At 42.7% G+C, this 72,089-nt stretch overlaps 3 protein-coding genes and 1 long non-coding RNA gene across 7 annotated transcripts in view; 1 reads left to right on the top strand and 3 right to left on the bottom strand.

Annotated features, from left to right (window-relative positions):
• Positions 1-2,972, bottom strand: part of ZNF543 (zinc finger protein 543) — a 10,701-nt gene extending 7,729 nt beyond the window's left edge. The window contains exon 1 of the mRNA XM_005590507.5: positions 2,593-2,972. Coding sequence (XP_005590564.2) covers positions 2,593-2,610 — 18 coding nt within the window. The 5' untranslated portion in view covers positions 2,611-2,972. The remainder of the gene's footprint in view (positions 1-2,592) is intronic.
• A 25,547-nt stretch (positions 2,973-28,519) lies between these two features.
• On the bottom strand, positions 28,520-43,611 carry ZNF460 (zinc finger protein 460). 3 transcript variants are annotated; one of them, XM_005590502.5, is made up of 3 exons: positions 43,468-43,611; positions 38,897-39,023; positions 28,520-31,886 (listed from the first exon to the last, which is right to left on the bottom strand). In XM_005590502.5, the coding sequence occupies exons 2-3, from the start codon at positions 38,928-38,930 to the stop codon at positions 30,355-30,357; spliced, it is 1,566 nt and encodes a 521-aa protein (XP_005590559.2). In that variant the 5' UTR covers positions 38,931-39,023; positions 43,468-43,611; the 3' UTR covers positions 28,520-30,354. The 3 variants fall into 3 exon arrangements, with proteins under 3 accessions (XP_005590559.2, XP_005590558.2, XP_073881014.1); XM_005590501.5 differs by lacking the exon at positions 43,468-43,611 and adding an exon at positions 42,756-43,107; XM_074024913.1 differs by lacking the exons at positions 38,897-39,023; positions 43,468-43,611 and adding an exon at positions 42,756-43,107.
• LOC101866342 (uncharacterized) lies at positions 43,159-54,901 on the top strand. The gene is made up of 4 exons (XR_006694176.3): positions 43,159-43,313; positions 46,238-46,314; positions 50,558-50,680; positions 53,659-54,901. It is a non-coding gene; the product is annotated as an uncharacterized lncRNA (long non-coding RNA).
• A 16,100-nt stretch (positions 54,902-71,001) lies between these two features.
• Positions 71,002-72,089, bottom strand: part of ZNF805 (zinc finger protein 805) — a 14,552-nt gene continuing 13,464 nt past the window's right edge. For both annotated transcript variants that reach the window (XM_005590500.5, XM_015441803.4), the window contains one exon: positions 71,002-72,089. This exon is cut by the window's right edge and continues 1,481 nt beyond it. In XM_005590500.5, the coding sequence (XP_005590557.3) occupies positions 71,940-72,089 (150 nt within the window). In that variant the 3' untranslated portion in view covers positions 71,002-71,939.

Below are 72,089 nucleotides of genomic sequence, written 5' to 3'. Positions count from 1 at the left end.
TGACACAGAAATAAGGTTGGGACAATCCTAAGTGGAGTGAGAGGCACAGACAGTCAGTGTGCTGGGATATCAGAGGAATGGGAAAGAATAATAACAAACAATAACACCAGTAGCAGTAACAACAACAGCACCTGAGTCTTACTGATCCTGCCTGTGAGCCTGCCTCACGCTAATGGCTTTACATGCCATGGTCAAGTGACTAAAAGTCCCCAGCTCAGGAGCCAGACTCCTGAGGTTTAAAACCAAATTCCTGAAATCAACACAAGCCTGCTAAGTGACCTTGGAAATCTCATTTCATTTATCTGAGCTTTGATGTCCAGGTCAATACAGCAGGGTTTTCCACTTCACCAAGAATAGTCAAAAGAGCTGAAGAAAAGTTGTAAAGGAAACATTGAGGCAAAGGGCCACAGCCCCTGAGTTCACCATCATCATCTCCACGTCACACTCAAGAGACTTGAGGTCCAGGACCTCTACTAGTCTACCCAAAGTCACATGTCTTATCAGAAGAGACAGAATTTGAACCCAGGGCCCTATGGTCTATATTCTCATCATGCAACCTGACATTCCTTCATTAGCAAAGTTAATGCACAGTTAATGAGGATGGGAAACACTGAAATACATCCATTTGAGCCACCCGGAAAATATTTTCAGGGTTTTTTTTTTTTTTTTTTTTTTTTTTTTGAGACAGGGTCTATTTTGCCCAGGCTGGGTTTGAACTCATGATCCTCCTGCCTTAGCCTCCCAAGCTGGAACTACAGACACATGCCACTGTGCTGGCGTTAGCCACTTGAAAATATTTTCATGGACATGGGCAGAGCAGCATAGTCATAATCACCTACCTCACAGAAGAGTCACCTGAGGTGGTGGCACCTGCCTCAAAGGTGGCAGGGCCTGGACCTGCATCTGCTTCCTTGGAGACTACTTCTGGGCCTCACAGATGCCCATTCTCATAGGAAGAATCCACAACAAGCTATCACTACCTTTTCCTGTTTGAGTCCTACCAGCAAGTATCCCTGAGGTCAGGTTACTTCAGGAGCAAGGAACAAGAGTCAGGTTGTAGCCATGAGAACATGGGCCCCTGACTGGCTATGATGTCTGTCCTGGCTAAGGAGGAAGGCACATCTAGCAAAAGACCACAAAATCTTGTGTCCCAAGAGTATAGGAGAAAACCACTCAGGAAACCACTGCGGAAGCCACACGGGTCCCCTGTGGACTCCTTAAACCACCAATATACCATTTTTTTTTCTTTTTTAGTCCACACAGTTCCACCAGTATGAAATGCCATGACTCCCATTACCCAAGACCACCTGCTAGAAGGAGGCCTGCTCACCTTGCAGAGTTTACTTTAGGTATCATCCCAGGCCTCCCTAACCATTGCGGGCAAAGAAGAGGGTAAAAACACAGGCTGTGACGGTAGACATACCAGTTGTTAGTTTCTGATACTTAAGAGCTACAGTGATGTAAGGCAGGTAATTGAACCTATGTGAGCCTCAAGCTGCTCTTGTGTGAAACAGTGATGACAAGAGAACCTAAATCTTTTTTTTTTTTTTTTTTTTTTTTTTTTGAGACGGAGTCTCGCTCTGCCGCCCAGGCTGGAGTGCAGTGGCCGGATCTCAGCTCACTGCAAGCTCCGTCTCCCGGGTTCACGCCATTCTCCTGCCTCAGCCTCCTGAGTAGCTGGGACTACAGGCGCCCGCCACCGCGCCCGGCTAGTTTTTTGTATTTTTTAGTAGAGACGGGGTTTCACCGTGTTAGCCAGGATGGTCTCGATCTCCTGACCTCGTGATCCGCCCGTCTCGGCCTCCCAAAGTGCTGGGATTACAGGCTTGAGCCACCGCGCCCGGCCAAGAGAACCTAATTCTAAGGAGTTCAGGATTAAATGAGCTGAGGGTTAAATAATGCCTGCCAATTAGCCTTGATGATTGGACTCTTGATGATCAGCTGTCACTTTTTGCAATTATTTCTTTTCTCTTTGTTCACATAATATCCTAGACAAACTCAAACAGCAAGCTTTTTAAATATCGTCAGATTCCCTATACAAAAATGCCAGACTCTGGGCAAGTGTGTAACGCGCCACTTCAACCGGAATTGCCAAAAAAGGCACCTCCAAATAGGTGACATTTGGACAGAGGCCAGAAGGATGTGAGAGGGAGGCCCTGCGAAGTTATAGGGGCAGTGTTCGAGGTAAAGGGAAGTGCAAAGAGAAAGGCTGGAAAATGGAAGACGACTGCACGGTCAGGTTGGTGACTCTGAACAGCAAAGGACCAGGGAAAAATGGAGAGACAAGGTCAGGGGTGGTTGGCCAGGTGGATGAGGTAGGGGCTGGCAGGCAGCAGAGGAGGCTGGATTTAGGGGAAGTGTGATTAGAGCCTTGGAAGGAAGCATCATTCATCCTTCTACCAAGGACTGAGCACCTGTCGGAGGCCAACACTGTTGCAGGACTGCGGATAAAAGAAGTGACAAGCTACGACCACTTCTCTTAAATAAACGACGGCGACAAAGAAAAATCCTGTGGCTGTCTTGGCTTCCGCCTGCCCAGGAGGCCTCCAGAAGGAGCAGAGCAGCAGCAAGGCCGAAACCTCGTCCACTCACCTGCGCCGAGGCTGCCATCCTGGGACCCTGCAGCCCTAGCGGGGCCCAGGAATGCCGCGGCTCAGTCGACCCCAGCCCTTCTCTGTCCTGGGTGGGGCGACCTCGGCTGACTTTCGCACTCAGAGCCTCAGTTTCCCCAGAGAAAAATGCGCACAAAGCGGGCGCAGCGTCGGGGCTGAGGAGACGGAGGGCGGCTGTGGAGGTCTAGGCCCCGGCGGGAGCCGGCGGAACACCCCGTTAGGGAACAAGTAGGGGGTCAGGCTCCCGCCAAGACGCGGAGAAGGGGCGTAACAGCCTCATTACCCTTCCCTGCTCAGGCCTCTGGACGCGCCCACCCAGCGGTCCAAGCCCCACACTGTTTCAGCGCCAACCCGGCTCACGGAGATGACGTCACGCCAAGAAGCGGAAGTCCCGCCTCCGCCGCCCAGGCCCGCAGAAAATGTCCCTGTCCTGGGCCCAGAGTCTGCGGCGGACGCAAGGGACGACGCCTTCTGAGTAAGGCAGTTTTTTCCTCACATCTACCGGGTGTGGGAACTCACCAAGCACAGCCGACTCCATGTAAGTGTGCACAAAGACCCCTGCGGCATCTTAGGGCCGCCGCTTTACTACGAACACAAGTCGGAGGGTCGAAAGGTCCTTTCTAGCTTAGGAAAATTGAGGTCAGGAGGCGGGGATATTCGCCCCGATTCAGATCGTGGGCTGGGCCCAGAACTTCTGGCTCACTTCCCCTCTTTTAGGGAGGTAGCTCATGTAATCTCAGTGCTTTGGGATGCCAACACAAAATAATTGCTTGACGTCAGGAGTTTGAGACCAGCCCGGGCAATATAGTAAGATCTTACTTATATCTATTTAAAAAAAGAAAAAAAAAAAGAGCAAGGCATGATGGCATACACGTGTAGTCCTAGACAGTGGTCAATGGGAGGCTGAAACAAGAGGATTGCTTGAGCTCAGGAGTTTGAGGTTATGGAGAGAGATGATGAGAGAAAACACACCACATAAACACACTGAGATGCCATCTTATACTGATCAGAATGGCTATTATTAAAAAGTAAAAAACCAACAGATGGTGTGGATGCAGGGAAAAGGGAATGCTTATACACTATTGGTGGGAATGTAAATTAGTACAGCTTCTATGGAAAACAGTGTGGAGACTTATCAAATAAAAATAGAACTGTAATTTGATTTGGCAATTCCACTATTGGGTATCTACTTAAAGGAAAATAAACCATTATATCAAAAAGATGCCTGTACTTACATGCTTAGTGTAGCACTATTCACAGCAGCAAAGTCATCGAATCAACTTAAGTGTCCATTGACAGATGATTGGATAAAGAAAATGTGATAAATATATATATACACACATACACACCATGGAATAATACTCAGTCATTTAAAAAAAATCATGGCTTTTGCAGCAACATGGCTGGAACTGGGGGCCATTCTCTTAAGTGAAATAACTCAGAAACAGAAAGTCAAATACTGCGTGTTATCACTTATAAGTGGTAGCTAAATGATGTATACATATGGAAATAGTGGAATAATAGACGCAATTAAAAAAGATGGGAGGCATTGCCGGGACCCCTCACACCATGGTGCTGCACTCACCCACACCACGGCCATGCCACCCCATTGGCACACACTTGCAGGTAGCCCCCCTGCACTGCCCAAGTGTGCACACTTGCTTGTGGCCTCCCCATCCCCCAGCCACAGTGCACTCTCTGCAGTCCCCACAGTGTTCTGCTGGAACACTTTTGCCAGCAGACAGAGAACACCTCAGCCCCTCCAGCACAGCAGGTGCTTCACCCCAAGCAGCCAGAGAACAAAGCCAAGGGCTTAGTCCCCACTCCCCAGGTTTACAGCATGCAGCTCAGGAGTGCTCAGCTGAGCCTTGGCCTGTGAAAGCACCCATAATTGAAACCATTCAACTAAACCCAACTTATACCACAGTAAAACCCCCAAGGGCATCAAATAACATAAAAGCAGAAAGCCCCATCCAAAGGACAGCAACTTCAAAGAGTCAAGGAACATCAGCCCACACAGATGGGAAAGAACCAGTGCAAGATTTCTGGCAACTCTAAAAGTCTCCAAACGACTGCATTAGCTCTCCAGCGATGGTTTGTAACCATGCTTAAATGGCTGAAATGACAGAATTCAGAGTCTGGATGGCAAGGAAGGAAAAATCCAAGGAAACCAATAAAGCAATCCAAGCATTTAAATATAACATTACCATATTAAGAAAGAATCAAACTGGGCCGGGCACGGTGGCTCACGCCTGTAATCCCAGCACTTTGGGAGGCAGAGGTAGGTGGATCACTTGAGGTCAGGAATTCAAAACTAGCCTGACCAACATGGTGAAACCCTATCTCTACTATAAATACAGAAATTAACTGGGTGTGGTGGCAGGCACCTGTAATCCCAGCTACTCGGGAGGCTGAGGCACAAGTCCCTTGGACCCAGGAGACAGGAGATGGAGGTTGCAGTGAGCCAAGGTCATGCCCCTGCACTCCAGCCTGTGCAACAGAGCAAAACCTTGTCTCAAAAAAAAAAAAAAAAAAGAAAGAAAGAAAAAAGAAAAAGAAAGAGTCAGACTGAACTTCTGGAAATAAGAAATTAACTACAGCAATTGCAATTTCACAATGTAATCAGAAGCACTAATAACAGACTAGACTAAGCTTGGAAAATAATCTCAGAGCTCAAACACTACTCCTTCGAACCAATGCAGCAGAAAAAAAATAAAGAAAAAAGAATTTTAAAAAGTGAATAAAACCTACAAGAAATATGGGATATATAAAAAGACCAAACCTATAACACATTGGCATTCCAGAAAGAGATGGAGAGACAACAAGGAACCTGGAAAACATATTTGATGATACTGTCTATGAACATTTCCCCAACCACACTAGAGAGGTTGACATGCAAATTCAGGACATTCAGAGAACCCCTGTGAGGTGAGATGATTTTATACAAGATGACCATCCCCAAGACACATAGTCATCAGATTCTCCAAGGTCAATACAAAAGAAAAATATTAAAGGCAGCTAGAGAGAAGTGACAGGTTACCTACAAAGGGAGCCCCATCAGGCTAACAGTGGACCTTTCAGAAACTTTACAAGCTGGAAGAGACTGGGGGCCTATACTCAGCATTTTTAAAAGAAAGAAAGTTGAACCAAGAATTTAATGCCCAGGCAAACTAAACTTCATAAGTGAAGGATAAATAAAATATTTTTCAGACAAACAAATGTTAAGGGAATTTGATACTACCAGACTTCCCTTACAAGAAGTCCTTAAAACAGTGCCAAACCTGGGAGCAAAAGATGAATATCTGCCACCACAGAAACAACTTAAGCACATATCCTGCCGATACTACAAACCAACCATACAATAAAGTCCACATAACAACTAGCTAACAACATAATGACAGGATCAAATCCTCACTTACCACTATTGACCTTGAATGTAAATAGGCTAAATACGCCGCTTAGAAGGCACAAAGTGGCAAGTTGGAAAAAGAAATGAGACCCAACTCTATACTCTCTTTACATTAGACACACCTCACATGCAATGAAACCCATAGGCACAAAGTAAAAGGATAGAGAAAGATCAAGCAAATGGGGGAAAAAAAAGAACAGGGATTGCTATTTCACACAAAACAGACTTTAAACCAACAATGATCAAAAAAGGCAAAGAAGGGCATCACATAGTGATAAATGATTCAATTCAACAAGACTTAACTATCCCAAATACATATACGCCAAACACTGGAGCACCCATATTCATAAAACAAGTTCTTAGAGACCTACAACAAGACTTAGACAACCAGACAATAATAGCAGGCGACTTCAACACCCCACTGACAGTGTTAGATTCTTCATCAAGGCAGAAAGCTAACAAAGATATTTGGAAGCTAAACTGGACATTTGACCAAATAGACCTTACAGAAATCTACAGAATACCCAACAACCGCAGAATATACATTCTTCTCATCTGCACATGTCACATATTCTAAGATCAATCACATACTTGGCCATAAAGCAATACTCAACAATTAAAAAAAAAAAAAGTCACTGGGCGCGGTGGCTCATGCCTGTAATCCCAGCACTTTGGGAGGCCGAGGCGGGTAGATCACGAGGTCAGGAGATCGAGACCATCCTGGCTAACATGGTGAAACCCCGTCTCTACTAAAAAATACAAAAAATTAGCCGGCGTGGTGGCGGGCACCTGTAGTCCCAGCTACTCAGGAGGCTGAGGCAGGAGAATAGCATGAACCTGGGAGGTGGAGCTTGCAGTGAGTGGAGATCTTGCCACTGCACTCCAGCCTGGGCAACAGAGCAAGACTCTTTCTCAACAATGAAAAAAAGTCACACCAACCACACTCTCAGACCATAGCACAGTAAAAATAGAAATCAATACCTAGAGGAGCTCTCAAAACCATACGATTACATGGAAATTAAACATCTTCTCCTGAATATGTTTTGGGTAAAGAATGAAATCAAGACAAATAAAAAAATTCCTTAAAACGAATGAAAACAGAGATACAACGTACCAGAATCTTTGGGACACAGCTAAAGCAGTATTGAAAGTTTATAGTGCAAAATGGCTACATCGAGAAGTTAGATAAATCTCAAGTTAACAAAATAACATCACACCTAGAGGAACTAAAAGAAAAAAAAAAAAAAAAAAACCAACCCCAAAAGAAAGGAAAGCAGCAGGAAAAAAAAAAAAAAACAACCCAATATCAGAGTTGAACTGAATAAAATAGATGTGAAAATCTATACAAAGATCAAAAACCGTAAGTTGGTTTTTCAGAAGAATAAACAACACTGGTAGCCCACTAGCTAGAATAATAAAGAAAAAAAGAAGATGCAAGTAAACACAATCAGAAATGTTAAAGATGACATTACCACCTACCCCACAGAAATACAAAATTCTCTCAGAGACTATTAAGAATACCTCTATGCATACACTAAAAAACCTAGAAGAAATGGATACATTCCTTGAAACTACAACCTCCTAAGATTGAACCAGGAAGAAATTGAAATCCTGAACAGACCAATAATGAGTTCTGAAATTGAATCAGTAATTAAAAAGCTACCAACCAGAAAAAGCCCTGTACCAGATGGATTCACAGCCATATTCTACCAGATGTAAAAAGACCTGGTACTAATCCTACTGAAATTATTCCAAAAAATCGAGGAGGGACTACTGCCTAACTTATTCTGTGAGGCCAGCATCATCCTGATAATAAAACCTGGCAGAGGCAAAATGATAAAAGAAAATGTTAGGCCAGTATCCCTGGTAAACATAAATGCAAAATTCTCAAGAAAATACTAGTTAACTGAATCCAACAGCACATCAGAAAGCTAATCCACTACGATCACCACACTCAAGCAGGCTTTATATCTGGCATGCAAAGTTGGCTCAACATAGGCAAATCAAGAAATGTGATTCATCACATAAACAGGACAAACAAACAAAAACCATATGGTTATCTCAATAGATGCACAGAAGGCTTTCAATAAAATTTAACAACACTTCCAACCCTCAACAAACTAGGCACTGAAGAAACGGACCTCAAAATAATAAGAGCCATCTACGGGCCAGGTGCAGTGTCTCACACCTATAATGCCAGCACTTTGGGAGGCGGAGACAAGCCTGGGCAACATAGCAAAACCCTGTTCCTACAAAATGCACAAAAACTAGCCAGATGTGATGGCATACACCTGTAGTCTCAGCTGCTCGAGAGGCTGAGGTGGGAGGCACTTGAGCTGAGGAGGGCAGAGGTTGCAATGAGCTGTGATTGCATCACTGCATTCCAGCCTGGGCGACAGAGCAAGACCCTGTCTCAAAACAACAACAAAAGCCATTTATAATAAACTCACAGCTAAATTCATACCAGACAGGCAAAAGCTGGAAGCATTTTCCTTGGGAACCAGAACAAGACAACGATACTCACTCTTACCACTCCTATTCAACATAGTACTGGAAGTCCCAGCCAGAGTAATCAGGCAAGAGAATGAAATAAAAGGCATCCAAATAGGAAGAGAGGAAGTCAAACTATCTCTCTTTGCAGAGGATATGATTCTATACTTAGAAAACCCCATAGTCTCTGCATAAAAGCTCCTAGAACTGATAACTTCAGTAAAGCTTTAGTATATAAAATCAATGTACAAAAATCAGCATTTCTATGCACCAATAATGTACAGCGAATGTCCAGTCTGAGAGCCAAATCAAGTATGCAATCCCATACACAATAATCCAGAAAAAGAATAAAATACCTAGTAATAAAGCTAACCAGAGAGTGGAAAGATCTCTACAACAAGAATTACAAAACACCGCTGAAAGAAATCAGAGATGACCCAAACAAATGGAAAAACATTTCATGCTCATGGATAAAAAGAAACAATATTGTTAAAATAGCCATACTGCCCAAAGCAATGTACAGGTTCAGTGCTATTTCATCACTTTACCAATGTCATTTTTTACAGAATCAGAAAAAAAAATATTGTAAAAATCACATGGAACCAAAAAACAGTCCAAATAGCCAAGACAATCCTAAGCAAAAAGAACAAAACTGGAGGCACCACAGTACCCAACTTCAAACTATACTTAAAGGCTACAGTCACCAAAACAGCATGATACCGACACAAAAACAGACACATACACGACTAGAACAGAATAAAGAACCCAGAAATAAAGCCACACATCTCCAAACATCTGATCTTTGACAAAGTAAGCAATAACAAGTAATGGGGAAAGGACTGTTATTCAATAAATGATCCTGGGATAACTGGTTGGCCATATGCAGAAGACTGAAACTGGACCCCTTCCTTTCATCATACACAAAAATCAGCTCAAAATGGATTAAAGACTTAAATGTATGACCTAAATCTATAAAAAACCTTTGAAGAAACCTACAAAATATCATTCTGGACACAGGCTTTGGCAAAGATTTCATGACAAAGTCTCTAAAAGCAATTGAAACAAAGGAAAAACAGACAGATGGGACCTAATTAAACTGAAGTGTACAGAGAAGTAAACCATCAACAGAGTAAACAGCATACAGAATAGGAGAAAATATTCACAGCCTGTACATCTGACAAGGTCTAATATCCAGAATCTATAAGGAACTTAAGCAAAGTAACAAACAGAACAACAACCAATCTTATTTTAAAAATTGAGCCAAGGACATAAACAGACATTTCTCAAAAGAAGACATACATGTGGCCAACAGGCATATGAAAAAAAGTTTCAGCATCACTAATGATTAGAGAAATGTAAATCAAACCACAATGAGATGCCATCTTACATCAGTCAGAATGGTTGTTTTAAAGTGAAAAAGTAACAGATACTGGCAAGGTTGTGGAGAGAAGGGAATGCTTATACACTGCTGCTGGGAAAGTAAATTAGTGCAGCTATTGTGGAAGGCAGTTTGGAGGTTTTTCAAAGAACTTAAAAAAGACCTTCCATTTGACCCAGCAATCCCATTATTGGGTAGGTACCCAAAGGAATATAAATCATTCCACCAAAAAGACACATGCACCTGTATGTTCATTGCAGCACTATTCACAATAGCAAAGACGTGAATCAACCTAGATGCCCATCAACAGTGAAATGAATAAAGAAAATGGTACGTATGCAACCATAAAAAAAATCATGTCCTTTGCAGCAACAGGGATGGAGCTGGAGGCTATTATTAGAAATGAATTAATGCAGGAACAGAAAACCAAATACTGCGTCTTCTCACTTATAAGTGGGAGGTAGACAATGGGAACACATAAACACAAAGATGGGAAAAATAGCCACCGGGGCCTACTTGCAGGGTGAGTGTGGGAGATAGGTAAGGGAAAAACAAAAAACATAAACACTTCCTATTGGGTACTATGCTCACTACCTGGGTGACAAAATCATTTGTACATCAAACCCCAGTGACATGCAATTTACCCATGTAACAAGCCTGCACATGGACCTCCTGAGCTTAAAATAAAAGTTGAAAATAAACCCACAAAACAAGGGGAAAAAAGGTGAAAAATGAGAAATTGTCTATTGGGTGCAGTGTACACTATTTGGGTGACAGTCACACTAAAAGCCCAGACTTCACCAGTACATAATATATCCCTATAACAAAACTGCACTTGTGCCCCCTAAATCTAAAAAGAAACAGTTTACTGAAAGACAAAAAATAAACACATACCATATGATTACATTTATATAAAATTTTAGAGAATGCCAACTAATGTATAGTGTCATTAAATCAATGGTCACATGGGGATAAAGGATTGGAGAATAAGAGATTAGTAAGGGGCATGAGGAAACTTTTGATGTGTGTATACATGTCAAAATTTATCAAATTATACAATTTCAATATGTGTAGTTTATTGTATGCCAATTATATATCATTAATGTGTTAAGAAATAAAGTTTCCACATAAAAATCTGAATCAATCAGTCCTGTATTTATTCAACTCTCTCCCTCTTCCTGTATCTTGAGTCAGCCCTCCTTCAGTGGCAGTAAAAACTAGAAAGCAATGAAGGCCATCACTTCCCACATGCTGGCTGGGTCACAAAAGATGCATCATGGACTACAAGCTCTCTTTTGTCAGTCCTGGGGTTCCTGCCTGTTCAGTGATGACTAAAATATCAACAGCCCAAGGAAGTACAGGAATTCACAAACTTTCAGATTGTTTGCTCTCACACTGGTCTCTGCCATAGGAGAAAATGAGCCCAGCAGGTCCTGATAATTTCTGTATGCCCTCATCACAGGGTCATAGTTACATTAAATTTGTGTATCCCCCTTTAGAGTACACACATACCTTCTAGTTTCCCAGTCTCCACTACTCCCTACTATCCAGTGTTTCTGTATGTAGTGTTTCTGTATCTGTTTCCTACTTAGCCCCTGTAGGTCTTACATGCCTACCAGATTTTAGACTTCAGGGGAAATGTCCTCTGCATAGAGGTCCTAGGAAACAGCCACCCCTCAACAGAATTGATGGAATATGACACATCTTCTGGGAAAAAAGGGCTCAACTCATGCTGTTGAGTTGATATCAGAGATCCTGATATCGAGGTCACAAGCTCAGTCTCACAATGTCCTACAGTTTTCCCTAAGAGACGTTGGGCAGCATTGCAAAACAGGCCAAACTAGACTTAGAGCTACTCTCTACCATCCTGCTGTCCACTCTGAGGCACATAAAGTTGGCGGTCCCTGCTAGCAAAGCCCTTCTTTTCTCAGTCACACACAATGAACAGAACAGATTGAAGGGTTAAACACTATGGCACTTATCTCTGCACAAATGAGAACATCATGAGGTGGGCATATCTAAGGTTGGTGGATTGGGAAGCTGGTTGGAGAAATCCATCTCAGCTACCATGTGGGGTCAACACTATTTATTAAGGATGGGGACCTCTGGAAATCCACAACAGGACCCAGCTCTGATCTTTTAGGCAGCAGCTGGATCATACCCACACTGAAACTGAAGAAAGAGATGAGGACCCCATTTGTTTCTGATCACTCATGCAGTTGTAAGTAATCTCTACAGTGTGAATGCACATATGTCTGAGGTTCAAATCCTGGCTTAGAGCTCCCTCTCAAAGGTTACTCTGAGATTTTCTCTTAGGATCATGCCATGTTAAACAATGAGCACATTCCATCAACTCTTAAGGCCTCTCTCCAGTGTAAATTTTCTGATGCCTAATGAGGTTAGGCCTTCACTGTATGCTTTCTTTTATCTGCTACAAAAGGCCTTATTCTGGTTGACTTTCATTTGGCCAAGCAAGGTAGGAGCTTCTGCTTTCCCACATTTCCTGAACACATAAGATCTTGTTCCACCGTGAATTCTCTGATATAAGATAGTCCATTACTGCATTCTCACACTGCTATAAAGACATACCTGAGTCTGGGTAATTTATAAAGGAAAGAGGTTTAATTGACTTACAGTTCTGCATAGCTGGGGAGGCCTCAGGAAACTTAAAATCATGGCAGAAGGCAAGAGAGAAGCAAAGACACATCTTACATGGAGGCAGGTGAAAGAGCGAACAAGCGAATAGGAAAGAGCCCCTTATAAAACCATCAGATTGAGGGTTGGGTGTGGTGGCTCATGCCTGTAATGCTAGCACTTTGGGAGGCTGAGATGGGCGGATCACCTGAGGTCAGGAGTTTGAGACCAGCCTGGTCAACATGGCAAAACCCCGTCTCTACTAAAAATACAAAAATTAGCTGAGCGTGGTGGTGCACACCTGTAGTCCCAGCTACTCAGGAGGCTGAGGCAGGAAAATCACTTGAACCCAGGAGGCGGAGGTTGCAGTGAGCCAAGATTGTGCCACTACACTCCAGCCTGGCCAACAGAGCAAGACTCCGTCTCAAAACAAACAACAACAACAAAAAACTCCATCAGATCTTGTGAGAACTCACTATACGATGGCATAGGGGAAACTGCCCCCATGATCTAATCACCACCCACCAGGTCCCACCCTGGTCACTGGGGATTATGGAGATTACAATTCAAGATGAGATTTGGGTGGGGACACAAAGCCTAACCATGGTAGGAATTGTGGCTTTAGAATTCCTCACATTTACCACACTGAGAAGACATTTTTCCAGTGTGGACTTCCTGGTACTCAACAAATGTGTCTTTATAAAGAACTTGCCACATGATCTGTACTCATAAGGTCTTCTCCACTATGAATTCTCTGGTGCTAAACGAGATGAGGTCTAATGATAGAGGCTTTCTCACATTCAGCACTTTTTTTTTTTTTTTTTGAGATGGAGTCTCGTTCTGTTGCCCAGGCTGGGGAGCAGTGGCATGATCTTGGCTCACTGCAAACTCTGCCTCCTGGGTTCAAGCGATTCTCCTGCCTCGGCCTCCTGAGTAGCTGGGACTACAGGTGTGTGCCCCCATGCCCAGCTAATTTTTGTATTTTTTTTAGTAGAGACGGGGTTTCACTATGTTGGCCAGGCTGTTCTCAAACTCCTGACCGTGTGATCCACCTGCCTCAGCCTCCCAAAGTGCTGGGATTACAGATGTGAGCCACCATGCCTGGCCAACACACTCTTAAAGCCTTGATCCTGTGTGAACTGTTTGGTGTATATGGACGTTAGAGCTGGAGCCAAATAATTTCCCATAATCACTGCACTCATAAGGCACAGCTTTGCTGTGAATTCTCTTGTGTAACTATACAACGTTAGCTGTTATTAAAGGTATCCCAGCACTGACTGCACTCATAAGGGTTTACTCCAGCATGGGTTTCCTGATGCTGAAAAAGTATGTATTTGTGGCAAAAGGCTTTCCCATAATTGCTGTACTTGGAATCCTTTTGTCCAGTGTGAAAAGCCTTCCCACTCTCATTGCTCCTGTGTGGCTCTTCCCCACTGAAAGGGGCCTGATGCTGCACAAGTTGAGAGTTGACCAAGAAGTATTTCCCACCCTCCTTGCAAGTGAAAACCTTCTGTGACATGCGGGTAAGCATCTAACCAGTTCAAGGCACAATTCATCCATTTGTTCACCAGATACATAATTTATTATGTTGCTTATGCATTGTACACTGTAACTCCATTATTCCAGCAACTCAAAACCTCATCCAATCACTGGGTTCATCTCACTGTTACAATCTCTAGGGTGTGTTGTCCTTTGCATCAGATTCAAATACTGTTCCTATAGCACAGGGAAACTATAAACACAATATAAATTGTCTCCATTCACATCCAATATACAGGAGGCCAGGGACACAGTGGAATGACATGGTCAACCCAGATTTCTATCCACAACAACAGTATTTTTCAGGAAAAGCACAAAATAAGATTATATCTGGTCAAAAATTGGAAATTTAGTAGAAAAGTAACTCTAAAAGTTATCCTTAAGGCCAAAGGAAAGTGATTACAGGTGAAAGGTCTGCAGTGGTAGAAGGAATAAGAATCCAAGAGATGGATGCATCTGCAGATCAATACAATTACTTATTATCTCTATACAACATGAACAGTATCTCCTAATTTAGCAGAATAATAGAAATGCTATACTCTAATATCAACACGCAATGACATCCTTTGATGTGTTCAAGAGAAGGGTAAAGGTATTAACAATTCTATAATAGGTTAGAGAAGTGTTACAATTCTTATCTTAGACTAATGAATAAAATGAGTATATACATTTCAAACTAAAAGAAAATTAAGAGTGTTAATAATCTATACATTTTTAAAAGCACAAAAAACAGCCCAGAAGAAAACCACAAAATAAGATGCATTTAAAACCAAATATATTAGTTATCACATGAATTGAATACAGAATGTGAATAGTAATTTTAATGGATTAAAATAATCCAGTAATAGTTCATAAATTACACATCTAAGATATAATGTCATAGAAATATATGAAATAGAATGAAAAATGTATACTTATAATTACTAAACACAAACACACAAAAATGTATATTTGCATCTGACAAGTAGGAATAAGGAAGAAAACACCAGTAAAATATACTTTACAGTTTATACACTTTTAAAAATTTTAGTATTACTTTTTATAAAGATGAAGAGTTTCACTATGTTGCCCAGGCTGGTCTCAAATTCCTGACCTCCGGCAATCCTCCTGCATAAGACTTCCAAAATGCTGGGATTATAGGTGTGAGCCACTGCGCCTGGCCTGTATACAATTTTTAACATCAATTCAAATTACATTAAAAAAAATTTAGTATAATGAGAATAAAGAAATATACAGACAAACCAGGATATTTTAATATTAGCTATCTCAGTAACGATTTCAAAAAGGCAGGTATAACATTGATGAGGTTCTGTTAGATTCATACAACATAATGGTCAAATCTGGACTGATAGATACATACAGAACAGCAGACATCAGTTGCCGAATGTTTTCTTTTAAAACACAAACTGAGTATTAAAAAAACTGACAATATATAGTATCAGAAAAAAATCTTTAACTTTCATAGAATAAAAGAGAGAATACAATCAGTGTAGAGATCAACAAAAGATACCTTGAACTCCTGGCCTCAAGTGATCCTCTTGCCTCAGACTCCCAAAATGTTGAGATTACAGGCTTGAGCCACCATGCCCAGCCTAGATACCTGTTTTTTTAATATGCTTGAAATTCAAAGTATAAAATACTAAGTAACCCATGCATAGCAGAAACAAAAATTGAAGAATATTTTATTTGTAAAATAATGACAATACCAATTTCATAGGACTTTTTATAAGCAGTATAATAGGAAGTCTTCTGACAAATTAGGAAGATAGGGTCTGCCCTTAGAGTAGGGGCTTGGGCTAATTACCTGACTTCTCTGCACCTCGGCATTGTCATCATTACATTGAAGGGGTCCCTATGGTGCCTTAAAGTGCTCAAGCTCTATTATTCACCACACAGTTTTGTTGTTTTTAAATTATCATGGGATATTCAACCTGAAGTTTTACTTGACGTGCCCACAATGTCATCTCTACATATTCTCATGAGATGCAGTTCATGAATTCTAAAGCAGTATCATTTAATGTATTATTTTAAAAAGATAATTAGAAAGGTATATTCAGACATCTGTAAGAATAACAGTGTATCCAATTAATACAAAAAAGCATCTCTACAGCATTATTTCATTTATATCAATTTTTAAATCAGCCAAAAATGTAAAGCTACTATTAGTAATACACATTTAAGGTGAAAGCAAAATGAGTAAGGCAAAATTCTGGATGGTGGCATCCTCTGAAGCGGAGGATGGAATTGGCAATCTGGCAGTCTCATGCCGGGCATGCTGATTTTGTTCTATTATATAATCAAGGGGCAGGGCTGAGTGTATTACTTTATTACATCTATCATGTTTTCCCATTTTTCATCCATGTATAAGATTAAGTGGACAAATCTTAATAGCCGGAAGACTGTCTACATGCGTTTCCCATGTAATTCCTAGTAATGCAAAGAGAGAGAACATTCTCAATAGCTTCTCAGGCACAAATCTGCCCTCTCTCAATTAATACTGCATAAATGTGACCATTATTTTGTCTTTTATCGTCATGTATGATGTTTGGTTATGAACAACATAATTCTACAGTATTTCCTACTGTGTATCTGGTATATCACTACCACTCAAGGTTTATTTGAGAGGGAGACTATATATTTGTTATTATTAACGAATCTATTTCCATGACCGCTGTGAAACCCAGGCGGAGTTGACAGTGATGAGCTCTGGCCAGGCACAGTGGCTCATGCCTGTAATCCAACACTTTGGAAGGCTGAGGCAGGAGGATCACTTGAGCCCAGTAATTCAAGATCAGGCTGGGGAACATAAGTCTCTTTTGTAGAGACCTTGTCTCTACAAAAAATTTTAAAATTAGCCAACCATGGTGGCATGCGCCTGTGGTCTCAGCTACTAGGGGAGGTTGAGGCAGGAGGATTGCTTAGGCTGGGAGGCCAAGGCTACAGTGAGCTATGATTGCACCACTGCACTCTAGCCTGGGGGACAGAGCAAGACCCCATCTCAAAAAAAAAAAAAAAAAAAAGAAAAGCCTCAAGCGTGTCAGTTCAAAAAAAATTTTTTTTTTTTTTTTTTTTTTTTAAAGTGATGAGTTCTGGAGGTAACTACACCCACTCTGGATTTTCTGGTTACAATCACTACCTTTTCTCTCAGCCTCAGCTAGAAATCCAGACTCCTGAGGCCTCAATCCCTGACCTTTCATTCCTTGCAAATGCCAAAGCCAACTATGTAGGAAACTTTTTCAGAGAAGAAAACTTTGTCTTCCCAGAAGATAAACTCTCCACTTTGCTCTATGAGGCAGAGAGCAACCTCAAACCACAAACAGGTTGGGACTTGAACAGGCCTGAACTCAAGCATTCTTTCCTGGGAAATTCATCCATCTTGTTGGATAAAAGCAGCAGTTTTAATCAGTTTGTTTTCCTCCATTTACTTACTGTTTCACAATTTACTTAAACATCTTACAAATGACTGTCAATTGAACTATTTACAGTTGTTATTATAAAAGTGGTTTTTTGCCTTTTTTTTTTTTTTTCTAGAGACGGAGTCTTTGCTCTGTCACCCAAGCCAGAGTGCAGTGGCGCGATCTCGGCTCACTGCAAGCTCTGCCTCCTGGGTTCACGCCATTCTCCTGCCTCAGCCTCCCGAATAGCTGGGACTACAGGCGCCTGCCACTACGCCCGGCTAATTTTTTGTATTTTTTAGTAGCGACGGGGTTTCACCGTGTTAGCCAGGGTGGTCTTGATCTCCTGACCTCATGATCCACCCACCTCAGCCTCCCAAAGTGCTGGAATTACAGGCGTGAGCCACCATGCTCGGCCAATTTTAAATCTTTGTATACATGTATTTTGGTGTAAGAAAGCACTCCATCCTAATGAGTATGCCCCAACGTGACTTGTTTGGTTATAAAATATAAGGATGTTTAAATTTAATATGAAACCCTTAAGTAACACCATATATAAACATTAACTCAAACAGATGTCAAAGCTTTGCAACACTGACTTACACAAAGCCTAATTAGGTAGACAAGGATGGGAGGCCAAGGTGGGAGGATCACTTGAGTTCAGATCAAGACCAGGCTGGGCAACATACTGACACCCCCATATCTATAAAACAACAACAACAAAAATAGGATACCAAAGAACACAAGCAACCAAAATATTTTGGATTACATCAAACTTTAAAACTACTCTTCAGGATACACTGCTAAGATAAAAAGAAAACCAAATACAAATAAATGGTTTGCAAAACATGTATCAGACAAATAACTAGCATTCAGAATATTAAAAGATAAAATGAATTATTAAAATTCAATGTTAAGAAGAAAAAACAGTTTAAAATGGAACAAAAGATTTGGACAGATAGGGTATGGTGCAGTGGCTCATGCCTGTAATCCCAGCACTTTGGGAGGCTGAGGTGGGCGGATCACTTGAGGTCAGGAGTTCAAGACCAGCCTGGCCAACATGGTGAAACCTCTCTACAAAAAATACAAAAAATTAGCTGGGCATGGTGGTGGGGGCCTGTAATCCCAGTTACTTGGGAGGCTGAGGCAGGAGAATTGCTTGAAGCTAGGAGGCAGAGGTTGCGGTGAGCTGAGATCTCGCCATTGCACTCCAGCCTGGGCAACAAGAATGAAACTCCGTCTGGGCAATAAGAACGAAACTCCATCTCAAGAAAAAAAGAAAAAAAAAAAAAAAAAAAAAGAATTGGACAGATAACTAAAGATATATGAACAATGAACATATGAAAAAATGCTCAATATCAGTAGTCATTTCAGCAATGGAATTTAAATCCACAATGAGACACCTCTACATATCTGTTAAATTGAAAAACTTAAAGTATAACAAAACCAAGTGCTGACAAAGATGCAGGACAGGAGCTCCCACAAAATACTAGTGAGAAATCAAAATGGTACAGCCATTTTGGAAAACAACTTGGCAGTTTCCTATACAGGTAAATATGCACATATCACATGACACAGCAATTCTACTCCTAGTTATTTACAGAATGCAAATGAAAATGTTTCCAACCAAATATCTGTAGCAAGAGAGTGACTTCAGCAAGAAGGCAGATTAGCAGTCTGTAAATGCTGTTCTCCTCCCCACCCCCACACAGCCAAAATAACAAATAAATAACTACATTTTAATGCAAATAACTAAAGAAAAGCACCAGAATATGTCAAAGGAATAACAAAAACTCTGGTGAGCATAGAAACTCAGGATAGCCAAGAGAATGGAAGAAAACAACTGGCCTCCACAACTCCATCCCCCAGCCAAGATCAGCTGAAAACCAGAAGGAATTTCTCTGTACGTGGAAAAAGTGAGCAACAGCATACTAGCAGTGTCCATCACCACCTTGGACACCTACAGTCCTCACCACTGGGGTCCCCTACAGCCCTCACAGGCACTAAGCTTAGCTGAGGGACCCATCTGGAGTCCACACAGCTGTGCTCCCGAGGAAGAAGCTGACACTGTCTTGCCCCCTGTGGCCCACAGAGCTACTGTGCTGTTACCTTGGAACTGCTGGAGTTCCGTCTGGTTCCAGGGGTAAGTGCCAATGGCACCCCTTCATCCCTTAGGATTAGCCATCACCAACCACCCCTACCTGGTGGCCCAACATCTACAAGCAGCTTTTCCACCTTCCCATGTAGGGCCATGCAGTGGCAGAGCTGCTCCACCTACCCCTCAAGTCCCTATACTAGGCTGCGTCCTGTCAACTTAGACTAGCGCTGAAGCTGTGCACTCTCTCCTGGGAAAACAATGCTTTGGCAGATCTCCAACATCCACCTCTCACCATCTACCTCTCTCAGTCTACTTCTCCCAAAACTGCCCTGCTTCCAGGGACCTGAACTGAAGCTGCACCCTGCCTCCTGAGGAAAGGATGCCTTGGCGTAGCTCCTCCACCTACCCCTCCCAGTTGCTGCTGCATCCTGCCCCTCTAGGCCAGAGCTGAAGCAATGCCAGGCATCCTCAGAAAACAGTGCATTGACCATCCAGAGCAGTCACACCCCTCTGTACCTGAGCTGAAGCAGTACCTTGCCTCCTGGGAAAACAGTACTTGGGCCATCGAGAGCAGTCATGCCTCCCCAGTGCCTAAGCTGAAGCAGCACCCTGCCTACCAGGTAACAGCGTCTTGGCCATCCCAAGCAGACACACAGCCCAGTACCTAATCTGAAGCAGCTTCCTGCATCCCAGGAAAATGGTGCCTGGGCCAACCTAAGGTCACACACCCCAGACCTGAGCTGAAGAGGCACATTACCCCCTGGGGATGCAGTGCCTTGCCCAAACTGAGTAGCTATGCAATACTGGGCTGAGCTGGCATGGGACCTCACATTCCAGGGAAACAAAGCAGGGCATGAAATGAGACACCCCACACTACAGGCCAAACAACTCTAGTGCTCACTTCAGGGAGCTAGTTGGATAACCAGCTGCCAGGGGGCTGGACTAACACCCTGTATGAGCTGCTGAGACAGCTCTCTCCCTGGGGAGTTGAGTCATCACTGGGCTGCTCCCTATTGCCCAAGGCCCAAACAAAAACTGTGCTGTGCCAGAAACCTGAGTTGCCAATGAGCCTGAACGGCTCAGATTACCAAACTGCAGCTGTATTCTGCTTCCATGGCCCAATACTCCAGAGCACCACTTCTTCCCTAGTTTGGGCCTGTGCTGTGCCCTGCCAGCCAGAAACAAAATTAAAGCTACAACCTGGCCCTTTGGGCCCAAGCTGCTAGGGCGTACATCAGAATCACAGATCCTGGCTCTGTGGTAAACCTACCTCCAATTCTACCACATGAAGCAAACCTATAGCTCAAAACCCAGGGGCCACAATAGGTTCATCAGATGCTGAGCCTAGAACCCCAGACCCACAGCTGCCCTGAACACCTGCACCTGGAACCCGGAGTCACTGTACCTGCCTATAGGCCGTATCATACTTGACAGCAAGTAGTATCTTCATGGCTAAGTAACTTCATTTGGGGGCAAATGAAAATAGGACTCCAAAAAGCCCTTGCCATTAACAACCTGTGCCACCACTGCTACAAACTTACAACCTAGGCCACTGAGGCAGTTACTGCCAACATTAAATACTGTTGATAAAGCTGAACAAAGACTACACCATTTCAAAACCTATCTGGAAACAGTTACTACACCCATCTCAACTAGCACAGTAAGGACCGACTGCAGGTGAAAGCCTCTATGAAAGTGACAGTAGAAAAATGGGAAGAGGCCATTGTTCCACCAGATGCACAGACATCAATGCAGGGACAGAAGAAACATGAAAAAGCAAGGAAATGTGTCACCATGAAAGGAACAGAGTAACTCTCCAGTAACAAACTAGAAGGAAATCTACCAATTACCAAAAAGGAATTCAAAATAATGATCTTTTAAAAACTCAGTAAGGCCGGGTGCAGTGGCTCACACCTGTAATCCCAGCACTTTAGAAGACCAAGGTGGGTGAGTCACTTGAGGTCAGGAGTTCAAGACCAGCCTGGCCAACATGGTGAAACCCTGTCTCTACTAAAAATACAAAAATTAACTGGGCGTGGTGGCACACACATGTAGTCCCAGCTACTCGGGAGGCTGAGGCAGGAGAATCACTTGAACCTGGAAGGCAAAGATTGTTGTGAGCCAAGATCACGCCACTGCACTCCAGCCTAGGTGACAGAGCGACACTCTGTCTCAAAAAAAGGAAAAAAAGAAAAAAAAAAAAACCCTCAATAAGATACAAGATAATATAGAAAGATAATTTAGTAAAATCAGAAAAACAATTCATAACATGAATGAGAAATTTAAGAAATATTTTAAAACCACCAAACAGGAATCCTGCAGCTGAAGAATTTAAGAATAAAATATAAGGTACAATAGAGAGCATCAATAGCAGACTTACTCAAGCAAAAGATAGATAGAGTTTGTTTGGAATTACCCCGTCAGAGAAGAATAAGTAAGAATGACAAGGAGTGAAGAAAGCCTACAAGACTTATTAGATAACATCAAGGGAAACAAATTTCATATTATCAGAGTTCCAGAAGGCAAAAAGATGACAAAAGGCATAGAAAATAATAGGCTGGGCACTTTGGGAGGCTGAGGAGGGCGGATCACCTGAGGTCAGGAGTTTCAGACCAGCCTGTGCAACATGGTGAAACCCCGTCCCTACCAGAAATACAAAAAATTAGCCAGATGTGGTGGTGGGTGCCTGTAATCCCAGCTACTTGGGAGGCTGAGGCAAGAGAATCACATGAACCCAGGAGGCGGAGGGTGCAGTAAGCCAAGATCACATCATTGCACTCCAACCTGGGTGAGAGTGCGAGTCTGTCTCAAAAAAAATTAAAGTAAAATAAAATAAAATACATTTAATGAAATAGCTGCTAAGGAGATCATAGCAAGACTAAAAATAAAACATTAAAAAAATGAAAAAGACAATGAAATAATAGCTAAAAACTTCCCAAGTCTTGCAAGAGTATGGACATTCAGATCCAGGAAGCTGAAAGATCCCCAAAAAGGTCATCTCCAAGGCACGTTATATTTGAACTGACAAAAGTCAAAGACAAAGAGAAAAATCTAAAAGCACCACTAGAAAAGCATCAAGTCGCAGTGGCTCAAGCCTGTAATCCCAGCACTTTGGGAGGCCGAGACGGCTGGATCACGAGGTCAGGAGATCGAGACCATCCTGGCTAACATGGTGAAACCCCGTCTCTACTAAAAAATACAAAAAACTAGCCAGGCGAGGTGGCGGGCGCCTGTAGTCCCTGCTACTCGGGAGGCTGAGGCAGGAGAATGATGTAAACCCGGGAGGTGGAGCTTGCAGTGAGCTGAGATCCGGCCACTGCACTCCAGCCTGGGCAACAGAGTGAGACTCCGTCTCAAAAAAAAAAAAAAAAAAAAAAAGCATCGCATCAAGTCACATATAAGGGAATCTTCATTGGACTAACAGCAGAAACCTCACAGGCCAAGAAAAAATGGGATGACATATCCAAAATTCTGAAAGAAAAGAAAAAATATCAGTAAAAAATCCTACACACAGCAAACCAATCGATCAGAAACTGGGTAGAAATAGCCAGGCACAGTGGCTCATGCCTATAATCCCAGTACTTTGGGATGCTGAGGGGGGCGAATTACTTGAGGTCAGGAGTTCAAGCCCAGCCTGGCCAACATGGTGAAACCCCATCTCTACAAAAATACAAAAATTAACCAGGCGTGGTTACATGCGCTTGTAATCCCAGCTGCTCCAGAGGCTGAGACAGGAGAATCACTTGAACCTGGGTGGTGGAGGTTGCAGTGAGTCAAGATCATGCCACTGCACTCCAGCCTGGGCAATAGAGCAAGACTCCATTTAAAAAAAAAAAAAAGAGAGAGAGAAGTTAGGTAGAAATAAAGTGTGTCTCAGGCAAGTAAAAATTAAGGGAATTTATCACCACTACACCAGCCTTTCAAGAAATGATCAAGGGAATGCAATATCTGGAAATAAGAAGACAATAATCATTATGTAACCACATGAAAGTATAAGATTCACTGGTAGAGCAGACAGGCAAAGAAAAAAGAGAAAAAAAATCAAATCTTATCACTACAGAAAACCACCAAAACACAATGATAAAAAATAAGAAATGAAGAAAAGAACAAAGGATATACAAAACATTCTGAAAACCACAAAATGAAAGGAGTCTTCACCTAAAAATAATAACCTTGAGGTGATTACATTCCTACCTTAAAAGATATATACTAGTTAAATGGATTTTTAAAATGACCCAACTATATGCTACCTACAAGAAACTCACTTCACCTCTAAAGACACAAATACGGCCAGGCGCAGTGGCTCACACCTGTAATCCCAGCACTTTGGGAGGCTGAGGCGGGTGGATCACCTGAGGTCAGTTGGAGACCAGCCTGGCCAACATAGTGAAACCCCATCTCTACTAAAAATACAAATATTAGCTGGGCGTGGTGGCACGCACCTGTAGCCCCAGCTAGTTGGGAGGCTGAGGCAGGAGAAATGCTTAAACCCAGGAGGCAGAGGTTGCAGTGAGCCAAGATAGTGCCACTGCACTCCACCCTGGGTGACAGAGTGAGACTCTGTCTGAAAAAAAAAAAAGACACAAATAGACTGAAAGCAAAGGAAGAGAAGAATATATTCCATGCAAAGGAAACCAAAAGCAAGCAGCAGTAGCTATACATTTTTTTTCTTTTTTTCTTTTTTTTTTTTTTTAAACCACCATTTTTTTAACCACCATTTTTTTAAAAATCATGACTATATAAGGAGTAGCTATACTTATGATAAGAGACTTGTATCAAACACAGTAGGGATGAAATCAGGAAGAGGATACAACAATTGTAAATATATATGCACCCAATATCAGAGCACCCAGATATGCAAGGCAAATATTATTAGATCTAAAGGGGAAGACAGACTCTAATACAATAATACTTGGGGACTTCAACACCCCACTTTCAACAATGGACAGATCATATACATAGAAAATCAATGAAGAAACACCAAGTTTAAACTGACTTTAGACCAAATGGACTTAAAAGACACTGACAGATCTTTTCATCCAACAGCTACAGAATACATATTTTTTTTCATAAGCACATACAATATTTTCAAGGAGAGGCCACATGTTAAACCACAAAACAAATCACAAAAATTAAAAGAATTAAAATCACATCAGGTACCTTTCTGATCACAATGAAATAAACCTAGAAATCAATAACAGGAGGAACTTTTAAAACAGTAAAAATAAATGGAAATTAAATAACATGATTCTGAATGACCAATGGGTAATGAAGAAATTAAGAAAAAAAATTTAAATGTCTTAAAATGAATGAAAATAGAAACACAACATATAAAAATGTATGGGATGCAGCAAGAGCAGTTTTAAGAGGAAAGTATATAGCAATAAACACCTACATCAAAAACAATAAAGATCTGGCTGGGCATGGTGGCTCACACCTGTAATCCCAGTGCTTTGGGAGGCCAAGGCAGGAGGACGACTTGATGCTGGGAGTTCAAGACCAGCCTAGGTCATATAGCAAGACCCTATCTCTTAAAAAAAATTAAATTAAATTAAATTAGCTGGTCTTGATAGCGCATACCAGTAGTCCTAGCTATTCTGGAGGCAGAGGTGGGAGAACTGCTTGAGCCCAAGAGTTCAAAACTGAGGTGTGAGGATCACTTGAGCCCAGGAGTTTGAGTTGATTGTGCCATTGCACTCTAGCCTAGGTAACAAAGTAAGACCCTGTCTCTTAAAAAAAAAAAAAAAAAAAAAAAAAAAAAAATCTAACAATGCTTCTCAAGGAACTAGAAAAGAACAAATCAAACCCAAAATTACAAGGAAAGAAATAACAAAGATTAGAAGAGTAATAAATAAAACTGAGACTTAAAAAAAAATTCAAAGGATCAACAAAATGAGAAGTTCGTTTTCTGAAAAGATAAGAAACCATTAGACTAACCAAGAGAAAAGACTCAAAATCAAATGCACACAAAAATGACACTGTAACTGATACCACAAAAGTACAGAGTCATTAGAGACTATTATGAACAACTACAAACCAAAAATTTGGAAAACCTACAGAAAATAAATTCCTAGACACATATAACCCATGAGGATTGAACCAAGAAGAAACAGAAAACTTGAACTGACCAATTCTGAGTAACAAGATTTAATCAGTCATAAAAGGTCACCCATCAAAGGAAAGTCCATGATCTGATGGCTTTACGGCTAAATTCTACCAAACATTTTAGAAGAATTAAATATGAATTCTTCTGAAACTTTCTCAGAATAATGAAGAGGAGGGAATTATTCTAAACTCATTCCACAAGCCAGCATTACCATGACACAAGCACCAGACAAGGACACACACATGCAAAAGAAAACTACAGGCCAATATTCCTGATGAACATAAATGCAAAACTCCTCAGCAAAATACTAGCCAACCAAATCTAAAAGTACATCAAAAAGACTGTTTACCATGACCAAGTAGAATTCATTCCAGGGATGCAACAATGGTTCAACATACACAAAACAATAAACATGATACATCAACAGAATGAAGAACAAAAAATGTGATCATCTCCATAGATGGAGAAAAAGCCTCTGGTAACATTCAATATCCCTTCATGATGAAAACTCTTAACAAATTACACATAATAATAGAAAGAACGGGCCGAGTGTGGTGGCTCACACCTGTAATCCCAGCACTTTGGGAGGCCGAGGCGGGTGGATCACGAGGTCAGGAGATCGAGACCATCCTGGCTAACATGGTGAAACCCCATCTCTACTAAAAATACAAAAAATTAGCCGGGTGTGGTGGTGGGCGCCTGTAGTCCCAGCTACTTGGAAGGCTGAGGCAGGAGAATGGTGTGAGCTGAGATCACACCACAGCACTCCAGCCTGGGCAACACAGTAAGACTCCGTCTCAAAAAAAAAAAAGAAAGAACGTACCTCAACATAATAAAGGAAATAAATAACATACCACAGCTAACATCATTCTTAATGGGAAAGAGCTGAAAGCTTTCCCTCTATAATCTGAAACAAAACAAGTATGCCCACTTTCACATCTTTTATTTAACAAAAGTACAAAAAGTCTGAGACAGAGGTATCAGGCAAGACAAAGAAATAAAGGGCATGCAAATCAGAAAGGATGAAGTCAAATTATCCCTGTATGCACATGACAGGATCAAATATATAGAAAACCCTAAACTCCAAAAGTGGCACTAAAAAACTCTTAGGACTGATAAATTCACTGAAGTTGCAGGATATAAAATCAACATGCAAAAATCAGCAGCATTTCTACACACCAACAATGAATTAGCTGAAAAATAAATCAAGAAAGCCATCCCATTTATAATACTTCAACAAAAATAATATAAGAATACAAGGAAAACTATATAACACTGATGAAGTAAATCAAAGAGGACACACATAAAAATGGAAAAACATCCCATGGTCATGGATTAGAATGGTTAATATTATAAAAATGAACATACTTTCCTGTAAGAGATAGCTTATGGAAAAAAATGAACATATTACCTCAAATGATCTACAGATTCAATGCACTCTCTAACAAAATATCAATGACATTTTTCACAGAAATAGAAAGAGTAATCCTAAAATTCATGATATCACAAAAGATACTGAATATCCAAAGCAATCCTAAGCAAAAAGAACAAAATGGGAGTTTTGTTCACACTACCTGACCTTGAAATATACTACAAAGTGATGGTAAACAATACAGCATGGTACAGGTATTTTTCAAAAACCACACAGACCAGTGTAACAAAACAGAGAGCCCAGGAATAAATCCCATTTAGAGCCAACTGATTTCTAACAAAGGCACAAAGAACATTCACTGGGAAGAGGATAGTCTCTTCAATAAATGGTGCTGGGACACTGGATATTCATATGCAAAAGAATGAAACTAGACTCATCTCTCACCATATACAAAAATCAACTCAAAACACCAAGTATGCTGGCTCTCATACCTGTAATCCTAGCTACTCAGAAGGCTGAGTTGAGGCTGACTCTAGTCCAGGAGTTCAGGATCAAGCTGGGCAATGTGAGACCATGTCTCTAAAAACTAATTTAAAAGCAAAAACAAAAATTGGGAATGTATTTTTAGGGCAATTTGAATCTATGCTCTCAGGATAATCAACTAAAAATGGTTTAAAAGCTTAAATGTAAGAGCAAAAACTATGCAACTACTAGAAGAAAACATAGGGGAAATGCTTCAGGATATTGGTCTGGGCAAAAATTTTATGATGACCTAAAAATCAAGATAACAAAAGCACAAATAAAGGGATTACATTAAACTAAAAAACTTCCGCACAGCAAAGGAAACAGAATGAAGAGACAACTAGCAGAGTGGGATAAAATATTTGCAAACTATTCATCTGAAAGGGATTAATATCCAGAATACACCAGGAACTCAATAGCAAAAATAATAATAATAATAATAATAATAATAGAAAATCTGATTTTAAAATGGGTAAGGTGAATAGACATTCCTCAAAAGGAGACATACAAATGGCCAAGTATATGAAAAAATGCTCAACATCGCTAAACATGGAAATGCAAATCAAAACCAAAATGAGATATAATTTCACCTCAGTTAGGATGGCTATTACCAAAGATAAAAAATAAAAAATGCTGCTGAGAACATGGAAAAGGGGAAACTCTTATATATGGCTGGCAGGAATGCTAATTAGTACAGCCATATGGAAAACAGTAAGGATGTTCCTCAAAAATCTAAAACTACAGCCAGGCATGGTGGTGTGTGCCTGTAGTCCCAGCTACTCAGGAGGCTGAGGTGGAGGACTGCTTGAGGCCAAGAGTCTGAGACCAGCCTGAATAACACAGCAAGACCCCATTTTAAAAAATTAAAAATAAACAAAAGTTAAAAATACAACTACCATATGATCCACTGGTAGTGATCTATGTCACTACTGGGCATATATCCAAGAAAAAAAAAATTCATATGTCAAAGAGAGATCTACACTCCTATGTTTATTGAAGCACTATTCATAATAGCTAAGAAATCAATCTAAGTGTCCATTATCAGATGATTGAAGAAAGAAAACATGGCATATATACACAATGGAATACTACTCAGCCATGAAAAATAAACCTGTCATTCACAGCAACATGAATGAGCTTGAAAGACATTAAGTGAAATAAGCTAGGCACAGAAAGATAAATACTGTCTGTTTCTACTCATATGGAAGCATAAAAAGTTGAGTAGAATGGTGGTAACCAGAGGCTGGGAAGGATAGCAGCGAGGCAGACAGAGATTGGTTAACAAATACAAAATTACAGCAAGTGAGATTCCATTTCAATAAGTTGTAGTGTTCTGTGGCACTGCAGAATGAGTACAATTGGCAATACATTTTATACATTTTCAAATAGCTAGAAAAGCAGACTGTGAATGTTGCTAAACACAAAGAAATGATAAATGCTTGAGGAGATGGATATGCTAATTACCCTGATCATTACTCTTAGCACACATATATTGAAATATCACACCGAACCCCATAAACATTATGTGTCAATTAAAAACAATAAAAGAAACAAAAAGAATACCAAAAGAGAAATTCCAAAATATTCTGATTAAACATATTAATTACTATGACTGGACTAAATCCGTAGTGACAACTACCTTCATATACACATGCAGGTTCACCTGTTAAAATTCCAGTCACTTTATAGTCAGCCTACACACAATCTTCTGTAAGACTGAAAAATGAGATTCCTTCTTTGTGTTTATTTTCTGAGTTTATCATAATCCTTTAATTTAGCTACATGTCTTATTTCATTTTTGGTTCCAAAATGTCCTCTAGAAAATTGCTGAGGTGAACTTTTAACTATTTACTCTCTCTAAAGAGGAGTAAAGAAGCTGAGAAACCACAATCAGAGGGAAGAACTAGGACTCCCTGGATTACATTATGTACAAACAGCTACAATATCATCTCCATCCCGCAGAAAAATAAAGAAAAACAAATTAACAAGTAGATCCAGATCAAGAAAAAAGTATGTGTACCGGGTGGTTAAAGACACCTGAAGAAACAATTTTTTAAAAAAATCAAAGTGTTTGAAGTGTGCAGTAAAATGTGCCCATTCATATGTACATCCTTATCTCCTTAAATGTCAAAGTATTTCATAACTCAAGCCTCCATCTTTCTCATAAAGATATATGCTTCTGCTCCTCAAGAGTGGAGACAATGCTGTGGAACAAAGTAGGCTTTCACAAAATGTTTTCAAACAAACCATTTGTCTACAGCACTGGACAGCAGTGAATGTATACACAGGGAAAATAAAGGGGATGAGGCTCTTTTGTTTCTGAAACATTTTCCTCTCCCAAATAAAATAACGAGGAGATGACAAATTGCCATGGGCTTGTCAGGGAAGTCTGAAAGAAGCTGTGCTTCCATTTCTTTCTCTTCCCTATTACTCCTCCTCCTTTGCTTGAATGTCCCTGAGATAACATTTCACTGTAAACTAACAAGAAAGATGTGGCTGAAGGTTTTCCTAAGTGCACAATAACCACTGGGTCTCTCTCATGGGCGAATTATCAGATGTAGAATAAGACTCTTGGCTGTGTCAATTTCTAACATAATTGTTTAGATGACAAATGATTATCTAAAACAGGTTTTCACACAGAGATGATGCTTATGAAGCTTCTCTTCAGTATGAATGACCAGACGGTACGAAGTTTCCTCTCACCACAGATTTTCTTCAAGTGGTGATATTCAAAAACTCTTTCCCTAACAGGAATTCGTGGATGTTGACTGAAGTGTGTAAAAGGTCTTCCCACATCTGTTACAATGGTAGGGTTTCTCCCAGGATGAATCCGTTGATGTCGAGTGAGGAGGAATGAGCGGCAATTGAAGGCGTTTCCGTATTCACTGCACTCACTGGGCTACTCTCAGTCTGGATGATGGAGTGTTGAACAAGATCTGTGCTCTCGCAAGAAACGTTCCCACTCTGGATGCGTTCATGGGACTTTTCTGCGGTGTGAATCCGCTGGTGCCTTGTGAGGGGTGACCTGCGGTTGAAGGCCTTCCCGCACTCCACGCACTCATAGGGTTTCTCTCCAGTGTGGATGCTGAAGTGTCGAATGAGGTTTGTGGTCCGACAAAAGGCTTTCCCACATTGGATGCATACGTAGGGCTTCTCTCCAGTATGAATCCACTGGTGCCTTGTCAGCCCTGACATGCGGGTAAAAGCCTTTCCACACTGTAAACATTCATAGGGCTTCTCTCCAGTGTGGATGTTGAAGTGTCGAATGAGGTCTTTTCGAATGCTAAAGGCTTTCCCACATTCTTTGCACTCAAAAGGCTTTTCTCCAGTGTGGGCTCTTTCATGCAAGACATAGGTGGAGTAGTGAGTGAAGGCCTTTCCACACTGACTGCACACAAAGGGCTTCTCACCAGTGTGAATCCGCTCATGCTGCTTGAGGTGTGACCTGCAGTTGAAGGCCTTCCCACACTCAAGGCACTTAAAGGGCCTCTCCCCAGTATGGATAAAGAAGTGTTGAATGAGGGCTGTACTCTCATAAAAGCCTTTTCCACATTCGCTGCATGCGAAGGGTTTTTTCTCATTGTGGCTCTTGTTATGCAAAACGTAATTGGAGCGGTAGGTAAAGGCCTTTCCACATTCATTGCACACAAAAGGCTTCTCTCCACTGTGAACCCGCTGGTGCCGTGTAAGGTGTGACCCGCGGTTGAAGGTCCTTCCACATTCGCTGCACACAAAGGGCTTATCTCCATTGTGAGTCCGCTGGTGCCGTGTGAGGTGTGACCTGCGGTTGAAGTCTTTCCCACACTCCATGCATTTATAGGGCTTCTCCCCAGTATGGATGATGTGATGCTGAAGGAGGTGTTTGCTCTTGCCGAAGGCTTTCCCACATTCTGGGCAATCATAGGGCTTCACACGAGGGAGAATCTGCTCATGCTGAACAAGGAAGCAATTCTCATTAAACATTTCCTCGAATTTATAGGAATTTTCCCCTTCGTGAATCAAGGAATCTGTAACTGGTCCATATGAGTCAAATCCATAAAGAGCATCTTCTGGTGAGACTTGGTTCTGTATCATCATTGAACATATACCATCAGCTGTCGCCAAACCTTCATTTTCAAGGCTCATTTTCCCATGGAGATTCTCACTCTGTGGGTCTGTCCCTGGTCTCAAAAAGTATTCCTGCATTTCAGATGGCCCATCCTGATCCATGGCCTGCCCAAAATAGGAGTATCCTGGGACTCCCTGTGCCAGCTGTTCCTGGAGTGAGACTTCCTCAGGCAAGGCCAGGTGAGAAGGGATAGGCTCTACAGTCTCAGGTTTTGTGCTGTCACCTGAAGGGAATACAATACACAAAAGAGCTTATTAAGATAGTATAGAAGAAATGAAACCACCATTTTGGTGAGAACAGTAAGATGAAAATAGTGATGATTTGAAAATAGCTATGATTTGATGGGCTGGGTACAGTGTCTGATGCCTGTAATCTCAGCACTTTGGGAGGCTGAGGCAAGTGGATCACTTGAGGTCAGGAATTCGAGACCAGCCTGGCCAACATGGTGAAACCTCATGTCTACTAAAAATATAAAAATTGGCCAGGCTTGGTGGCAGGCGCCTATAATCCCAGCTACTTGGGAGGTTGAGACAGAAGGATCGCTTGAACCTGGGAGGTGGAGGCTGCAGTGAGCCAAGACTGAGCCACTACACTCCAGCCTGGGTGACAGAGGGAAACCCATCTCAAAAAAAGGCCAGGTGCGGTGGCTCACGCCTAAAATCCCAGCACTTTGGTTTGGGAGGTTGAGGTGGATCACCCGGGATCCACCCACCTCAGCTTCCAAGGTAGCTGGACTACAGGCATATGGACCACGCCTGGCTTTTTTGTTTGTGTTTTTGTTTTTTTAGATGGAATTTCACTCTGTTGCCTAGGCTGGAGCACAGTGGCATGATCTCAGCTCACTGCAACTTCTGCCTCCTGGGTTCAAGCGACTCTCCTGAATTAGCCTCCCGAGTAGCTGGGACTACAGGCGCCCGCCGCCTCGCCCGGCTAGTTTTTTGTATTTTTTAGTAGAGACGGGGTTTCACCGTGTTAGCCAGGATGGTCTCGATCTCCTGACCTCGTGATCCGCCCGTCTCGGCCTCCCAAAGTGCTGGGATTACAGGCTTGAGCCACCGCGCCCGGCCAATTTTTTGTATTTTTTTTTAAAGAGATGGGGTTTCACCATGTTGCCCAAGCTGGTCTCGAACTCCTGGGCTCAAGTAATCCGCCCACCTCTGCCTCCAAAGTGCTGGGATTATAGACGTGACCCACCGTGCCTGGCCAACTCTTGAAATTTTTAAAGAGAAACCCGGGGGAGAAGCTCAAGCAGAGTACAGACTGGAATAGAGATCCCCACTCACAGTCAAGATGAGACTAGGTGGACAACATAATGATGACACGGTATGGTGAGCTTGCTCAAGAATATGTCAAGGTGCTACAAGAGGCCAGGGAAGGGGCACTTAATGTAGCCTAAATGGGGCAGGGACAGGAAGAGGCCAAGGAAGCTTCCCAGAGGATGCTTCATGAGCTTAAAGTGAGAAGCACATATTAGCCTTAGGACATAGAATATACAAAGACACGGAGTCTTCAGCGAATCTAGGGGACTGCAGTGAGAGGAGGCAGCCCCATGAGAAGTTAAGGCTGGTCAGGATGCAGTGACAGGAAGGGGCAGAGAGGAAGCTGATGCTCAAGATTCTGCCTCAGGGACAGCCAGGGATGGCCACGGCTACTCCTAGGACAGAGCTCCTAGGACAGAGGGTGAACAGAATCCTGGTAGACATATAGAATCCACTGTGTCAGGGTGAAAAATAGGTGAAAAGGCTAACAAACAACTGGATCTTGAAAAAAGAAAATAATAAAACTTCTGCCAGGCACAGTGGCTCATGCCTGTAATCCCAGCACTTTGGGAGGCCGAGGCTGGCAGATCACGAGGTCAGAAGATCGAGACCATCCTGGCTAACACGGTGAAACCCCGTCTCTACTAAAAGTACAAAAAATTTGCCGGGCGTGGTGGCGGGTGCCTGTAGTCCCAGCTACTCGGGAGGCTGAGGCAGGAGAATGGCGTGAACCTGGGAGGTGGAGTTTGCAGTGAGCCAAGATCGCGCCACTGCACTTCTGCCTCGGAGACAGTGAGACTCCGTCTAAAGACAAAAAAAAAAAGAAAATAATAAAACTTTATATCAAGACAATAAAGATCTACCTGAATGAAGAAATTGATAATATAAAGTTATCAATTCTCTCAAAACTGATCCAGAAATTCAATACAACCCTGAGAAACAGTAACTTGAAAACACTAGAAAAAGACACAATCTGAAAGGTACTGCCTGTAATCCTGGCTACTCATGAAGCTGAGCCCAGGAGTTCAAGACCAGCCTGGGCAACATAGCCAGATCCCATCTCTTAAAAAAAATAGTAATAATAAATAAAAGGAATGTGTGGATTAGCCTTGGAGAGTATTTAAGAGTAACAAGGACTGGCTATGAGATAATAGATGAAGCCAACATAAAAGTGAAGATCAGAGTAAGAAGAGAACCAAAGTCTAGAGAGAATAGAAGAAGAGAATCTAAGAGGGCCCAATACTGAAGCACAAAATAGGAAAACTGTGCTGAATTGTGAGTTCATACTAAAGGGAGGTTAAGAGTGTAGCTCTGGAGTCAGAACATCTCAGTTCAAATCTTGCCTGCACCAAATCAGCTGATGTCAGATAAATGATTTAGCTGATCCTAGTCTCCACTTCCTCATCTGAAAAACAGAAACTCTCAGATTCTGTCTCACAGGGTGTGATGACGGTTAAATAGGAAAATTCTTGGCTGGGCACAGTGGCTCATGCCTGTAATCCCGTTACTTTTGGGAGGCTAAGGCAGAAGAATTGCTTGAGGCCCAGAGTTCAAGAGTAGCCTGGGCAATATAGCAATACCCCATCTCTACCAAAAAAAAATAAATTAGCCAGACATTGTAGCGTGAGCCTGTAGTCCAGCTACTTTGCAGAATTGCTTGAGCCCAGAAGTTTAAGGCTACAGTAAGCTACGATGGTGCCACTGCACTCCAGCCTGGGTGACAGAGCAAGATCCTGTCTCTTAAAAAAGGGGAAAATTTCTATAAAGCACTTGGCACAGTGCTAGACAGTACATAAGAGATCGGTAAATTGTGGGCCATCATCAGTTATCATTATGGTCACTGTTGTATTTGAAAATTAGGAATGAAAGGAGTGACCTTACAATGGTTTCTGTGCTGTGATACACAGAAACCTACCACAGGGACTCAAACAGTAAAATGAAATGATGTTTTTTTGTTTGTTTATTTTTTCGAGATGGGGTCTCGCTCTGTCATCCAGTCCGGAGTACAGTGGTGTGATCTTGGCTTACTGCAACCTCCACTTCCCAGGCTCAAGCGATTCTCCTACCCCATCCTCCTGAGTAGCTGGGATTATAGGCACCTGCCACCACACCCAGCTAATTTTTTTATTTTTAGTAGACATGGGGTTTCACCATGATGGCCAGGCTGGTAACTCCTGACCTCAAGTGATCTGCCTGCCTAGACCTCCCAAAAGGGAATGATGTTATCAAGTGATGATGAAGATGTGGAGCACTGGAAGCTTTCACATGTCCATGGTCAGAAAGTGAAATGGTACATTCTGCAGAACTGCTGGGCAGTTTCTTTTAAAGCTGAACATGGCCACACAGGGTAGCTCATGCCTATAATCCCAGCACTTTGGGAGGCCAAGGAGGGGAGATCAGTGCAGGCCACGAGTTCAAGATGAGCCTGGGCAACACAGTGAGACCCCATCTCTACGAAAGATAATAAAGAAAAAAAGAAAGCTGAATATACAACCTACTCCATGACCTGATGTGTACACACATTAGAGTATATTCTAACAGAATTTACTGTTAACAGAAAATTCAGAAACCAGTATTTACATCCACCAGAAAATATGAACAAGAATACTCTCAGCAACATCCTTCATAATATCCAAAAACTGAAAACAACAGGAACATCCATCAGCAGAGTAATGGACAAATGAATGGCAGTTTCACATACAATGAGAAACTACAACATACTGAGAATGAACCAGCTCCGACTGCATATAAACACGTGAAAAGAATAACACAGACGTGATGATCAAAAGACAGATATGTCAGAGAACACACTGTGCAGTTCAACAACAACCAACCAATCTGTGCTCTTGAAGTCTAAATACGAGCGAATAGAATTAAAGAGGCTATTGAGGGCATAAAATCCTGATGAGGAGCTGGAGATCGCCTGTGTATTGATGTAGGTGGCAGTTACTTTGGTTTATACATAAGCAAAAATTCAGTGAATGGACTTCTGTCTTTTTTTTTTTTTTTTTTTTTGAGACAGAGTCTCCTTTTGTCGCCTAGGCTGGAGTGCAGTGGCACGATCTCGGCTCACTGCAAGCTCCGCCTCCTGAGTTTAAGCGATTCTCCTGCCTCAGCCCCCCGAGTAGCTGGGACTACAGGTGTGCACCACCACGCCTGGCTAATTGTTTCATATTTTTAGTAGAGACGGGATTTCGTCATGTTGGCCAGGCTGGTCTCGAACTCCTGACCTCAGGAGATCCACCTGCCTCAGCCTCCCAAAGTGCTGGGATTACAGGCGTGAGCCACCACGCCCGGCCTCAGTGAATGGACTTCTTAAGATTTTTGCACAACACAGCATATGAGTTACAGCTTATTCAAAAAGTGAAAGAGATGGAGGCTTATTATGATGCCCAGGCTGGTCTCGAACTCCTAGCCTGAAGCAATCCTCCCATCTCAGCCTCCAGAGTAGCTGGGATTAGACGCATCTGGCTTCCATTTCAGGGTTATTAATTGACTTGACTGCATTATTGTTGTATCTCAGAGAATACAGAAGCCCAAGGAGAGAGACAGAGAGGGAATGGCCAGTAAGTGGAGCAGTCAGAAAACACATAACATTTATCAATAAAGCTGTCTTACATGGTGCAGTTTGAGGTGCCTCATAGCAATTACAACAGTAACATCAAAGATCACTGATCACAGATCACCGCAATAGATATAATATTAATAAAAAACATTTGAAATACTGCAAGAGGCCAGGCGCGGTGGCTCAAGCCTGTAATCCCAGCACTTTGGGAGGCCGAGGCGGGCGGATCACGAGGTCAGGAGATCGAGACCATCCTGGCTAACACGGTGAAACCCCGTCTCTACTAAAAAATACAAAAAACTGGCCAGGCGCGGTGGCTCACGCCTGTAATCCCAGCACTTTGGGAGGCCGAGGCGGGCGGATCACAAGGTCAGGAGATCGAGACCACGGTGAAACCCCGTCTCTACTAAAAATACAAAAAATTAGCCGGGCGCGGTGGCGGGCGCCTGTAGTCCCAGCTACTCAGGAGGCTGAGGCAGGAGAATGGCGTAAACCCAGGAGGCGGAGCTTGCAGTGAGCCGAGATCGCGCCACTGCACTCCAGCCTGGGCGACAGAGCGAGACTCCGTCTCAAAAAACAAAAAACAAAAACAAACAAACAAACAAAAAAAATACAAAAAACTAGCCGGGCGAGGTGGCGGCGCCTGTAGTCCCAGCTACTCGGGAGGCTGAGGCAAGAGAATGGCGTAAACCCGGGAGGCGGAGCTTGCAGTGAGCTCAGATCCGGCCACTGCATGCCAGCCAGGGTGACAGAGCGAGACTCCGTCTCAAAAAAAAAAAAAAAAAAAAAAAATTAAATACTGCAAGAATTACCAAAATGTGACACAGACAAAAAGTGAGCACATGCTGTTGGAAAAATGGTTGGGACAGACTTGCTCAATTCAGGTTTGCCACAAACATTCAACTTCTAAAAATACAGTAACTGCTAGGTGCAGTAAAGCAAAGTGCAATGAAACAAAGGTAAGCCTTTTTTGCCACATATTGTCTCATTTTACCCACGAGAAAATTGAGGCACTTTTCTGCACTGGCATGGGTATAAAGAAATAAAAAATTCTAAAAAGAAAATTAAGGCACAGAGGAGTTCAGTACTTTGCCCAGGAACACGCAGCTGACAAGGAGTAGAGCTAGGATTGGACTCTGAGGCATCAGACCTTGGTCTCCCAAGTGCTGTGCTCAGAGGAAATGCAGAACTCCCCTGTATGGTGCCAGGAGTCTCAAAACAAGGAGGCTATAAAGAAGAATGGGAGATACGAGTGGAAAAACTCAATCCTAAGGGAACCGGGCAGCAGAGTGAGGGGTAGACGTGGTGACTCCATACTTCGACATTTCATGAACCACTGAAAAATAAAAAACTGGGAGGGAACTCCAAACAGCAATTTTGCCACATACAGACATTTGCACAAACATCAAAATCAACACTTCACAAAAGAAAGAACTTGTATCAAGAAAAAAATGCAACAAACAGCATCTCACAATGAAGGTATATCTGTTAAACTGAATGAATGAATTTTCTGAGGTGTTCATTGCAATGGCCCTATTATCCTTACTCACTGAGGATGGGGATGCTGGGAAAATTAAGTGAGAAGAGTATCAACAGAGAAACAACAAAAATATGTAGGAAGTAGTAGTGCTAAGGAATGTGTGAGTCTCAGAGAACAAGAACTAGATGGTCACTTTATTCCACACAATAGCTAAGCCAGAAAAAGCCACTATGAAAAGACAGTGACAGGAGCAGACCCATAAAGGGAAGCCAGCACAAGATACCCAGTGTTAGTCCCACAAGGGGCCTGGCTGCAAATCCCACCTTTGGGTTCTACAAAACATCCCCATTTCCTGGTAACGGATCCCTCTCCTTTGGCTGTGACCACAAGCAAACTACATTTCTTAGCCAACCCTTTCTAAGTAAGACACAAAGAGATCAGGAGGAATCAAGTGAGTCAAAATAATGAGGCCAGGCGTGGTGGCTCATGCCTGTTATCCCAGCACTTTGGGAGGCCAAGGTGGGCAGATCACCTGAGGTCAGGAGTTTGAGACCAGCCTGACCAACATGGAGAAACCCCATCTCTACTAAAAATAAAAAAATAAGCTGAGTGTGGGGGCACATGCCTGTAATCCTAGCTACTCTGGAGGCTGAGGCAGGAGAATCACTTGAATCCGGGAGGCGGAGGTTGTGGTGAGCCAAGATCACGCCACTGCACTCCAGCCTGGGCAATAAGAGCGAAACTGTGTCTCAAAAAAAAAAAAAAAAAAAAGAAAAAAAAAAAATTGAGTCAAGCTTTGGGAAACAGGAGGGCTGGCTCCCAAGACCTATTCCACTAGCCCGGCCTGAAGCCAGAATGAAGCTGAATTAGGCTAGAATGAAGCTGCTTTCAGGTGCCCCTGATGTTGGAGAGGAGAGGACAGGCCTTACCCAGTGCGACCAGAAGCCCACAGGTCTCCAGCATCACCTCCACGTACAAGGCCCTCTGGGTCACGTCCAACTGCCCCCACTCCTCCTGGGTAAATGTCACAGCCACGTCCTCGAAGGTCACAGACTCCTGAAAAGTCAAACAGAGCCAGTAATGTTTCCTTTGCAACTGTGGAATAGGATTAGAACCTGTCACTCCAGCACTGCAAAAGATGCACAGAGAATCAAAGGCCAAATCACCAAGCACCTCCAAAGGGCCTAGATCTGTGCTAGGATCAAGGGGAATGTGGACACTGCCTTGCATGGATTACAGCAGCGAAGAGGAGACAGAAGAGGCTGAGGCAGAATTGCTTGAACCTGGGAGGTGGAGGCTGCAGTGAGTTGAGATCGTGCCACTGCACTCTAGCCTGGCAACACAGCAAGACTCCATCTTAAAAAAAAAAAAAAAAAAAAAGGCCTCATATGCAGGAAACCACTAGAACTTGACACAGAAATAAGGTTAGGACAATCCGAAGCGGACTGAGAGGCACAGACAGTAAGCACTCTGACATATCAGAGGAATGGGAAAGAATAATAATAATAACATCAACACCAGCAACAATAACAGGAACAGTACCTGAGTCTTACCGATCCTCCCTGTGTGCCTGCCTCATGCTGACAGGTTTACATGCCATGGTAAAGTGACTGAAAGTCCCCAGCTCAGGAGCCAGACTCCTGAGGTTTAAAACCAAATTCCTGAAATCAACATGTGCCTGCTATGTGACCTTAGGGACCTCATTTCATTTCGCTGAGCCTCGATTTCCAGGTTAGTATAACCGTGTTTCCCACCTCATCAAGAATAGTCAAGGCTGGGCATGGTGGCTCATGCCTGTAATCCCAGCACTTTGGAAGGCTGAGGCACGTGGATTACCTGAGGTCAGGAATTCGAGACCAGTCTGACCAACATGGTGAGACCCCGGCTCTATTAAAAATACAAAAAGTAGCCAGGTGTGGTGGCACAAACCTGCAATCCCAGCTACTAGGGAGGCTGAGGCAGGAGAATAGCTTGAACCTGGGAGGCAGAGGTTGCAGTGAGCCAAGATTATGCCACTGCACTCCAGTCTGGACAATGGAGCGAGACTCTGTCCCCCCCCCCCCAAAAAAAGAATAGTCAAAAGAACTAAAGAAAAACTGTTTGTAGGTTGGGCATGGTGACTCACACCTGTAATCCCAGCAGTTTGGGAGGCCGAGGTGGGCAGACCATGAGGTCAGGAAATCGAGACCATCCTGGCCGGCAAGGTGAAACCCTATCTCTACTAAAAATACAAAAATTAGCTGGGCGTGGTGGTGTGTGCCTGTAAGTCCTAGCTATTTGGCAGGCTGAGGCAGGACAATCACTTGAACGCGGGAGGCGGAGGTTGCAGTGAGCCAAGATCGCACCACTGAACTCTGGCCTGGCAACAGAGCTAGACTCTGTCTCAAAAAAAAAAAAAAAAAAAAAGGAAAGAAAATGAAACAAAGAAAAACTGTTTGTAAAAAAAGAAAAAAAAAAAACCAAAAAAACACCGAGGCAAAGGCTACACACGGCATCTGAATTTACCATCATCATCTCTATGTCATACTCAGAGACCTGAGGCCCAGATCTCAGGTCCCAGAAGCTCTACCAGTCTACCCAAAGTCACATGTCTTCATGTCTTTTTTTTTTTCCAGATGGTTTCACTCTGTCACCCAGGCTGGAGTGCAGTGGCACAATGTCGGCTCACTGCAGCCCTGACCTCCTGTGGTCTAGTGATCTTCCCACCTCAGCCTCCTGCGTAGCTGGGACTACAGGCACAAGATGCCACACCAGTCTAATTTTTTGTAGTTTTTGTAGAGATAGGATTTCCCCATGTTGCCCAGGCTGGTCTTGAACTCCTGGGCTCAAGCAGTCCACCCACCTCGGCCTCCCAAAGTGCAGGGATTACAGGTGTGAGCCACCATGCCCAGCCCAGAGTCACAGGTCTTATCAACAGAGGCAGGATTTAAGCCCAGGGCCCTCTGGTCTAATTATGTAACCTGACATTTCTCTATTAGCAAAGTTAATGCAGTTAATGAGGATGAAGCATTTCAAATCCATATATCCATTTCAGCCACTCCCATGGACAAGCGCAGAGAAGTGTAGTCATCATCATCCACCTCACCAAAGAATCACCTGAGGTGGTGCCACCTGATCAGGTGTTAGGGCCTGGACCTGCTTCCAAGGAGAATTCACAATGAGCCATCACTTCCTTTTCTACCTGAGTCCTACTAGCAGGTAACCCTGAAGCCAGAATATTCCAGCAGCAAGCAAACAAGAGTCACAGAGGGCACAGCAGGTTGTAGCCATGAGAATATGGGCCCATCTGCAGATTATATCTATCCTGGCTGAGTAGGAGAGTACATTCAGCAACAAAACCATACAAACGTGCCCTCTCAGAATATGTCAGCAGGTAAGGGAGTAAGGGGAACCACATATAAAACCACCGTGGAAGCCACACAGGTCCCCTGGGAACTCCTTAAACAACCAATATACCATTTTTTAAGTCTACACAGTTCCCCCAGTATGAAAGGCCATGACTCCTCATGCCCAAGACCACGGCTAGAAGGAGGCCTCATCTTGCAAAGTTTACTTTAGGTGTCACCCCCAGGCCTCCCTAACCATTGCAGGTAAAGAAGAGGTTAAAAACAGACTATGATGGTAAACATACCAGTTGTTAGTTTCTGATACTTAAGAGCTACAGTGATGCAAGGCAAGTAATTGAACGTCTGTGACCCTCAAATTGCTCTTGTGTAAAACAATGATGACAATATAACCTAATTCTAAAGAGTTCAGGATTAAGCCGGTGCGGCGGCTTACACCTGTAATCCCAGCACTTTGGGAGACCAAGGCGGGTGGATCACCTGAGGTCAGGAGTTTAAGACCAGTGTGGCCAACATGGTAAAACCCCGTCTCTACTAAAAATACAAAAATTAGCCAGGCGTGGTGGCGTGCACCTGTACTCCCAGCTACTCAGGAGGCTGAGGCAGGAGAATCGCTTGAACCCAGAAGACGGAGTTTGCAGTGAGCCAAGGTCACACCACTGTACTCCAGCCTGGACGACAGAGCAAGACTCCGTCTCAAAAAAAAAAAAAAAAAAAAAAAAAAAATCAGGATTACACGAGCTGAGGGTTAAATATTACCCACCGATCAGCCCACAGCAAGGACTCAACGACAGTCAGTTAATATCATTCTTTCTAATTATTTTTCTTTGTTCTCATTACGTCCTTGACAAACTCAAATCCACAAGCTTCTTTAACACCATCAGATTCTCTACACAAAAATACCAGACTCTGGGCAAGGGTGTAAGGTGCCACTTTAGCCGGAGTTGCCAAAAAAGGCACCTCCAAATACGTGACATCTGGACAGAGGCCAGAAGGATGTGGGACGGAGGCCCCCCACTACCGCGGCAGTGTTCGAGGTAAAGGGGGGTCAAGGAGAAAGGCTGGAAAATGGAAGAGGAGTCTGTACGGTCAGCTTGGTGGCTCTGAAGAGCAAAGGACCAGGGAAAAACGCAAAGACACAAGGTCGGGGTGGTTGGCCAAGGGGATGGGGTAGGGGCTGGCAGGCCGCAGACAAGGCTGGATTTAGGGGAAGTGTGATGAGAGCCCCAGAAGGAAGCATCACTCCTCCTTCAACCACGGATTGAACACCTATCAGAGGCCAACACTGTTGCAGGACTGCGGATAAAGGAAATGACAAGCCACGGCCATTTCTCTTAAACGATGGCGACAAAGAAAAATCCTGTGGCTGTCTTGGCTTCCAGCCTGCCCACGAGGCCTCCAGAAATAGCAGAGCAGCAGCAAGTCCGAAACCTCGTCCACTCACCTGCGCCGGAGCCATCCACGCCGCCGCCATCCCGGGAATGCCGCGGATCAGCCGACCACAGCCCTTCTCTGTCCTGGGCGGGGCGACCTCGGCTGACTTTCGCACTCTGAGCCTCAGTTTTCCCCCCAAAAAAATGCGCACAAGGCCCAGGGCGCAGCGTCGGGGCTGAGGAGACGGAGGGCGGCTGCGGAGGCCTAGGCCTCGACGGGCGCCAGTGGGATGCCTCGTTAGGGGAGAAGCGGGGCGTCAGGCTCCCGCCAAGACGCGGAGAAGGGGCGTAACCGCTTCACTACCCTTCCCTGCTCAGGCCGCAGAACGCGCCCACCCAGCGCTCTAGGCCCCACACTGTTTCAGGGCCAAGCCGGCCCACGGAGATGACGTCACACGAAGAAGCGGAAGTCCCGCCTCCGCCGCCCTGGCCCGCAGAAAACGCTCCTGTCCTGGGCCGTCAATGGCCCAGAGTCCGCGGCCGACGCAAGGGACGGTGCCTTCTGGGTAATGCAGTTTTTCCCTTACATCTACCGGGTGTGGGAACTCACCCAGCGCATCCGACTCCACGTAAGTGCGCACCAGAACCCCCGCGTCGTCTTAGGGCCGCCGCTTTAGTATAGGCACACGTCGGAGGGTCGAAAGGTCCCTTCAAGCTCAGGAAAATCGAGGTCAGGAGGCGGGGATAGTCGCCCCGATTCAGACCCCGAACAAAGGTGCTTACCCTGCTGTGGGGCTGGGCCCGCGACTTCTCGCTCGCTTTGCCTCTTTTCTGGATCTTTTCATAGAAGAAAAGGATAAATGAGCAGTTAAAATAGCCACCCAAAGGAGGACGCCTGACAGTGTGCCCGGCCTGCTGGGAAAGGACAGACCGCCCTCTATTGGGCCTCCTTTGGCCGGGCCCAGCCTTCAAAGGATGCAGGGACTTCCGGGTGATGTAATAGGCTTCGCGTTCGCCACGTGTGGACTTCCCATACCCTGAGGTGGGGAGGCTGCTAGTGGAGCAGGCTTGCAGGGAAGCCCAGTACTCCCATTTCAAGCATGATCAGTTTGAAACGTCAGTGAGACCTCAAAGCGTAGTGCCATCTACTCAACCTATGATTCAACATTGGCAGAGGGTTCGAGAATGGATATATAAATTTGAGAGTTACCGTAAACTGTTACTTCAAGTCATGTTATTAGGTGAGGCTATGAAAAGAATGGATAAGTGACGGGAAAGAGGGGAACCCTGGCCCAACCCAGCATTAACTGGTTGCAGACAGGAGACCAATAAAGTCATGTTAGGATTTTAACAATCCTATATTATGCAAAAGATATCTATATTATGCAAAGTGTTCGTAGTCCTCATCAGTAACTTTTTTTTTCTTTTCATGATTATGAAAGTGAGAGAATAAAGTCCAGCTTTCAATGGTTTGACGATATATATGGTTATGAAAATAGAAACAAGGTGTGCAGAACGTACTCCCCAAGAGATTTAATTTCGAGATTGAAAATAGTCAACGAATGGAGATGGGGTCAATTTCCTACACGATGCTGTCTATAAAATACTTCTGGAGAAATATTTTTGGCTAAATTAGTGTTCTAGCAACACTGTTATTCATCATTGGCAATAAAAAGACATCATTCTCTTTTTCACATACTTATGACTCTTATAATTAAATCTTTTTTTTTTTTGAGATGGAGTTTCACTCTTGTTGCCCAGGCTGGAGTGCAATGGCACGATCTCGGCTCACTGCAACCTCCGCCTCCTGGGTTCAAGCGATTCTTCTGCCTCAGCCTCCCAAGTAGCTGGGATTACAGGCATGAGACCCCACGCGTGGCTATTTTTAGTAGAGACGGGGTTTTTCCATATTGGTCAGGCCGGTCTCGAACTCCCGACCTCAGGTGATCCGACCGCCTCGGCCTCCCAAAGTGTTGGGATTACAGATGTGAGCCAACGCGCCTGGCCAGACTCTTATAATTAAATTTAAATGTTTTTTTCAGAGGCGTATGAACCAGAGCAACTCCATCTTAAATAGGAGCTGGGTAAAATGAAGCTAAAGCCTACTAGGCTGCATTCCCAGACAGTTAAGGCATTCTGAGTCACAGGATGAGATAGGAGGTCAGCACAAAATACAGGTCATAAAGACCTTGCTGATAAAATAGGTTGCAGTAAAGGAGCTGGCCAAAACCACCAAAACCAACACGGTGACGAGAGTGACCGCTGGTCGGCCTCACTGCTACACTCCCACCAGTGCCGTGACAGTTTACAAATGCCATGGCAATGTAAGGAAGTTACCCTATGTGGTCCGAAAAGGGGAGGCATGAATAATCCACCCATTGTTTAGCGTGTCATCAAGAAATAACCATAAACATTTGCAACCAGCAGCCCTCGGGGCTGCTCTGTCTATGGAGTAGCTATTCTTTATTCCTTTACTTTCTTAATAAACTTGCTTTCACTTTACTCTATGGTCTCGCCCTGAATTATTTCTTGCGCGAGATCCAAGAACCCTCTCTTGGGGTGAGGATTGGGACCCCTTTCCTGTAACATATTCCTGGCCACCGCGGAAGAGACTATACTGCAGAAACCCCTGACCCAAAGGCTAACTTTGGGTGTGTGGTGGGATCCAGTAACACCTTTCTTGCAAACCACAAAAGGAACAATACTGAGGAGATCCCCCTGACCCAAAGGAAATAGACTGCAGCACTGATTGGACCACTTTGGATAAGTGGTGGGGTATCCAAGTTAAGAATGGGATTGGGATAGACGCTCAAGTTAGGGGAGTTATAGTCTCTCCTAAGACAGAGTGGGTTAGAGGCCCCTCTTAATAAAAGGCAAGGACACTTGACCGACCTTGGGTTAGAGGCCCAAGTCAGGAGGATTAGAGTCGCTTCTAAGATTTAGGGGATTAGAGACCCCTCTCAGTAAAGTCTCTGCTGGCTAAGAACAGGTTTGGCACCGTGGGATGTTAACTCCTATTCTCTTTGGATTAATCTGCCTTGCATTCTTTGTTGATGACTGTGGGCAACAGGGTTAGGCATGTACAGGATCATGAGACACGGGGAGCTTTTTCCTCCCGCAAAAGGGGAAACTTGAGAGCTGAGGGCACTGCCGGAAAAAAATACCTTCACGACAGCAGCCGCAGCCGCCTGAACTTTTCAGTGTCACTACAATGGGTGGGTCTTTCTCTGGCCTCCCTGATCATTTCCCCTTCCTTGGGAAAGTATTGCCTGTGGAAAGTATTTCCTGGGAAAATATTACCTGGGAAAGTATTTCCCTTTCTTATCTTTTCTGTTACTCAGGGCGACCATCTTCCCCAGAGACCACATGTTGAAACTCCAAGTCAGAGGCTGGATTAAAGATGACGGGGCCCATCTGGGGGCAAATTTAAGCCTTGCCATTTTAATATTGGGTGCTAAGCAGAGTGGCTAATGTGTATGTTTTATCGCATGTATTTTGTTCTGGTCAGAATGAAAAAAGGTAATTTTTCTTTATAATGCGACTTGGCCCCCAGGGCAATGCTGCCACAAGCCAGATCACTGGGACCACTCAGAAAAAGGGAACACAGAAATCTCGCATGCCAGCAAAAGGGTAAGAATTTGTTACCAGTCAGATTTCTGATTTCTCTCTCTATGCAAATGGTTGAATGAATGGTAAAATAATAATAATAATAATAACAAATCAATAAATCAGTGTTTATCTCCTCTGTAAAGTTTTGATTAATGTGAAAAAGAATTGTAAGGCTAGTCTTAAGCTGGTGTATTTTGTGCTTTGAATTCATTTTTCTGTAGGATAAAACATGGGCTTAGAACACCTGTAAGCCCGCTTTTCAAGACGACCCAGCAAGCTGGTCAAGTCCCTGACACAAACAAACTGGATGAAGTCTCCCCCTTGTTTTATGTCCTTGGGAGCTTGGCCTTTTAACCATGTAGTGGTACCTTCTCTTGGTCTCTGCCTTCTAGGGAACAGGAATTTTAGGGTTCATGTCATAGTCAGCTCTAAAAATCATATTAAGTAGTTAAAAGCCCTTGCAAGCTCAAAATTAACTACTCTAGGCTTCTGTGAAAGGAAGTGGGCATCGTCCTGTGCTGTAGCTCAGTAACTAAGGTTTTTGCACTTCCACAGTGGCAGTCTGGGTTTGATACCCCACCTAGGAAGTAAGTCATTTCTGGTTTAATATCTGCGGGACCTTGTCTATTCTCGTCTCCTCCACAGACTGTTTTAAATTGTCCTTTTTCTGTGCACCTAGGAGATAACCTTTGGTAAAGTTCAGAAGCTAGAAATATTGGCTTCTTGGCATGGCTAAAGTTGGGTAATAAGAGATTTGAAAGGATTTCTTTTTTAAAGAGCACTATGGTTAAAAGTTAGCTTAATTAAAAGTGGATAGGCTGGGTGTGGTGGCTTATGCCTGTAATCCCAGCACTTTGGGAGGCCGAGGCGGGTGGATGACTTCATTACTGGAAGCCAGTAATCCAGTTAAAAAACTGGCAAATGAAAAACCTTACAAGTGCTGAATCTTTTGTGTGTCTGTGTATTTATATGTGTTGTATGTTTAGATATAAAAGAGTTCTAATTAGAGTTCTAATTAATTGCCTTAGAAAAATAAGTGCTTAAATCAAATATTTTGTCAGCAAAATAGAAACTGTAATGCATTTTTGTTCTTGTGACTTTAGTAATCTTTTGGAAAGAAAGACAGTTTTAGAGATTATTGGTAAAATAAAATATCTTGAAAATGTAGATGCTTGGTCTAAATTAAGGTCAGATATCAGATTGCTAAATGCTTTAAGGTCAAACTGTTTCTTTAACTTTTGAAAATTGTTCAATTTACCTACCCTTAAAGCCAGCAGATTCTAGGTAAGGCCTGGGGACCTCTGGAGTTAGCCACACCCCCTTTTAACCATAGTGCTTTTAACCATAGTGCTCTTTAGTTATGCTGGAGATTCAATTCCTATTTGCACTTCTGCCTGGTGTGTCCTAGGCAGGCTCCACACCTAGTACATAATTAAAATTCCTTACTTACCAAGGTTTTCACCAAAAATAAAAGTTGCTAAGAGTTAACATTATAACATGTAACTGACACTACTAAAGAAACAATTTTACATGGAAGGGGTGTAAGAAAAGCAAATGTGTTTTTGGTTAAAAAAAAAAAAGAAAAAGAAAATGATTATAAGAAGGCATGGAAATGTGGACATTTTTTCTGCCTAAAGTGTTGAACGTTTGTTTTAAGTAAGAAAAAAAATCTAAATATTTAAACAAGTTCTGGAAGGTTTATAAAAATTAATTGTAAGAGATTCTGTGTGTGAACATATTGGCTAAAGTTAAAGGGGTATTACTCTGTTTTTCCATAAATTAAACATTCATCTCAAAAAAAAAAAAAAAAAAAGAATCTTACCTTATAGTTAAACATTAAAATTGGGTAAATATGTCTATAAGGGTTTTTTTTTTTTTTTTTTTTTTTTGAGACAGAGTCTTGCTGTGTCACCCAGGCTGGAGTGCAGTGGCACTATCTTGGCTCACTGCAATCTCCACCTCCTGGGCTCAAGTGATTCTCCTGCCTCAGCCTCCCGGAGTAGCTGGGACTACAGGTACCTGGATAATTTTTTTTTTTTTTTTTTTTTTTTTGAGATGGAGTATCGCTGTGTTGCCCAGGCTGGAGTGCAGTGGCCCGATCTCTGCTCACTGCAAGCTCCACTGCCTCCCGGGTTCATACCATTCTCCTGCCTCAGCGTCCGGAGAAGCTGGGACTACAGGCGCCCGCCACCACGCCCCACTAATTTTTTTGTATTTTTAGTAGAGACGGGGTTTCACCGTGTTAACCAGGATGGTCTCCATCTCCTGACCTCGTGATCTGCCCGCCTCAGCCTCCCAAAGTGCTGGGATTACAGGCGTGAGCCACTGCGCGCGGCCTAATTTTTGTATTTTTAGTAGAGACGGGGTTTCACCATGTTGGTCAGGCTGGTTCGAACTCCTGACCTCATGATCTGTGCACCTCGGCCTCCCAAAGTGCTGGGATTACAGGTGTGAGCCACCGCATCCGGCCATCTATAAGGTTTTATTAAAAATTGGGCTTCACATTAATAGTACATTAATGTAAAGGTGAAATTTGGCTTATTTGGTATAAAGATCATACAGGAAGCATTATCAAATGTGAAATGGTGTTTTGCTTTCTTTGGATTATATTTGCATAAATATGTTATTGGTATATGTTCCAAAATTATGGGAAACTCCTATAATTCTAATATGACTTAGTGTATGTTATTAATAATTATAATTGTTATGTAAAATTTTGTGTGCCACAGAACCAAATTTCCTTATCAATTGTGGCCTTAATAGTGGCTGTCCTGAAACTTCTTATCATCCACAGACAATTGTCTTGTTTTAATCATCTTTAGAAGATGGTTTATAATCAACTATAGAACTCCAGGCTGGGCGGGTGCAGTGACTCAAACCTGTAATCCCAGCACTTCGGGAGGCCGAGGAGGGTGGATCACGAGGTCAGGAGTTGGAGACCAGCCTGGCCAACATAGTGAAACCCTGTCTCTACAAAAAAAATACAAAAAAAGTAGCCAGGCATGGGGGCGGGCACCTGTAATCCCAGCTACTCGGGAGGCTGAGGCAGGAGAATCGCTTGAACCTGGGAGGCAGAGGTTGCAGTGAGCTGGGATTGCGCCGCTGGACTCCAGCTCGGGTGACAGTGTGAGACTCCATATCCAAAAAGAAAAAAAAAGGGCCGGACACGGTGGCTCACGCCTCTAATCCCAGTACTTTGGGAGGCAAAGGCGGGCAGATCATGAGGTCAGGAGTTTGAGACCAGCCTGGCCAATACAGTGAAACCCTGTGTCTCCTAAAAATATAAAAATTAGCCGGGTGTGGTGGCGCAGGCCTGTAGTCCCAGCTCCTTGGGAGGCTGAGGAAGGAGAATCGCTTGAACCCAGGAGGTGAAGGTTGCAGTGAGCTGGGATTGCGCCACTGGACTCTAGCTCGGGTGACAGTGCGAGACTCTGTTTCAAAAAAAAAAAAAAAAGTGGGGGGGCCTGGGCATGGTGGCTCACTCCTGTAATCCCAGTACTTTGGGAGGCCGAGGCAGGCAGATCATGAGGTCAGGAGTTTGAGACCAGCCTGAATATGGTGAAACCCCATCTCTACTAAAAATGTAAAAAGTTAGCCAGGTGTGGTGGCACAGGCCTGTAGTCCCAGCTACTCGGGAGGCTGAGATAGGAGAATCACTTGAACCTGGGAAGTGGAGGTTGCAGTCAGCTGAGATTGTGCCACTGCACTCAAGCTTGGGCAACAGAGTGAGACTCTGTCTCGAAAAAAAAGAAAGAACTCTAGCAGGTGTTCTTAAATGCAGGTTTTCTGGCTGGGTGCGGTGGCTCACACCTGTAATCCCAGCACTTTCGGAGGCCGAGGTGGGCAGATCACGAGGTCAGGAGATTGAGACCAGCCTGGCCAACATGGTGAAACCCTGTCTCTACTAAAAATACAAAAAATTAGCCGGGCATGGTGGCAGGCGCCTGTAGTCCCAGCTGCTTGTAGTTCCAGGCTGAGGCAGGAGAATGGCGTGAACCTGGGAGGCGGAGCTTGCAGTGAGCTGAGATCAGGCCACTGCACTCCAGCCTGGGCGACAGAGCGAGACTCCAAAAAAAAAAAGCAGGTTTTCTGATAATTTTGGACATAGTGATATTAGAATAGAGGAAAAAACTTTTAGAACTCTCATAGAGAACTGAAATGTTCATAAGTATCAAACAGAAGTTAACTACATGGACTAAACTGAAGAAGTCTAATGTTTTTAACTTTGTTTAAAACATTGCTGGTCCTTTGTTTTGTTTTTCAGAGTCAAGGAAACTTTTCATTTGAGCTATTTGCAGCATTTACTAGTTGAATATACTCCTATGAACAAAATTTGGAAAGTATTTGTTTCTCTCTACCTGATTTCTCCAGAATTTGGAAACTAGTTGTGAGTATTCTTAACTTATGGCAATATAGTTATTTGCATAAATGCAATAAGAATCTGTTTTCCTTTATAACAGGACATAATTGGAGAAATTGGTTATTTTACCAAGGGTTTGACCAGAATGATGTGCTTTCCTTTAAGGAATCAAAGTTGACTTGTAGAGCCAATAAAAGCCCTTTGGGGAACTGGCCTCACACCTTTGCCTACACAGTCCCTCTACAGAGTTTCTGACCTGTGGTTAAGTAAAGAATGTCACTTTCTCACAGTCCAGGAGCTCCACATTATCTTAGGACCTCAAAAGGAGAGGAATTTACCCAACTTATAGGTATTTGAAGGTACATACCCATGGCAGGGCTCAGCTTTAAAAAAGTCTTATCGGAGATTCTCTATGAAACAAAGTTCCATCAAAGCCAATTAAAAAGCCTATGTAGGCCAGGCGCGGTGGGTCATGCCTGTAATCCCAGCACTTTGGGAGGCCGAGGCGACTGGATCACAAGGTCAGGAGATCAAGACCATCCTGGCTAACGTGGTGAAACCCTGTCTCTACTAAAAATACAAAAAATTAGACAGGCGTGGTGGCGGGCGCCTGTAGTCCCAGCTCCTCGGGAGGCTGAGGCAGGAGAATGGCGTGAACCCGAGAGGCAGAGCTTGCAGTGAGCCGAGATTGTGCCACTGCACTCCAGCCTGGGCGACAGAGCGAGACTCCATCTCAAAAATAAAAAATGAAAAAAGCCTATGTGAAAAATAATTATTCTTGCTGCACTTTATATAAATAATCAGACCAAGTATAATAAAGCAAAACAGGCTTACCCTAATTTGTCTTTAGTAAAAATGGGAAACTGGAGAGAGAAATATTGTATTTCAAGAACTATGGTATACTTGTTACTAAATTCTAGTCTCATTAGTTCTTTTTAAGTTTGTTTCTGTAATTTAAGCTAACCCTGCTTATTCCTGTGAACCAACATCTCTGATTGCTGCTCAGAAGAAACAAGAGGGATGGGTAATGTAAAAATCTGGATCAATATTCTAATTCTGGGCACATTATAATCAGCTAACAACCCCATGTCAGCTTAGTTCCAACAGTTGCTCAGTTCATGAAAAGCCTTCTAATTTAGTTTACTTAGAATAACTTTACTTATTTTGCTTTACTCTTGTGGAATATATTGCTGTTATACTCTTTGTGTAGGAATACAGGACAAGCTTACTGAATGTTTTCTTTTTATTCTTTTTTGTTTGATGGAGTCTCACTCTGTTGCTCAGGCTGGAGTGCAGTGGCACGATCTCGGTTCACTCTGCCTCTCGGGTTCAAGAGATTCTCCTGCCTCAGCCTCCCGAGTAGCTGGGACTACAGGCACGAGCCACCATGCCCCACTAATTTTTTGTATTTTTAGTAGAAACGGGGTTTCATCATGTTAGCCAGGATGGTCTTGATCTCCTGACCTTGTGATCCACCCGCCTCGGCCTCCCAAAGTGCTGGGATTACAGGTGTGAGCCACCGCGCCTGGCTGGAAACTTCTGTTTTTAAAACTATCAGATCTGGTGAGACTCCTTCACTGTCATAGCAGCGCAGGAAAGACCCGGCCCCATAGTTCAGTCACCCCCCACCGATCCCTCCCATGACACACGAGAATTGTGAGAGTTACAGTTCAAGATGAGATTTGGGTGGGCACACAGCCAAACCGTATCATATGGGGTCTCACTATGTTACCCAGCCTGTCTGTGAACTCCTAGGTTCAAGTGATCCTTCGGCCTCAGCCTCCCAAGTAGCTGGGACTACAGGTGCACACCACCATGCCCAGCTTGGAAATCAAATTTCAACATGAGTTTTGGTGGAGATGAACTATTTCCAAATCTTAGCATCTCCTTTACCTTATGTGTATAAGATGGGATTCACAAAACACACATAGAAGCACTTATATTTATTTGATTTTTAATATATGTACTGCTAAGGTGAGCACTTACTTGAGTTTTCAAAAATTAAAACCAGTAATTAATAAGGCTTGCCCATAAATAAGGAGAAGAAACCAATCTTAAAAAAGAATTGCAAATAGTATACATAGATATCACCATCGCCTTTCAGACAGTAGAGCTTTGTGGTCTTCCCCTTGAGATGGCTGGACTTAGTGACTAATTGTGGAAAGTGAAAACAGTAACTTGACAGGAGAAACCTGGCAGACAACCACCTAACCAAGTGATCAAGGTTAGCATCACTTAAGTCAATTTTTTTTTTTTTTTTTTTTTGAGATGGAGTCTCACTCTGTCGCCCAGGCTGGAGTGCAGTGGCACGATCTCAGCTCACTGCAACGTCTGCCTCCCAGGTTCAAGCCATTCTCCTGCCCCAGCCTCCTGAGTAGCTGGGACTACAGGTGCCCGCCACCACACCCAGCTAATTTTTGTATTTTTAGTAGAGACGGGGTTTCACCGTGTTAGCTAGGATGGTCTCGATTTCCTGACTTCGTGACCTGCCTGTCCCGGCCTCCCAAAGTGCTGGGATTACAGGCGTGAGCCACCGTGCCTGGCCCATTTTAGTCATCTTGACATCAAGTAACACCTACTATGATGATACAAGGAGGACACTTTGCCAATCTGATGTTCTTCCCCTTAACCCACAATTCTAGACTAATAATGAAAAAATATCAGACAAATGCAAATTAAGGGACGTTGCATGATGAGTACTCCAGAAGTATGTAGATCATGAAAAACAAGAAAAGATAGAGCAACTGTCCCAGATGGAAGAAAACTAAAGCAATGAGATGATTAAGTGAAATGTGGTGTCCTGGACTGGATCCTGCAACTGCAGGACATTAGTGGAAAAACACTGATGAAAACCAAATGCAGTGCGTAGTTCAGTTAGTAGTAGTAGTATACCGATGTTAATTTCTTAGCTTTGACAAATACGTCATAGACTTGTCACGTATTAACATGAGGTGGAGCTGCATGAAGTTATATAGGAACTCCATAATATCTTTGCTTCTTTACAGCTAAAATTATCAGAAAATAAAAAGTTTAAAACAAGAAAAGCAAGGAGAGACTTCTGGCATGGCAGCATAAGGAGCTCTGTGGGCCCACTCCCCAAGAAAACTGTTGAAAATTATTAAAAACAAAAATGAAAAAAAAAAAAAAAGTCACGTCTCTGGAGAGATAGTCCTAAGGGGATACATCAAATGAAAAAATATTTATTCAAGAGAATCTGTCCTTCTGTAAGAACTGTGAGAGTCAGTGGTATTTGAACCAAGACTATCTCTTTCCTTCAACCTTCCCAATTCAGTGATAGGGAAACTATACTCCACAGTGTTGTAGACAAGAACACAGGGCTCTCCCTCCCAGCTTCCAGACAGGGGGCTGTCTTCTCAGCAGGGTAGGATGTCAGCACTTCTTATCTTGCCACCAGAAACTTGCTGAGGCCAGATCCATAGTGAGTGCAGCCCCAGAGGCAGGAGCTCCCTTCCTCCACCCATCCAGTGTTGGTGAGATGAGGGCTCTTCCTTGGGCACCTTGATGCTGAGTACTGGGGATTCATCACACTTGCCCCACTGAAAGTCTGTAGTTGTGTACCATGACAGGGCAGCTGAAAAGACATGAGGCCAATGGCCACCCACTACCACTGAGCACTCAGCCCTCAAAGCAGGGATGTCAGAAGTGGACCATTTTTCTCACTCCCAGCTTTAGAGCCCAGATCCAGAGATACTGCCTGAGGGGACAAGCAGAGAACCTGGAAAGAAACATGTGGGGGTAGGCCAACCTGAGGTAGAACAAATATCAAACAGTTTGGGAACCCAAAAAGCCTGATTTTTTGTTTGTGTGTTTGTTTTTGAGATGGAGTTTTGCTCTGTCACAGAGGCTGGAGTGCAATGGCACGATGTCGGCTCACTGCAACCTCCGCCTCCTAGGTTCAAGCTATTCTCCTGCCTCATCCCAAGTAGCTGGGATTACATTTTTGTAGTTTTTAGTAGAGACAGGGTTTCACCATGTTGACCAGGCTGGTCTCAAACTCCTGACCTCAAGTGATCCACCTGCGTTGGCCTCCCAAAGTGCTGGGACTACAGGCGTGATCCACCGTGCTTGGTCAAGCCTGATAAAAAGCTTTGGAGCAATTTATGCCTCTGGGTGTTGAAAGTGGTGTAATTCTGAACTCGCTTCTCAAACCACATCAGTGGTCTATGGTGGAAGAATCAAGAATACCCAGGCTCTCTGGTTATGAAGGTAATAAATGGGTTCCAACCCTAAGATTCATCTGGAATCTACTGCTTCCTCTTCATCTCAAGTCTCACTTCATAAGGAATCCTTTATAACCAGTGTTTGCTCCAGTCATCTTCTACTTTCATTCCCTGTAGAATCTGTCTTGTTCTCATGGAGTCAGGAGCAGAAATATATTTCGGGGCCAAAACCATGACTTTCAGTCTTGAACTGGAAGTTTCCCCTGAAGCCACAGGCTGGTTGCTGAGAGAAGAGAAAGGGAAATGGCCTTAACAGCCAGGGGTGACCCAACAGTCCTACAGTAACCATCCTACAGTAACAATCCTACGGTAACAGTCCTACAGTAACCATCCGATAGTAACAGTCCTACAGTAACCGTCCTACAGTAACAGTCCTACAGTAACTGTCCTACAGTGGTGCCAGGAGACCATGGGGATTTCGAAGCCTCATTATAAAATCCACTCAACATTCACTCTACAAATACTTCTTAGAGAAGCTGAGGAAAGGTACTTTGCAAGATGATGTAAAAGATACCGTGTTGAGCCAGTCCCACCTGGATTGTAGACATGTGGTCCAGGTAATGAGCCTCAGCTTGTATCAACCTTTCCCTTCTCATAGAGGCCTTTAGGGAGCTCACTTTTTTTTTTTTTTTAAATGGGGTCTTGCTCTGTAACCCAGGCCGCAGTAAAATAGCAGGGTCATAGCTCACTGCAGCCTCCACCACCTCCCAGGCTCATGTGATCCTCCCACCTCAGCCTCCTGAGTAACTGGGATCACAGGCCCACACCAACACACCCAACTAATTTTTTTTTTTTTGTAGAGATGGGGGTCTCACTGTGTTGCCCAGCTGAGTCTCCTGGGCTCAAGTGCAAATCTCTTAACCTAAAGTAGCGCCCCTGCCCCAGCCAGGTGTGGTGGCCTGTAATCCCAACACTTGGAGAAGCCAAGGTGGGAGGATCACATGAGCCCAGGAGTTCAAGACCAGCCTGGGCAACATAGTGAGACACCGTCTCTGTGAAAAAATTTAAAAATTAGCCAGGTGTGGTGGTGGGTGCCTATAGTCCTGGCTACTTGGGAGGCTGAGGCAGGAGGATCACTTGAGCCATGGCGGTGTAGGCTGCAGTGAGCCATGATTGTGCCACTGCATTCCAGCCCGGGCAACAGAGTGAGAGAACCTCTTTCTTTAAAAAAATAACAATAATAATAAAAATGTTCAGTCCCTCACCCCAATATTACTCTTCTATTTTTCTTTAGGACATTCATAACCATTTGAAAATATATTTTTATATCTTTACTAACTTTAAATGAATTAACTCAACAAGTATTTGACTATCTTGTGATGGGTTCTGCTCTAAACAGTGGAGATACAGAGCTGGGCCTGCTGGTGTGTGCCTGTAGTCCTAGCTACTCAGGACGCTGACACAGGAGGATCGCTTGAGACCAGGAGTTTGAGACCAGCCTGGGCTATCTAGCGAAACCCTGTCTCTAGACAAAAAAGCAAAAAGTCACAATGGAGACACATACATACCACACACACAAAAATAATAATAATCCAAAACTCCTAAACAACGTAGAAGGTTAGGAGTGTTGTGGAGATAAGACAAACTAGAGCAGATTAAGAATCAGTGAGAGTGGGATAAAACCAGTTGTGCAGTACAGAGTAGTTGGGACAGGTCTAATAAGACAGTTAGTTAGGCCGGGCATGGTGGCTCGTGTCTGTAATCCCAGCACTTTGGGAGGCTGAGGCGGGCAGATCATGAGGTCAGGAGATCGAGCCCATCCTGGCTAACACTGTGAAACCCTGTCTCTACTGAAAATACAAAAAATTAGCTGGCTGTAGTGGCACGTGCCTGTAGTCCCAGCTACTCGGGAGGCTGAGGCAGGAGAATCACTTGAACCTGGGAGGCAGAGGTTGCAGTAAGCTGAGATTGTGCCACTGCTCTCCAGCCTGGGTAGCAAAGCGAGACTCCGTCTCAAAAGAAAAAAAAAAGTTATGTTTTAGCATGGACTTAGAGGAATTAAGGACTCGTCAAGTGGAGATCTGAGGAAACAGTGTTATCACTCAGAGAAAACACATAGGACAATGGAACTGACAGAGCATCCTGGGTGTTTGAGGAACACCAAGAAGCCTAGTGCGGCTGGAACTGACTATGCATGGAAGTTGGAGAGATAGATGGAAACAAATTGTATAGTCTTTTATGCCAGTGTAGACAGGTTGTCATATGTCCTATGTGTTCAGAAATGTACCTGGGGTTTTTTGCAGTATGGTCTGGTAAGAAACTCAGACATGCAAATGATTGCCGGGAAGGAAAAACTTTACAGAGTTTTAGAAACAGTAGGCAAAACACATCCTGCAGGGCTATGTGAGAAGCACCGGGGTGGTATAGGAAGCAGAAGCAGAGGAGAAAGCAGAGCCCAGATCCTTTACTGTGTTTTACACAGGAAAAGAAAGGCAGGGCTGGGTAATCAGAAGAGGATTTTAAAGTTGGTAGACTTTGGGGTCTAGGGGCTGTCCCCGTCTGCCTAGTACCTGGCCCTGGAGTCATTCGGGCAAAAAAAAAAAAAAATTGTCTCCTATAGTGTAAGAGCCAGACAGAGATGATTCACATTAGGGGACTCTGGATTTGTTAGTATGCAAATAAAAGGCATGGTTCAGAGTGAGTCATTTGCAATCTCTAAGAATCAGTTAACTCTAAATGACAAGGTCCCAAATTCCATAGCATCAATAATGCAGAAAATAAGAAAATACAGCTAATACACTGTGAAATAGGTAGCCATCATGGGGTTTTGAACAGAGCTGTGATGTTATCTGATTTATGTTTTTTTGTTTGTTGAGACGGAGTCTCGCCCTGTCGCCAGGCTGGAGTGTGATGGCGCGATCTCGGCTCACTGCAACCTCCTTCTCCCGGGTTCAAGTGATTCTCCCGCCTCAGCCTCCTGAGTAGCTGAGATTACATGCATGCGCCACCATGCCCGGCTAATTTTTTGTATTTTTAGTAGAGACAGGGTTTCACTGTGTTAATCAGGATGGTCTCGATCTCCTGACCTCATGATCCACCTCAACCTCCCAGAGTGCTGGGATTACAGGTGTGAGCCGCCGTGCCTGGACTGATTTATGTTTTAAAAGGATCACTCTGGGTACTCTATGGAAATTGGAATATGGGAGGGGCAAGAGGGAGAAGTCCTGTTAGGGAGCTCTGGCTCTTTTCAGATGTGCAAGGTGGAGGATAACTTAAGCCAACGTAGTGAGAGGGGAGGTGGTTTACCACAAGGTACAGATAACAGTAGATCAAGGAGAACAATGAGTAATTGAATTGATACAAATATATGGAAAAGTATGAATGGCTTTATGGGATGGATTGTTGTTTCTAAATCTATCCATTCCCCCACACGAGCTGCTCCAATGGCTCATCATGTTCACGATGTTGCTGCTGATGTATCTTATATAAATGTTATACTAAATGTAGATGCTCAGTAAATATGATTGTTTTGCTGTAAGAGACTCTGGGCTAGGGCCAGAGCTTGGGTTCTACACAAAAGTATGAATTCATCAGGCTTCAGTTGCTCAGATGCTATACATGCTAAAGAAAGGAATGGCCCTTAGCCAGCTCCAGGAAGACAGTTCTCTTGAGTTTCTGGAATATTTTGCCTGGTAAGAGTAATTTTTAAGCCTGAGTCCATAGGCCTTGATGTATGGATTTGATGAGATAATTTATTCTAAGAATATTGTCACTGAAAAGGGGTCCCAATCCAGACCTCAAGAGGGTTCTTGGATCTTGCACAGGAAAGAATTCAGGATGAGTCCATAAAGTGAAAGCAAGTTTATTACGAAAGTAAAGGGGCCAGGCATGGTGGCTCACGCCTGTAATCCCAGCACTTTGAGAGGCCGAGAAGGGTGGATCATCTGAGGTCAGGAGTTTGAGACCAGCCAGGCCATCATGGCAAAATCCCATTTCTGCCAAAAATACAAAAATTAGCCGGGCGTGGTGGCACATGCCTGTAATCCCAGCTACTCGAGAGGCTGAGGCAGGAGAATCGCTTGAACCCAGGAGGCGGAGGTTGCAGTGAGCCAAGATTGCACCACTGCACTCTAGCCTGGGCAATAGAGCAAGACTCCATCTCAAAAAAACAAAAAAAAGGAATACAGAATGGCTACTCCATAGGCAGAGCAGTAGTTTGGGCTGCTGGACTAAGGCTACTTATAGTTATCTATTGATTATATGCTAAACGAGGGTTGGATTATTCATGAGTTTTCCAGGAAAGGGGTGAGCAATTCTCAGAACTGAGGGTTCCTCCCCTTTTTTAGACCATAGGGTAACTTCCTGACATTGCCATGGCATTTGTAAACTGTCATGGTACTGCTGAGAGTGACTTTTCGCATGTTAATGCATTATAATTGAGATATAATGGGCAGTGAGGACAACCTTGGTTTTGGCCGTCTTGGTTTTGGCGGGTTTTGGCCAGCTTTACCACAAGCTGTTTTATCAGCAGGGTCTTTATGACCAGTATTTTGTGCTGACCTCCTAGTTCATCCTGTGACTTAGAATGCCTAACTTCCTGGGAATGCAGCACAGGTCTCAGCCTCATTTTACCCAGCCCCTATTCAAGATGGAGTTGCTGTGGTTCAAATGCTTCTGACAATGTTCCTCATGGTGAATGCTGGATGTTGCATGCCGCAGGCCCTGGGCCACGCTGCATGTTTGCTTTTTGCAAGGGCTGTATGGCTTGCAAGGACCCTGCATTTCTATGTAAATGACCCTCCAGAAAAACCCCAGAAATGAATGCTTGAGTGAACCTCCCTGGCTTGTATTGTAATACTGTGAACATGTTGTCACACCTCTTTGCTGGGGGAATTAAGTGTGTCCCTCTGTGACTGTAATGGGAGATAACACCCAGAGTTTTGTGCCTGGTTTCCCGTGGACTTCACTCTATGTGATTTTTCCCTTTGGTGATCTTGGTCTATATCCTTTTGTTGTAATAAACTATAACCATAATAGCTTTTCTGAGTCTTGTGTGTACTTCTAACAAATCATGAAGCCTGAGGTTGTATGGGGGAGTAAACCCTGCATAATAGGTAACCTAAAATATCAAAGTGATTAAGGCCATTCATCCACTTATCCATTTAGCAAGTATCTGACTATCTAATACTGACTAGGAACTATGTGCATGGAACAATTAGGATAAAATCCATATTAACATCTGTGCTCTTTTGAAGCTGGAAATCTAGTTGGTGAGACAGTCAGGAGTCAGTAATCAAACCTAAATATATATGCACATGTATGCACACACACACACACAGACACACACAGATATTTATGAAAGAATGCTTATGACCTAGCTGGGATGAAGGACAAATATGCACTACTGGACAAAGTGTGTGGTAGAAAAGCCCCATGGCAGGTGGGGAAAAGGAAACACAAAGTGAAAACAGAAAGGGCATAAATTATGCAAGATGAAAGGTAATAAATTAGGCACCTCCCAGACCAGATAAAGCCCAAAGGATTGACCATGTAATAATTTGGGAGTTGTTTTTAGAGATGAGGTCTCACTTTGTTGCCCAGGCTGGTCTCAAATACCTGGGCTCAAGCAATCCTCCTACCTTGGCCTCCCAAAGTGCTGAGATTACAGTTGTGAACTACAACACCTGGCCGTGATTTGGTTTTTATCCTAAGAGTTAAAGGAAGCCATAAAAAGTTTTAAGGAAACATAGTGGGGGCAGAGGGAGGGGGAAGCAGAGCACTATTAAATCTGAGATGGTTCTCTGGTTTCAGCTTAGAGAATGAAGAGAAAATGTGGGTAAAAGGAGACTCAGTAATTGAGATGATACATGATGACTGGATGGACTAGGAAGAGGTGGTAGAGTGGAGAGAAGTGGACATACTTGAGAGACATGTAAGAGTTAAAAATGACGGGGCTGGGCGCGGTGGCTCACGCCTGTAATCCCAGCACTTTGGGAGGCCAAGGCAGGTGGATCACGAGATCAGGAGATGGAGACCATCCTGGCCAACATGGTGAAACCATCTCTACTAAAAATACAAAAATTAGCTGGGTGTGGTGGCGTGCACCTATAATCCCAGCTACTTGGGAGGCTGAGGCAGGAGAATCGCTTGAACCTGGGAGGCGGAGGTTGCAGTGAGCCAAGATCGCACCACTGCTCCAGCCTGGGGACAGAACAAGACTCTGTCTTAAAAAATAAAAATAAAAAGACAACTTTCTGATTGTACATGAGGGAAGGAGAGACTGAGGTAACTATGCTGAGTTGGAAATTTCTAGCCTAGGTAACTAAACAGTGCCATGTAGTAAAGAGGGAAGACTGAAGTAGATCAAAGTCAGGGAGAAGCATTTTATTGATCTTATTTACATCAGGTAAAGAATGAGGTATCTTTGAAACATCTCTGTGAGGATAGCAAGAAGATAACTGGTAATTCAGGTCTAGAGCTGTAAGGATTGCTCAAGACTAGGGTATTCTATTTTCAGTGCTGTCGAAGGAAGATAACTGAAGCCAAGGGCACAGATGCAGCCTGGGGAGAGGCCATATGAGGCAAAAGAGCCTTGGACAAAACCTTCAGGTATTTCAACATTGAGTGGACAGCTAGATATGGATGACTGCACAAAGAAGGGAGAGGGGGAGGGATCGAACGAGGAAAAAGATGTTACAGAGCCAAGGAAAGAGAACATATTTCAGGAATTGAGTGTGAGACACAATCAAATTCTACTGATGGCCCAAGAAAGACAAGGACTTGTGATTTATAAGCATGAAGTCACTTCTGACCTTAGTCACAGTGTCAGAGAAGGTGGCATTATAGCAAGGAGTTCCACAAAGAGTAGAGGTTTGGCAAGTGGAGAGGAAAAAAAGCAAGAAAGAGGTAATGGAGAAGTGAAAATATTACACAAAAAGGAAAACATCTCTAAGAGGCTCCTCTGTTAAAGGAGGAGAGGGACGAAAGGACAAATAATCAAGTTGGAGAAACCCATACACACACAGGAAAGACCAGAGTGGTGGTGACTGACACTCAAACAGAAGTCAGTTGTGCAAAGATAACTTAGAAAGGGTGAAAGTGACAAAAGAATATGCAGATTAAAAACAGGCTTGTAGGTGGCCATGATGATATCGAAGGCAAACGTTAGGAGGAAACTCAAGATTGCAAAGGAGGTGACCACTGCTTACGTGTGATTCCAGGGATCAACAAGAGACAGAGTGAGAAGGGAACACTTCAAACACGTGTCATTTTACCCAAGAGCAGGGATATGGAATGGTACTGGGAAAGGCAAACAGGTACGTTGAGAGGCTGTACAACTGCAATGCCGTAGGTCATAAGAGTTAATGAAGATGCCTGAGAATATCAAGAAAACAAATGATATAGGTAGGAATGGGAAATAACATACAGAAAGACATTTCTTCCTTCAAACCTCCAACAGCTTGGAGAAATGACAGATCTAAAGTCTTGACTACTGAGATCACTGGGATCCCACCAACACATTGGTCCCTTGGATGTGTTTCCTAGTAATGCACCTAAACAGTCCTTCCTTGGCATCAATCCATCCTCCAATCCATGGTTCTATACCGTGTTGCCTGATGTACATACCCAGCACTCTAGAAATTACATGGAAATTACATGGTGAGGCCAACACATCAGAAGATACTGCCATTGAAGAGATACTTAGCTACACACACTTCCCAAGAAAGGGGCACACACCAGGCAGTGTAGGACCACATGTGGAAGCACGAGGATCGGAAAAACAGCAGGAGTTGGGGGAAAGCATGGGCAGGAAGCTTCGCTGTGCTTTTGCAGGTAAGAATGGTCAAGACAAGGTAAGCAAGCTAAGCAGGATTAGGCTTGACTTTCTTATTTATTTATTTTTTTGAGACAGGCTCTCACTCTGTCACCTAGGCTGGAGTACAGTGGTGCCATCATAGCTCACTGCAACCTCAACCTCCTGGGCTCATTTAATACTCCCACCTCAGCCTCCCAAGTAGCTGGGAGTACAGGCATACAACCACCATGCCTAGCTAATTATTGTATTTTTTTTTTTTGTAGAGATGGAGTCTCACTATGTTGCCTAGGCTGGTCCGAACTCCTGGACTCAAGTGATTCTCCCACTTCAGCTTCCCAAAGTGCTGAGATTACAGGCCTGAATTTCATTAGGGACTGTCCGTACTTGCTTAATATCTGACCCTGGAGTGGTTATGGCAGGAAGATAGTGGCTCCATGTGTGAGGCCTTGATAAAGGGGGTGGTAGAAGGGAGTGGGCACTGAATTGTTGGGTTGCATATCAAAGGCACATACCCAGGGGAGTCCTTTGCTACCACTTAAAATTAGCTAGTCCTGGGATGGGCAGTCTCACAGGATCAGCAAGGCCCCACTTGCCAAACAGCAGAATAGCCAGTACAGTGGCACATGCCTGTAATCCCAGCACTTTGGGAGTCTGAGGTGGGAGGATTACTTGAGCCCAGGAGTTTGAGGCTGCAGTGAGTTATGATCACACCACTGCCCTCCAGCCTGGGCGACAGTGAGACCCTATCTCTAAACGAAGCCAGCAAAATAAAAACACATGTGAATACATGGATCTCCAATTAAAGTGAGGCAGAGCGGTTATGAATGTCCTTTCCAGCAGGTAAGAGCAAGGACAGAAAGTATAAGTAGATAGTCTGTCTCCCAGGTTCACGCTCTTGACACTGCTCCAAAAGAGGCAAAAGAAACTGTCCATTTACGATTTAGCTGAGACCATCCAATTGTGAGATACGAAACACAAACAGATTTTGCTAGGAGCAAAAATAATCCATCTCTTAGCAATCATTTAAAATCTTCAATCCTCAAAATTGAAATACATCACTGAGCATTGTGGAGCCTCCCCAGCTTTCCACAATGGAAAGGAAAGGCTGTCTGTGGGCCGGAGTCCGAGTACAAAGGTTACAGAGACCAGATTTCTTAAGGTCTCTAGCATCATGTCTCTGTAAGGGCCCTCTCAGCTGGAGCCAACTGCTCCCACTTCCTCCAAGTGAAATTCACAGACAGATCCATCAAAGTGATTAAGCCTGCAACAACATATTCTTTAATCTCAAATTATCCACATTTAATGATACAGAAATTATGACGAACTCCATATTCTTCAACTATCTCTGTTGTAGCCAGAAGCTACAACTTTCAATAGCAAGAACAAAGAGTGGATGAGAAACTGACATACGTGCTAGGCAAAGAACACAGCATTTACCTACCCATCACATGTTTGCCAAAGTAAAGGCCAAGAAAGAGTATATCTGCAAGTCAAACCACTTGAAGCCTATCTATGAAAGATACTAGGCAGAGGCAAGATCCTTTCTCACAAGACTTCCTCTCTTCCCTGTCATCACTGAATTAAATCCTGGCCAGTTTGTTAAGTATTTTCACTGTGACTCTGATTTTTTTTTTTCCTTGGTTACAATGGTTTACAGGTATATAAGCCTTCATCTCAAAGCTATGGCTTATTTTTGTTATAGAAAATTTTATTTGCTTAATGTTACAGAAACTTAAGCTAACTCAGCATTTTTCCGTGTAAGTTACTGTGAAAAAGAAACAACACAGCAGGCCAGAGACTGCTATTCTTTGATCTTGCAAGGTTCATCCTTGGCTGGAGTCTGGACTTTAGGTTTCGGGAGGTTTCCCATTGTTCCCAGTAATGAGAAGTAGCTCCATGTGCCTAAATTGTCTGTGCACATGTGGCTTATGCTGAACACCTCCTATTCTTCTGGAGGTCTAGAACTGTGGTATGTGCTAGAAAGTGAGTCCAATATAAACTCTGAGCAATGGGTGCCCAAGACGACTTCCTGGAACACATCTCACACGTGTTGTTGTAAAGTCCCAGATGGAGCTTCAGTGAAGCACATCCTGTGTGATTTCATTAAGATTCTCGAAGATTGTGCCTGGTTTCCTCTGGACTTGGGTCTGAGCCTTTTCCTTTTACTGAGTTTGCTCTGGATCCTTTCGGTGTGGTAAATTATAGCCACTGAGTATGACAAAATGCTGAGTCCTGTGAGTCTTCCTAGCAAATCATCAAATCTGGAAGAGGTCCTAAGGACTCCAGCAGTCATTCATTATGATTTCTAAAACTGTGTACATAGGTCCATAAAGTCCATGTAGATTCTCTTTGAGGTCAAAGTATGCCATATATGGTGCCACCTATATGCACAGCTTTGTGGTAAATGCGCTGAGGGAACTGAAAATTGTAATAAAAAAAAATACCCTGTTGTGTATGGCCATTTACTAAAACACACATATATATTAAGGGTCTACTAAGGAACAAAAAGGAATGGGGCAGTGGTTGGATGGGGGGATGATAAAGGAAAAAGAAATGGCCACAATGTGTCTGGTTTGAGTAACGACAGAAATTAGGGGGATTCACTGATGTTCTTCAGGCATCTCAAACAGACTTAAAACCACATGCATGCCTTAGCCCTTCTCTACTCCTTCTCCCTACCCTTCCCACATCTCCTCAAACCCAGACATTCTCCGTCTTTTCTACAGTCACAATAGCTTATGCAGGCATTAAAGAGTGAGTCTGGTTTATCTCATTTGCTTGAAGGAATGGCCAAGATGTACTGTCAAATAAGAATAGTAGATTATAAATAAATGAGCACAGTTTGACCCATTTTAGTAAAAATAAGTGACCAGGAAACAAAAACCTACCATATGAGAAGCAATGAAGTGGCTGAGGACATGGATTCTGAAGCCAGTGTAATGGCTTCCAATCCCCAAACCCAAATTTCATAATTGTGAAACCTTTGACAAATTCCTTAGTCTTTCTGTATCTCAGTTTTCTAATCTGTTAAAGGGCAGAAATAACTTTATGGAGCTGTAATAAATGTTAAAAGAGCTGATGCATGTAAAACATTCAAAACAATGTCTGATACACAGTAATACTTTATGTTTGTGTTCTCTTATGATGATTATGGGTGCATCCCCATGACCAAGGTCATGGCCACATGATACATGCATATAGGCTCAGTGAGTACAAATACAGAAAAGGTGTGGAAGGATGACCAGTGGGGAATGACATGAGAAACATCCAACTTGGAGACACAGATTTAGGGAAACTCTGTAGATCATTGAGAGTAAAGTGTCTTCAGCATGAATTAACTCACTCATGGGGTGAAGGACAAGTTAGAAAACAGCAATGATCACGATGGATATTGGGAAGTAAAGCCGTTTTATAGATGGAAGAAAGACACAGACCCTACAAAGGAAAAAAGCCAGGAATTCACAGAGGCCAGGAAAGGACCTTCAAGTCAGAGATTTAGCAGTATGGAGGTCCAAAAAGAGAGTGAGGGGGTGAAAAGGGACCTTTCTGAGACCTGCTTAAGTCAGGCAACGGTGGTGGAAGCCATTTAGTAGTGTCTGGGGAATAAAAGGAAATGTAAAGGGGTGGGGACAGTGCACAGAACAGTTACTCAGGGCATATGTGTGGAAGAAAGAAGGAATAACCAGAACTTGATAGGCAAGGAAGGGTGAAATAGGTTGGAAATGAGGCTTGAGATCTGAATAAAGCTATAGATTATGGGAAAGAAGTTGGTTAATAAGGAGAAGTTAAAGACTAAATAAGAGTATGAAAGACAGAGGACACAGACAAATTTGGTTCGGGAAGGGTGCATGGCTCTAATAAAAAAGTCTAAGAGTGATTTTAGAAGAGGAATGACCCCTTCTCCATTGAGGATATAACAAGGCTTACAGAGCTGGAGGATTTTACATACAACCTTCCCCTGGAGTATGTAACTCTGAATGATATGCAGATCACCCTCAGTTATAAGATCTGTTGACAGAAATATTTAAGGAGCCCAATATAAAAGACTACAGGACTTCTACTCCTCCAGATAATTCAGGATTTCTATTCAAATATTGAGACAAACCACCAGAAAACCATGACTTTGGAATTTAGTTTTGTCTGTTTTCTGTGCCCTTTTAGTATTATAAACTAAGCAAAGAAATCAAAGATGTACAAAAGAACCAAATGGAAATTAAACAACTGAAAAATACAAAAACCAAAATGAAAATTCACTGGACAAGCTCAACAGTAGACTGCATATGACAGAAAAAAAAAAAGAATCAGTGAGCTGAAAAAAAGTCAACAGAAATAACCAATATGAAAAAAAGGGAAAAACAGACCAGAAAAAGGGGGTAAACATGAAAGCACAAGAGACCTCTAAGACAGTAACAAAAGATCTACCATTCATATCACTGGAGTTCCAGAGAGGAGAAAGAGTAGGGATGAAAATATATTTCAAGAAATAATGGTTAAAAATTCCCAAATTTGGCAAAGGGCATAAACCTACAGATCAAAAAGCTGAAAAAAACCAAACAGGATACACACTCAAAAAAATTTCATGTCACACATCTCATAACCAAACTTCTGACTGCTACAAAAACAAACAAACAAAAAACAAACAAACAAAAAAACACTTTGAATGCAGGTTGATAAAAATGACACATTACGAAATAGGGAACAGCGGTTCAAATGGTAACAGATTTCTCATCTGAAAGCATAGCAGACAGAAGGAACAAACATGTTTCTCAAGTACTAAAAGAACTGCAGACCCTAAATCCTGTATCACACAAAAATATCCCTCAGGAATGAAGGGAACATAAAGACACTTTTAGAGACACCAGCAGACCGACCCTAGAAAAAAGGCTACAAGAAGTTCGCCAAACAGAAAGAAAATGTTAATAGAAGGTGGCTTAGAATTTCAAGAAAGAATAGTGGAATGGGTAAAGAGATCAACAAGCAATACTTGCTGTGACTTTTGTAAAACTGACAGTGGAAGCAAAAATTACGTTTTCCAACATGGTGCTCAATTTTGAAGAGGAATTACTTTAGACAATTATATTAACAGGCAAGGTAAAGGGACCAATGGAAGTAAGGTTTCTATACATCAAAGTGCTAAATTTTTCATACCATTAACTGTAATTATGTTACATATGTACATTATACTACTTAAAGCAACCACTAAAAAAATTAATACAAAGAAATATATTTTTAAAACACTACAAATATATCAAATGGAATTCTAAAAAATGTTCAAGACCAAAACACAAACAAACAAACCCAAAAAACTCAAGAAAGAAGCAACAGGAAACACAAAAAACAAAAAAAACTAATCATAAAATAGTAGACATAACACTAACATAATTATTGTAAACTTTAAATGGTCTAAATACACCAATAAAAGACAGAAATATGCAAACTGGGGCCAGGCACAGTGACTCATACCTTTAATCCCAGCACTTTGGGAGGCTGAGGTAGGCGGATCACCTGAGGTCAGGAGTTTGAGACCAGCCAGGCCAACATGATGAAACCCCGTCACTACTAAAAATACAAAAATTAGCTAGGTGTCGTGGCAGGAACCTGTAATCCAAGCTACTTGGGAGGCGGAGGTTGCAGATTGCGCCACTGCACTCCAGCCAGGGTGACAGAGCAAGACTCCATCTCAAAAAAAAAAAAAAAAAAAAAAAAAGCCGGGTGCGGTGGCTCATACCAGTAATCCTAGCACTTTGGGAGGCTGAGGCAGGTGGATCACCCAAGGTCAGGAGTTCGAGACCAGCCTGGCCAACACGGTGAAACACCATGTCTATTAAAATACAAAAAATTAGTCAGGCGTGGTAGCAGATGCCTGTAATCCCAGCTACTCAAGAGCCTGAGGCAGGAGAATCACTTGAACCCAGGAGGCGGAGGTTGCAGTGAGCCAAGATCACACCACTCCACTCCACCCTGGGCAACAAGAACAAAACTCCGTCTCAAAAAAAAAAAAAAAAACCCCAGGTGCAGTGGCTCAAGCCTGTAATCCCAGCACTCTGGGAGGCCGAGGTGGGCGGATCACAAGGTGAGGAGATCAAGACCATCCTGGCTAACATGGTGAAACCCTGTCTCTACTAAAAGTACAAAAAAATTTGCCGGGTGTGGTGGCGGGCACCTGTAGTCCCAGCTACTCAGGAGGTTGAGGCAGGAGAATGCCATGAACCCGGGAGGCGGAGCTTGCAGTAAGCCAAGATCGCGCCACTGCACTCCAGCCTGGGCGACAGAGTGAGACTCCATCTCAAAAAAAAAAAAAAGATATGCAAACTGGATATAAAATCACAACCCACATATATGCTGTTCACAAGAAACTTACTCCAAATATAGTGATACAGATAAGGTTTTAAAAAATGATGAAAATGTATAAATCATGCAAACATTAACCCAAAATGTAAGAGTGACCACACGAATATCAGATAAAAATTGATAAGAGTATTAACAGGAGCAAAAAAGGACATTACTTAGTTATAAAAGGGTCAATACAGCAAGACTACTAAGCAAACCTATATGTGTATATATCAAACAACAGAGCTTTAAATTATGTGGAGCAAAAACTGATAGAACTTAAAGGAGGAATAGATAATTCCACAATTATAGTTCGGGACTTCAACATCCCTCTCTTGGCAATTGATAAAAATACTAGACACAAAATCAGCAAGGATATAGGAGACCTAAATAACATCACCAACTAACAGGATCATACAAACATTTATAGAAACTCCACCCAATGACCAAGAACACACATTCTTTTCAAGCAGCTATGTAAAACAAGATAGCCTATATCCTGGATCATAAAGGAAAAAAGTCAACAAATTTAAACAGTAACATCAAATGCAAAACAAATTAGAAATCAATAACAAATAGCAGGGAATACTCCAAATACTATTAAACAATATACTTCTAAATAATTCATGGGTTAGAGAAGATGTCTCAAAAGGAATCAGGAAATCTTAGAACTGAGTAAGATAATCAAAAACATATTAAAACTTGTGGGATGAAACTAACAGCACTGTAAGAAAAATGTATAGCACTTAAAGCTTATATGAAAAAAGAAAAAAGCCTCAAATCAATAACCTAAACATCCACCTCAGGAAACCACTGAGTCAAATACAACCAAAGCAAGTAGAAGGAAGTATACAATACAGATCAGAGCAGGTATCAGTGAAATTAAGAACAGAAAGTGGAGAAAAATCAGTGATATAAAGTGCTATTTCTTTGAAATGATCAATGAAATTGACATATGTCTACAAAGACTGACAATAAGTGATACATTTTCAATATCAAGAATACAACAAGGAACATAAGTACAGATCCTGCTGCCAACAAGAAGCTAAAAGGAAATATTTCAAAGAATGCTACAAATGAGAATATTTACATAAAATGAACACTTCCTTAAGAAAATCTATAAAAATTCATCCAATATGAAATACTCTGAATAGTTCTATACCTATTAAATAAAATAAATACATAATTAAAAAGCATCGAAAAGGAAAATCTCCAGGTCCCACTTGTTTGCTGGAGAATGCTACCAAACATTAAAGGAACAAATAACACCAATTCTACATATGATCTTCCAAAAAAACAGAAGATAATTCCTTCCAACTCATGTTAGGAGGCTAGTTATCATCTAGACATCAAAACCAAACAGTAACAGTTGAAGAAAAAAAAACTACAGATTATCACTCATGAAATTAGAGGGAAGCTTCCTCAACAAAATACTAGCAAATGAAATACTGTTGCATAGTATACAAACAAAATTATACTCCATGAGCAAGTAGGGCTTATCACAAGGATGTGAGGCTGGTTCGATACTCAAAACTCAGTCAAGGTAACACATCAACTGACTACAGAAGTAACATGACATAATTAAATCAATCAGTGGAGAAAAAGCAAGTGACAAAATTCAACACTTATTAATAATAACCAAAAAATCCCAGCAAATTAGGAATAGAGAGAAACTTTCTAAACTTGATAGAGAAACTCTTTGGAAGAAACTTTCAATATCATATTAATGAGAAACCGAACATTTCCCCCCTAATATCATGAACAAGGCATGGATAACTTGTCACTATTTGTATTCAGTATCACACTGGAAATCCTACCTAGTGCAATAACATGAGAAAAGTAAATAAAAGGTGTACAGATGGGAAGCAAGAAATAAAACTGTCCCAAATTGCAAATGATATTTCTATGTTTAAAATCTTAAGGATTATCCCAAAGGAAATGGCAAGAAATGATGAGTTTAGGAAAGTTGCAAGACAGCAAAATAAGATGGAAAAAATAATGTTTCTGTATACTAGCCAACATCATATGAAAACTGAAACTTTAATCAATGCCATTTACAATCACGCAAAAAACTATGAAGCTATAAATCTTATTTTAAATGTGTGGGAGTTATACTGTGTAAACTATAAAACAGTAATGAAATATATCGAAGAAAATTTAAATAAATGAAAAGATATGCCATGTTCATGAATTGGAAGGCTAAGATGCCAATACTCAACATATTGATCTACAGGTTTAACTCAATTATATCAAAATCCAAGCAAGAATATTTGAAAAACAGAAAAATCAATCCTAAAGTGTATATGGAAAGTCAAAGAAACTAGGAATGCTAAATGAATTTTAAATAAAAATAAGAAAAAAGAAAATCACATTACCTAATTTTGAGATTTACCATACAGCTATAGCAATCAAGTAAACCAATAGATGGGAATCAAGAAAAATTCTGTGTTAAGTGTTCAATACCCATTAAAAAAGGATTTTTTTTTTCTCCAAATCAAAGACTTAAAACAGTCTTAAGTGGTGGAATAAAACGTGCGCATTCATGTTTCCTTTAATCCTTAAATATAAAAGTATTTCATAACTCAAGCCTTCATATTTCTCATAAAAACAATGCTTCTTAAGAAGAGACAATGTTGTAGAACAAAGACATTCAGTAAGTTTCCAGACCTTGCCTTACTAACTTTCCTGATGTGGGACAGAAACGTACATATAAGACAACAGTATAAAAGAAGCAGTGTCTGCATTTCATTTTTTCTGTCACCTCTTTTTATAAAAATTCCTGAGATAACACTGCACTGTAAACTAACGACAAAGATGGAGCTAAAGGTTTTCCTAAGTGCATAATAACCACTGGGTGTTTTTCCAGGATGAATTCAGATGGAGAATAAGGCTCTAAGCTGTGTGATTTTCTAATATGACTCCTTAGGTGACAAATGGCATTTGGCAACAGAAGGTTTTCTCACAGTGAAGACACTTGTGGGGTTTCTCTTTGGTATGTATGATCAGATGCCATGTAAGATGCTTCCTCTTGCAAAAGATTTTCCTCAGTGGTGACATTCAAAAAGTTTTTCCCCAATAAAAGTTCTTGGATGTTGACTGAGGTCTGCCC

This window comes from Macaca fascicularis, chromosome 19 (genome assembly GCF_037993035.2).
Source record: "Macaca fascicularis isolate 582-1 chromosome 19, T2T-MFA8v1.1".
NCBI classification, from domain to species: Eukaryota; Metazoa; Chordata; class Mammalia; order Primates; family Cercopithecidae; genus Macaca; species Macaca fascicularis.
This window is presented reverse-complemented; position numbering and strand designations above follow the sequence as displayed.

Excerpts from the sequence above, each read along its gene's own strand:
- ZNF460 (XM_005590501.5), bottom strand. The coding sequence starts at position 42,785 with ATGGCGGCGGCGTGGATGGCTCCGGCGCAG. Across the intron at positions 39,024-42,755 it reads CGTGGATGGCTCCGGCGCAG|GAGTCTGTGACCTTCGAGGA; the intron begins GTGAGTGGACGA and ends TTGACTTTTCAG. Across the intron at positions 31,887-38,896 it reads TGGGCTTCTGGTCGCACTGG|GTGACAGCACAAAACCTGAG; the intron begins GTAAGGCCTGTC and ends TATTCCCTTCAG.